Genomic DNA, 72,089 nt, shown 5'->3' with positions numbered 1-72,089 from the left:
CCCTTCGCACATATCATTATGGAGAATATTACTCTAATGAGTTTGCAATTTTTTGTAAAAGGAAAAACAATACCGTTCTCAACATCGTGAGGAGTATTTTGGCATTGAGCAACATCTTTAAAAGTTTTTGGCCTGAAGCAGTCAAGTGGAGTACTCACATTCTGAATAGAAGTCCAACATTAGCGGTTAAAAATAAGACACCGAAGGAAACGTGAAGTGGTAGGAGACCAGATGTTAGCCACTTTAAAATATTTCGGAGCATTGCATATGTTCACATTTCAGATTAGCAGAGGAGCAAGCTGAACAACAAAGGAGATAAGTGTATTTTTCTTAGTGTTAGTGATATTTCAAAGGCTTATAAATTTTGTAATCCTAACGCTAAGAATATGTCATAAGTCGAGAAGTTGTATTTAATGAAGAAATTTTTTGGAATTGTAATAAAGATGCATGTTAGCAAGGCCAACAACTTATTTTTCCAGATTTTGGTGATGAAAATGGAACAAAAAAACAACTAACAAACATTTCAAAAGATAAGCAAGGTGCAACCCAACAAATTCCAACAACTATAAAAGAGCTTAAACCACCACATAATAGAAGGAGGCCTGCATAGATGAGTAATTTTGAAATGGTAGGAATTACCCAATCCAATGATCCACTTGTTCACTCTGCCCCTTTTGTAGATTATGATTCAGTATCCTTTGAGGAAGCAACCAAAGAATCAAAATGGAGATAAGCAATGGATGATGAAATCGTAGCCGTAAAGAAAAATGATACTTGGGAATTAATAAACTTCCAACAAGGAAAAATACAATTGGTGTTAAGTGGGTATACAAGACAAAATTGAAAGATAATGGAGAGATTGATAAGCACAAGTCATGTTTAGTAGCAAAAGGCTATAAGCAAGAATTTGGTGTGGATTATAGGGAAGTTTTTGCTCCACTTGCTCGACATGATAGAATCGGACTTGTGATTGCTTTGTGGCACAAAACTCTTGGCCTACCTTTCAAATGGACGTGAAATAAGCTTTCTTGCATGGAGAATTTGCAGAACATGTATTCATTGATCAACCTCCTGGCTATATTAAGTTAAAGAAAGTCTTGTATAGACTAAAACAAGCTGAGCTTGATATAGTTGAATTGATGCTTATTTTTTGAAGGAAGGATTCAAAAAATGCCCATATGAACCTACATTTTTTGTCTAGATTGGTGATGAAGGGAGAATGTTAATTGTGTATCTATATATTGATGATTTAATCTTCACTAGAAATGATGGTGTTATGTTTGAGAATGTTAAGAAGCCTATGATGCTTGAATTTGATATGACAAGTCTTGGAAAATTGTACTATTTTTTGGGCATTGAAGTAAAACAATTAGCTGCAGGTATGAAGTTGGCTAAAGAATATGAAGGTAGAAGGTTGACAACATTGTTTACAAGCAAGTTGTGAGAAGTCTAGTGTACTTAACAATGACAAGGGTAGACATAATGAATGTTGTAAGTATTATTAGCATATACACGAAATGTTCAGAATAGATACATCTTCTTGCAGCAAAAGTAATCTTGAAAGAAATAATTGAATATGGCTTATTCTATCAAAAGGGTGAAAAGTCATATTTGTTTAGCTTCACATATAGTGATTATGCACGTGATCTTTACGATAGAAAAAGTGGACAAGATATGTATTCATGATGGGTTTTGCAACCATCTCATGGTGCTAAAGAAAGCAACCAATTGTCACTTTATTTAAGACTGAGTTAGTAACTGCAACAGTAGGGACATATCAAGCTTTTTGGTTGAGAAATATACTTGATAAGCATGGACCAACAATAATTTATTGTGACAATAGCTCAACTATAAAGTTGTCTAAGAATCTTGTTTTGCATAGAAGAAACAAATACATCGATGTCAAATATCATTTCCTTAGAAGTATAGTATAAAATGAAGTTATTAATCTTGTTTACTGTAGAAGTGAGAATCAAATTGCATATTTATTCACAAAAAATGTCAAGATAGATATATTTTAGAAATTGAGAAAGATGCTTCAAGTAGACATGATAAAAGATTTTTAGTTTAAACTAATGTTAAAAATATTAGTTTAAGAGAGGAATTGTTAGATACGTTTGTATTTTTTTCTTTCTAGTCAAAAGAAATGTTAGTCGATAGTGATTGTTAATGTACGCCTATTTAAAGGTCTTATTTCTTAATCAATAAACAAGTAAGATAGTTCGTTTTAATTATTCTTTATTTTTTATAAAGTCTATGTCACTTTTATAGTGATATTGTACTTTTATATGTATTTAACTTTGTAATTTCCATCAAATGTAAGATTTAGACTCATACTTGTATTAATTTCAACACGCTTATACATTAAAATTGAACAGAAAAATAACAAAGTGTTCGATACTCATTATAATTACTGCATATAAATGCCACAAATATAACTCTAATTTTAATAATAATTTTATAAATGTTCAAAATCTCGTATTAATTATATAAAACCAATTTTTTAGTATATAAGTAATTACATATCTTACCTGTTAAACTCATTTATTAATATTATATCAATTTTCATACCCAATTGACAAGAGCTTTGTATTGACTTTGCCATCTTGGATACTCTTTTGAACCATGAATATGATACATTAACACATGATTAGACATTTCATATACTCAGCATTAACGATGGAACTATTGGTAGTGCTATTTACGTTTGGATTAAGAGACAACAAGCATATGTTAATGTTATAGACATAAACTCATCCAAGCAATTTTTCTTGTTCCTTGGCCCAGAGGACCTACCAAAATATTTTCCAAGGCCCTACATGAAATTTTCTGACCCTGCATTGCATTCCATCTGAAATTGGAATCTTTTAATGAAATGAATTATCTGATCCAGTCATTGAAGTGGGACCCAAGACAGCACATATCCCAGAGAAGGGACAAGTTGTGGTGGTGCCTTGAAGTCCTTATATGGGGTAGCCGTCTTATGAAAATATACACAAAAACTGTCCTTAATCAAACAACAACCTGATGTGCTTCTTCAATTATAACATTACTCATAATGACATGTAGCCCACCAGGGTGGTCACTTCTTCTCTTGTTTTGTTTTTCTTTCTTCAGGAAATCAATTGGTTATCCACCAAACTAGTAGCAGGATGCAGGCAGCAACACCAAATAGACCCTACAATTAAAAATTAAAAAGTGGAAACAAAATGAACTTTTGTAATTGCTCTCTTCTTCCATCTCTCTTCCCAGTGGTGGATTAAGGGATTTTGGTGTAGTAATTGGAGCCATTATGGTTGTAAAAAGCATTTGCCAGACTTTATGTGCAGCAATTGGCTTTTATTTAGAAGATCATGACTGGATGATGAACAACTTCGGTTTTGGTGAAAGAAATCTTGGGAGTTTGGTTTCTCAAGTTGCAAGGAAAATAGTAGAAAATTGAAAGCCAGAAAACAAGGAAAAGAGTACCACACTTTCACTGCTGAGACCCAGCTAGCCACAGAAAAGATCTTCTTCACTCTTTTCTTTTCAGTTTTTTCTTTGTAAATTTAATTTTGGAGGAGTTTTTAGTGCTGTTTTTAGCTTGCAAATACGAAAAAGAATGATGCAAAAGCTCCATCTTCTTCCACATTAATGGTGGTGGGAACTGGGCTAGTCTACAAGTTTCAACTCATGCTGCACAAACTACTATGAGGTATAAACTTATGAAAATGTAGCACGCATTTGAATTAGACAAAGTAAAGAAAAGCAGTCAACAAGAGGTAAAGTTAATGGCCAATGTATAAAAAAAGGAAAAAGGAGAAGATGGGGTCTGCTGTCAGTAATCGGATATAAATTTCCTTTAGCATATATACACAGTTTTCTATGACTTTGATGATTGGGGTTCGATAAAATTTATTGGGATCATTTCACTAACAATAGTTGCGCATAAAAGGAAAATTACAACAATAGTAACTTTTAGGCCAAATACTGAATTTTTGTGGGATTGGGGATACTGATAAAGTGTCCCAACTAAACAGGGAAAGAAAGCATTAGAATACAGATTAAGGGCACATAAAACATATTAAACCCAATAATAGAAAAATAAGATGTGGCCACAATGTTTGTTTCTTCTTTTGAGTGTAAATTTAAAATTGGAAGAGTGCTACATCCACTTAAGTTGTGGCAGCACTTCAATTATAGGGAATTAATTGAATGGAGAAGCTATTAGGACAAAACGGCGGAGAGGGCAATTCACCATTTGGAATTGAACAAAATGGCATGATGAATTTAGCAAAAGCTATTCAACCAACTTAAAGTGTCAAGACAATGATGATTTGCATTAACCTCCGTCTCTCGTCATTAATTAAAGGATTGGAAAAGAAAAATTACACATATACACCTTTCATGACCAACCCACACCAATTTGCTGTAAAGTATTGGTTACCCATATTCCCCACCTTCCTGACTTACTTAGCCTACTCGCCTATTCTAAAAAAAGGGAGATAAAAAAAAGGTAAACCCACTTCTTATACCACAGGAAACAAAATGAAAAAAAAAAAAAACAGAAGAGAATTAGACCACCATTTTCATGATTGAAGAGCTAAGCAAGTAGTATACCAATAACCCAAAACAAAGAGGAAAACTAAGTATAATAAACAGATCTAGGAAGGTTACTAGACTCTAAGCAAGTAGACACTGAGCTCAGGAGCTCCATTGCTATCTGGATTCATCATGTAGAAGGCTTCAGAGTCTCTGGACCCAACAATTCTCTCAAACTTGGCCCTCATGTACATGATTTCATTCTCTGGCCCTGGTTCAGCTCCATTGTTATTATTTCCTGGCAGAACACCTGCACCCATTGAAATTGGTTCCACTGCTTTGAGGATATCCCAGTCCTTCGGCCCACACTCTCTTCTGGTTGCAAAACCACACTTCTTGCCGTTGCAGTAAGTCCTCCATACAGGCTCTTCCAGCAACCTTACAGACTTCTTCTCGGCTCTTTTCTCCTTATCACATTCCAGGGCAATTCTGACCAACCCAGATGCCATTTCACGAACTAAACCACTGATTGGTGTTGCGAGCTCGATCAGGAAGGCTGGCTGGGAAGTGGGGTCCTTCTGAAATGCAAAATGTACATGGCCACGTCTATAGCCAAAGAGTGTGCCTACAACGCGAGAACCAAGGCCAAAAGATGAGTTCAAACGGTTCTTGTTGAAAACAGTGAGAACAGAGCGAATCCTGGAGACTGCAACTGCCTGCAGCTTCTTCCTTGTTACATGTGCTGTGGCTGCTGTAGGTGGTTGAGTCTCAGGAGCAACAAAAACCTTGTCATCCTGTTTTTTCTCCTCCTGGATGAGGGTTGAGAATGATTCTGAAGTGGGAGCTTCACCATCTTCGGTCCCAACCTTGTTTGTCCAGTGAAAGTGCCTCTTGGAGGACATTTCTTGAGAGCTTCTGGCCATGACTGTATTCATCTGAGAAAGAAAAACCAAAAGTGTGGCTGCTGCTTAAAGAATAGATGGGAAAGACAGAGAGACAGAGAGAGAATCTAGCTGCTTCTTTTTTATTCCTGGCGATGGATATGTGAGGCCTTAAATTTAATTAATTGTTCTTTGTGATTCCAGGCCTCTCCTTTGGTATATAGTGGTGCAAGAGAATCCTGACAAAAGAAACATGGGCAGTCCCCACCAGTTGATGTAGTAAATCGAAAAGAGATGGGATAATGTGCATTACAAGTGGAAAAAGAAAGGAATCTAAGGAGACATAGTGTTCGTAATTTCACTTTCTTGTAGGGTAGGGAGAGGGGATTGTGCTTGACTAACTCTTTTGACTTGAGGACCCGAAACGGTAGAAAAGGATAAAAAATAAAGCCAAAACAAACAAACCCCAAAGCTATCACTGTTGAATCTCAACGTGCCACTCTCTTCTGCATCCATGTCTTCTAGTGCAACGGTTCACGGTGGTGGTGACATCATCACTCATCAGTTGAGAGTTACTGAATTCTCGTGCTTCATGTTGCCTCCAGACACTACATTACACCTACCTACGAACTGACACCTCCCCATTTGGCCCCACAAAAAGTCCTCCCTACTCCATCTTATTACTCCTAATTTTTTCAAAGACAACTTTCTAATTCTACCCAAAATCATCACCCCAGTTCCTTATTATAGAAAGAGGAATCATGAATTAAAAGGATATAAACCCTCAACTCACATTGTTGAATTCGAGTCGGCCTTTCAAATTGAAACAGGTATCAGTATACCATCTTCTGAGACTTTCTATATTCATGTCAGGGCTAGGCAAGGATATGCCTCCGATAATTATTTCAATATTCATCGTATTGGGAAGATTCTGTCTTCAATTCTCAATCCCACCATGTGTGAAAACTAATTTCACCAACTGATATCGCAATATTTTGGATTAGTTGACTGAATAAAACCAATCATAGAAGAAATATATTTCAAAACTTGTTTTAATGACTTCCCATACTAAAGTTGGTTTTGGCATTTAGGCATTTGTCAATACATGAGAATTAAAATGTTAATATCAAATATTCTCACTCATAAATTCGTTCAGTCATTTGTGATATAAACTCGTTTAAATGAATATAAGATTAGACTAGAGCTAAATGGGCATATGAATATTAAGTTGTCAGCGAACTTAATTTCTATGGAAACCTTCATGGCCTTTCACATATTAACTATAACAGATTATAATAGATTGTTACAATCTAATATAGCTACTATTGTCAAAATTAAGCCAAGCAAATGCTTCTAGTTTAGGAGATACAATAGGTAAATGAAATAATTTACATGTAATTCTAAATAAACGAAGGTTTAGACGAACTCCAATAATTACATCATTAACTTACAAATATGGATTACTAAAAAGAACACAAATGTCGAGCACATTCACGTAGACCATCAAACTAGTGAATGGGTATTTGTGCAAAATCGAGCTAATCAACGCATAGGACAGAGTCGGGAGATGCTTGCCTATGCTTTAAGAAAATAAAGGTCCTAAGTTAGCTCTCTAAACTTTGGTCAGCGTCAGGCTGCTTGGAAGTAATGGCTCCTCCATTCATTCTAGCACGTGCCTCTGCAAACATCCTTTGCTGCTCAGCCAATGCTTCTTCCTCTGTCATCTCAGCCCTGTTGCTCCACTTGGCACCTTTCAAAGAGTCTTGCTGGAATTTTAAAAAACCAATCAGAAAATATTTCTTTGCTCAAGCCAATCTATAAACAATAGTGTATTTGATGTTGGAAAATTCGCTTTTCTAATCATATTGATCAATAGTGACCACAATGAGCATTAATACAAAAAATTCAGAACCGATACTATGAAAACAAAAATGCCAGGCCATTCATCAACCAATAGCCAAGATGGATCAGTCGTGCATCATGAATCTCGATAACATAATACTTTCCCACAAGCATATAGAATGAACCATATACACAATTCGAGATTCATAAATCAATTTCACCAGCCAAAAAAATTTAGTGGGTTCCTCTACAAGTCGTACAAGAGCCTAGACTAGGGCAAAACCACACAACAGATCATGCTCCCGAACAACAGACTATAAACAGAATAGCGGAGAAGGGGAGTAAACCCTAGGTATCAGGACCATTATGATCTCCAACACTTGCATGGGTCATACTACCAGGCAATCAGTATGATAACAAGAGAACCATGGTCAACTTGGTCTTCTCCCCTATGACAGACGACATTAAGACAGGCTGGCAACTCCACTGTGGTACAAAGAGCACCAAATAAAAGCTAAGAAATGGTTTATAATATTGTTCACCGATAAACAATTGTGGAAAGATAGAAGACAAACAATTCTAATGTCAGATGGTAATATATCATGCCCATGAACCCATTAAACATTAAACAATCACCATTGTCTCCAGCTTGTGTTGTTCATATGCTGCATAAACTTCCTCGATGTAGTCACCAAATCCAAGAACCTGTCAAAAACATGTGGAAATCAATAACCAACCCAATCACTTAAAAGCGTACAAATTACTTGTATTGATAATAACATTTTCAAGAACATTTAATATAGTAACAACAGAGGAAATAATATAATACGTAGTATGTTTGGAACACTTGGTCATTGAAAAGAAATCATTCGAAACTAAAATTTTATGTAAAAGATTCTAAACAAAATCTTATACGACAAAGATAAAATACTAAATATATATTTATAACAAAGATGCATATTGCTCCAATCAATTATCAACAATGTTTGCATAAAAAGAAGGGAATGAACAATTTTTACTTCTAAAAATAAGAGTATACATGAGTTGACACATTTCAATGTCTGGAAAGCACGAAGCACATGACAACATTTAGGATGGACAGGAAAAATAATAAGCAAGAAAGGACAGGCTAAAGAGAAAGCACTTGGAGATATTCATTCCGTGATTTGGAAAGCAGTAGCCCAGTCTCACTGGGGATGTGAAAAGAGGTGAATTCCTAGGGGTTTCATTTTGACTATCAAATAAAAATACAAGAATAAAAAAAGACGGCATTGTTATTACTAACTTTTGCTTTTAGAACCATATTCCAAAATACGAAGAATCTTTATCCAATGCCATTACCAGCTAATAGTATCGCCATCCAAGAGAAAATTGTTTGTGCTACATTGCAAACTTATGTAGCAAATAAATAAAATTGTATAGTCATGTTCGGACATATCCAGAATTCCATATACAATGAAAATAAATTATATTGCCCATATTCTGATTACAGTCAGACAGAGTATAATCAAGGAATCAGCTCATCAGACTAATGTCACTTGCAACATTTGAGTATCAAGCTACAATACAACACAAAGTAAATTGAGAATCACACATACAAACGCACATGTTCAATTGTTCATGCAAAAAACAAATGTAAGATAATAAAATACAGAATACAGCACATCAAAGAAGATATCAAATAAATAACGAAATACAAATTGGAAAGCATCCGCATGAAAACTTTAGTAAAACAACAGATCAATCATTAGAAAAATACCCCTAAAGCCTTCAACACGTGCTCTGGTGCAATCGTCCTTCTTTCCTCTTTGTTACAGACTTCATTGGACTCAGATGAGACAAGGTTTATAAACTCTATAATGATACAGATCAACATACAAAATCACATTCAGTAAGGAGAAAAATTTGAACAAAAGATTAGAAACCCCAAACAGAATTAAATCCAACGCAACATGTATTGCTGCCCATACATACCATACACGAGCAAAAACCGCAATTAGCAAAAGTCTGGACATAAAAATAAAAATGCATTTACCCTCAAACATAAAATCCATCTTTCCATTTCACATCATTTACAGGTCAAACAACACGATCTAGTAAATTCTCCCCTCCCCTTTGTTACTTTCTACCCAAGACCAGTGTGTCACTAACAAATCGTACACACCCAAGGTGAAATTAAAAAAACGAACACCATTTAACCCTAATCTACCAAAAAAAACCACAGTTGACATAAAAACAACAGAACAGTGTGACAAACAGACACCATTCAGCACAGAAAATAAAACTACACAGGAGACCACTAAACCTAAAAAAAACGGAACACACAAAAAAAGTTCAAAAACAACACTGGAACTAACAAAATTTCACTCAACAATAAATTAAACAAAATTCGAAAAGCGTTTTCGTTTTTCAAGCCTCACCGACACAACATTCGATCAACAAATCCTGCGCATCTCTGGCAACACGCACGTCCGGGGGCAACATCTCCTTAATAATTTTCGTCATTGTTGCTGCGAGAAAGATGATCTTTCAAACACTATATAAAAATACTTCTCTGAATTTAGAAAAAAAAAATACATTCCTTTACAATTAAGCATCCAAAATAACAAATCTGAGAAAAAAAAAAGATCTAGCGAGATACCTTTAGGAAGCGAAGCGTCTTCCTTGGCCTTTCCAACTATGTCCATAGGCTCCATCCTGAGATCGAAAACGAGTGAACAAAAGGAGAGAAAGAAAAAGAGAAACAGAAAAAGCAGATCTGAGAAAAATAGAAGCGAAGAAAGAAGAACACACCTAATGAATAGAGGTGGAAGAGTCAACTGATAGAAGAAGGGAAGATGGTGGACATGGCTGAGGCTGAGGCTGAGAGTCCCATATTTATGAAAACAAGGTGTGGTGTGGTGTGGTGATGGTGCTGCTTTTCAATGCGATGGATAAGAACAAGAGAGAGAGAGAAACAGCAAGTTCTTCCGTCATGCCCTCCCTTGCGTTAGGGCAACCCAAAAGCACGTTGACGTCAACCTCCCCCACGCGCTCCCCCAGCGCGTTCCCCACTGCTTGCGGGACCCCACAACAAACTTTCTGTTGTCACGTAACCAATATCTTACTTCCTCCCCACGTCATTCTTTTGTTTCCATCTCCTCAATAATTCATTTTTCTCTCTTCCCTGATTATAAAATTCTAAAACTTTTTTTTCTTTCTCCCTGGTCCTTTAAAATTATTTTAGGATTAGGTCCTCATTTAATTTTTATTTTAAAAATATTTTTTTCTAAGTTTCTTATCAGTAATTCAAAAATATATCTCAAAATTTATTTCTGTGGGTTGATTAAAAAATAATATGTCATGCAAGCACCTACTAATTATTTATTGTCAGCTTTAAAATAATGTATCAATCACGTCCGTCAAACAAAATATACCTTTTATTCTTTATCCATTATATCATAACAACTAAAAAATACTATAACTAAATTAATAATATTAAAAAATATTATAATTTTGGTTTTTAAAGTGATTTCAATTTTCTGTTTTTTAATGACAGTATTGAAGATCGAACATAAAATTTATATTGTCAAAACTTTTCATTATATTCATTAGATAGTTATGAAATAAACTTCAAAGATTATAAATAAAATATTTTGAAATTAAATAAGTAAAATTACGATAATTTTTTGTTTTAAAATATTTAAACGGAATTTGAAGTTTTAATTTTAAGAGAACTATTTTTAAAAAAAATATATCATTTTCAGACACTCGTTTGATGGAGCTGAATTTCGTCGTCCGAGTTTGGTCCTGTTCATTATTACTAGGTTAGCTTTTCCTGGTTACTTTTTTTTTTTTAAATATGAAGCAGGGATATGTTTCTTTTGTACATAAATTATGTGTTTTTTTACAGTTATCCATATTTATTAAGTTTAAACCTTCCACATTTTCTAACTAACCTTTTATCTTTACTTTTAATTATATTATTTAATGTGAAAGATAAATATTGTTAATTACTTATTTAATATAATTATTATATATATATATATATATATGTAAGAACCTTGAAATTTGTGTTTTAAATGTTGATCACAAGTTTTAAATACGAGACATAGTTGTTTTAATATTAAAAACTTAAATTAAAGATTGAAGTTAGATAATAAATTTCATTATTTAAAATCATATAAGTTTTTTAAAGTTTGTTTATAAGAACTTTTTTTCTTTTTTTTTATAATATCTCTTTGAAGATTAAAGATTGTCGGAATAATTCTTAAGACGAAATCTTCAACTCTATCTGATCAGTTTCTATAAAAGAGTAAGTTGGTTTCTACTTTTTTTCTTTATTTGTGTTTTTTTCTTTTTCTGTGCATGAAAACGATTCTGGCTTGCATGTGAGGCATGAATTTTTTTATAAGACTCTCTTGATTTATGGTCATAACTGTGTATCTTAATTATGTTTCTATTGTTCGTAGGAGTGGATAGAGTTTCCTGTGTTTGTGGAACTTTTTTAGAACTTTTAGGGTCATTTGATCATCTTTCAAATAAGATAAACTAGTTACATTGATAAAAATTAACCTATTGAGTTGAGATTAGGGAGTTTGAATTATCTTTAATAATAAGGTGATTGGAATTTTGATGTGTTGAATTATTGATCTTGTAATTGAAGTAAATTAAGTTATTGAATTCTGCATAATATGATGGTTGATTGTTTTAGTATATGTGGTTAGTGTTAGACTGAATTAAAGAGGCTTGCGTGACATAAATCTACATAATTATATTCTGTATAATTAAGCAAACTCATTGTGAGAGCATATACTCGTTGGACGAGGTCAAAGTCAAAGATCTATTGACTTGGTGATCGTTGGGCGAGAATTTACTCACTAACGAAACCAAAGTTAAAGAACTCATTGACTTGATACTGGATGGGCAAGACAAGTCTCGCTGGACGACTTTCACGATACATTTAGTCTTAAGCGTGAAATATTAACCTCCTTAGTAAGAGGGTGATAGGCCATGTACTTATGACTTTGCAGAGTATAAATACTACTTCGAGTGTACACCTATAATGAATCCTTATGTCAAAGCATGTATCTAGATAATTGAGTTTAGAGTCAATTGTATGTATGTTTATATGAATTATATTACTTTATAAATGTTGAATTAATATAAGATATAGTTAAATTGTTGTATGAAGTTTAATTTTTAACACTAGCTTACCCTGCTTTCTTGTCTTTTCTATGTTGTTTTTCTTTTACAATGATCATATTATTTTGATAGAGTAGAATATAAGATAATGGTTGATACACCTTTCATGGTAAGCGAAGACTTACAAGCTTAAATATGTATATGAACTCTTTAATTTTAATAGTTTACGTATATATGTACTATGTTAATATAGTTATCAGACCGATTCTTCCTTTTCTTACACATTTCATATTTTTATTTTATGCTTAATTATATTTTCAAATTTATCAATTGATCTAACTGTGCGCACTTCAATTACAGTTACAATCCTTTTTATGCAAATTTATTTTCTTAAATTACTTTTATTCAACTTATAGATATTTATATGAAATATAAAAGTAACGAAGTATCACATATTAAAAAAAAAAAGAGATAATACAAACGTTTCTCCGAGTATTAATAAAGGGATAACAATTTATTATTTAATCAATGTTATTGTAAGTATGTTAATTACTGGAATATTTAAGGGATAACCATGTTTTCTCACTTAACTATTTGTAAGTATTGGAATATTTTTCGGTAATTTCTTTTATTTTTAAATATTTCATACTTTGTTAATATTACTTTTTTATGCCTAAAATTTTATTTATATTATTTTTAATTGTGTAATGTCAAAACTTAGAAAATAAGTTATAGATTTGATACCGTGGTTTAAATGATGAGACTATATTATTTTAATATTAAAAAGCTAAAAGTATAAATAGAATTTTGTTAATGAATTTCATTACTTAAAACACATACTAAATCTTTAAAACTCATTCTTTGAATATTAGGACGTGTCTAAGTGGTCATTATGATAAGATATTCATTTCCATTCGATCAGTTCTTTCAACAGAGTAAGTTAGTTTCTATTATTTTCTCTAGTTTCACATTTTTCCAATACATGCAATGTTGGCTTTGTCGCATGTGTCGTTTAAGTTTTCTTTTAGGTTCTCTATTGATAAGTGGTTTTAACCGCGTACCTTGATCATGATTCAATGTTTTGTAAGAACAAATAGAGTTTCTTAGGTTAAGGAAGCACTTTTAGATTTTTTAGAGCTATTTAAGCTTCTAACAGGTAAGGGAAGTTAAATATCTCATTTCTACTGTTTTAGTACTTTGATAATCCAAGTTAATGCGATCTAATTGGATTAAATTGACTCAGTTGTGGAGATTGAGTAAATAGGATTGTTGAAAAGCTCGATTGATTAAACTTGGTCTAAATATATGTTGTTTGGTATTGCAAGAGCCTTATTATGATTTCTTGTTGAATGTTATTTGATTTGGTTGTTTGAGCTAGTGGATTTTAATGTATGTATGCTTGGGATTTGTTTGATTTGTTTGTGTTCAATTATTTTATTCTTAACTAAAATGTATGTTTATTTCTTTGATAAAATTAACTTATCATTTGTTTTATTTATATGTTTGCTTGTGCTTTTCTTATGCAATGATCATTTGATTGGTGTAAGCAGAGAATGATATTTCAGTGGAGTAGGTGCTTGGTGACGAGGTAACTAATGTATAAATAGTAGGATGAGTTCTTATGTATATTTGAAGTTTTGAAAAACTATTTTAAAACATTTAGTTTATGTATAGGTACTCTTAATTTTAGAAACTCTCGTTGTATATAAAGTTTGATGTTATGGTTAAATTTAGATAATTCTAATACATTTTCTTTAAATTAACCATTCTTGTTTATTGACTATGTAATGCTTCCACAATAATGTTAAAACTATTAAAATGGAATGTAACATGTAAATATATATAAAAATATTAATGATCATTGATTATCTTATTGTAATTTTAATATATTATAATAGTAATAATAAGAATATAAATATTTATAGTTTTTATCTCCATAGATAAACTTTCATCATATATTAGAAAATATTTTAAAATCTTTCAAAATTAATATATAAAAAATAAAGTATAAGTGTCTACATAAATTATATTAATTTTAATAAAAAATCAATGAATGAAAGTAAATTATTGATTAAAAAAATAATAATACATAAAACTATTTTATTTATATTAAAAAAATATCACTTAATTAAGTTATGAAATATAAAAATAATCCATTGTTTAATTAAATTATTCTTTATTTATTTTTAATGTTAAATTAACTATAGGTAATTATAAAATTAGCAAAATTCTTAAAAAGGATGTAAAAATTTTAAAACTAAAAGTACTAAAAAAAACTAAAATCATATGGAATCATATCACATATAAATTTTCATTAAATTATTATTTGTAAAAACAAGAAATATTTTCACATAAAGTCATGTTATTATTATGAATTTTGATATATCTGGTACCTAGAAAATTTATTAAAAAATAAAAGAAAAGAATAAAAAGTATGAGAGTTATATTAAACTGAGGATAAAAATTATACTTCTTGAAATATAGATAATTATGAAAAAAATATAAATAAATATATTGATGTAAAACATTTATATGTAAAATATTAAATCATTTATATTATTCTTTACAAATCAAAACGAAATTAACTCATTTATCACAATAATTTCTTTCATTACAAACATAAACATAAGAAACTTTAAATTATATATCATTACAAAAATGTTCTACAACTTCAAGTAACCACTTATTAACAAAAGAAAAAAAATCATATTCCTTAAAGCTTATATTTCATGAAGGTACGTGTTTATGGTTTTGCATATAAGGGATGGAAACTGAAAGTTCAACTAAAATGGACAATATCGTTAGCTTCTTCATATACTTTAGTGAATTTATCCTGCACTTCATATTAAAAAATTTCATTTTTACTTTTTTCTTTTCTTAGTTGTGAAATTCAGAAACTATTATTTTCCTGGATTTTCTTTAACTTTTGAAAATCACTTTTAACTCTGAATTATACAACAAAAAAAAAACAAAAATAAAATCATTTTTATATAAGGTACAGGTAGATTTATGGAGGTGCAGAAGCTACAAGCTTAGAGATTGGAATAACGGCCCAAATGAAAATTGAGTCCAATAAAACATAAATGGGTTTTGAATTCAAAAATAATAGAAACAAAATTGTATAAGAAAAACCATTACCATAACCAATTTTGGGCTAACAAAATATGTTCAAAAATTAATAGGGGAAGTTGGTTTTTGAGTGAGAACAAATAAAACTGACAAAGAAAATCCGTCAACTGTAAGTTAGTTGGTTTAATTTATTGAATATATTATTAATATTCATAAACTAAATGTAAAATTCTTGAAATAAACAGCTTTTTTATAAATAAATGGGTTCTTGGAAATGAACTCACTTGTTTCTACCACTTTTTCTACCCTTGGCTACCTTCAAACTCACCATTCACAATAAAAGCTACTAATTAAGACAATTTCTTTCTTGGAATGACTATATAAAATTTTATTATTGTAGATAATATTAATTATTCCATTGTAAACAGAAAATAAGTTTAATAGCTAGAATTGTGATATTTGAATTTCTACACACAAAAAAAGATATACAAAAGAATGAATTATAATTTTTGGTTTATAAGCGTTTAACTCAATAATTAATATTAATGTTAAGGTCACAAGTTTCTTTTCCAGTAAAATAATTGTATAAAAAAATTATTACATATTATAATATTCAATCACTAAGTTAAAATTTGAAGTAATATATAAGTTCTTCGTATTTGTAAAATTAGCACTACATCATTTATTACAATAAATGATTGTAATTAATGCAATAAATTCTTATAAATGTTTTTTCATTGATGTAATAAAAACTCCAAAAAGAAAATTTTATAAATAAAACTCCATTTCACAAAAAACAAATAGACATTATTTCGCTATTGATATCTTTAAAATAATTCTTTGTTAGTGAGGTTGCTTTTTCTTTAAATGTGTGAGGTAGTTTACTGAAATAATTAAATGACAAGGATAATAAAGGTCAAAGATAGGAAGTGTCCTCTAAAACACACAAGTGACATCATACTTCACCCTTTGCATAGAGACAAAAAGCATCATTTTTAGTCCAAATCAGTTATTCAAAGGTTTAACATGTTTCACACATAAAAAAAAATAGAATGTTCATTCACCAAGAAAACATTGAAACAAGATTATTTTTCTTTTGGTACCTTTTTCTTCTATCTCTTTTCAATTTGGAGTTACCAATATGCTAATTTAAGTAACATATTGTTCACATATTTTCATAATATGTTTTTAAATTCATTTTCTCTACTTTTTCATCACATGGTATCATTTTCCCTTATCTTTAACTTCTTGGTCATTCAAACTTTGTAAAAGGCAATGAAGTGTCAATGTAATTGGCATGGCACCGAACTAAGTGGGGAAGGAAAGTAGGAGAGTCTTGCTTCAAGTGTTCCTTTTCAAAAGCTATATGCGTAACCAAATGTTTTGTTTTTTCACCACTCTTTTGTATTCTCTTGTTCATGTGGTGAAAGTGACAAAGGTGATGATGATTCTATTCATATATATTTATATCAATTAGATTGTATAATATTTTGAAGTACATTTATATGAATTAGATTGTATAATATTTTGAAGGTGAAGATTTACTTATGTTTTGAGTTTTTAAATTTGAACGTAAAATTAAATTTTTTTTTATCTTAAATTTTGATATACTTTATTTTTTAAACTTTAAAAATAAATAAATATAATTTTTTAATCTAGTAACATTATTTTTCTTTTTAATTTGTTAAAAGAAGTTTTAAATTGACATTTGAACATATAAACAATATAAACAACTCGTACATTAACCTGATTAACATATAAAAAAATTTAATACAATTTGATTAAAAATAATTATATTCATTCATTCATTTTCTTGAAGACTAAAAAGTATTAAAGTTTGTAACAGATAAATTCTAATATTACTTCCAAATTTATGGATTAAAAACATATTTCATCTTTCATTTTAATAATTCTATTTTAGCATATTTGATATTAAAATATTAATTCATTTCCATACTTTAATTATTTAGGAATCACGATTAAAGATAATTTAAATACATATTTTTTTTTCAATTTTTTGAAATATTTTTCAAAAACAAAAACGTGAGTAGAGTCTTGGACTCCAAAAGGAATAATACATAGGATACAATTGACTCTGAAAAACTATCTCAACAAAATTTAGATCTCCAGCAATACTATTTGTTGAAGACAAATAAATTCAAAACCTTAAACATCAAAAACTTTGTTGCAAGGGTTAAAAGTAGAAGCCAATACCTATTGATCCAAAAAGAGACATTTTAATGACAAAGTCATTAAACGGCAAAGTGGATAATCTTATACGTGATAATTGGCTTTAAAACTATAATCTTTTTTAATTCTGTTTTTCAAAACTTTATTAGGTTTAATTCTACCTTTAAAATGTTATGGGCACGTTATGTGTCATCCATTATTTTAACATTTTCTTATCATACAAGACATCAATGCAACGCCAAAGTGTAAAATAGTGACATTTTTTCTTTAGACGATGTAAAGTTTAATGCAAAGGCATCCCATTTTGCCACAACTATACGAATCATGCAAATGCACTTTAATACTTTTATCAATATTTTCTCACTACCAAACAAATAGCAACAATTGTTATTAAGCATCTTATTATTTTTTTAAGAAGTAAAGTGTTTTTTTTTAAGTTATGAACATACTATACTTTCTTTGTTACGCTATATTATTTTTTTCACTTTTTTAATAAATATTTTTAATACATTTAATAAGGAAATAGTACCACTATTGTTTTGTGACGTAATTTTTAAAGTAATTATCAAGGCAATCTATACAAATTGTACCACATGACTAACTGATCCCTTATCAGTCGAACGATCAACGTTCTCATATGAGTATTAGGTAAGTGAAGGTCAACATTCTCATATATGTACTTACTTTCTACAAACGAAACAATCGATCCAAAGAGTAAGTCACTTTGGTCAAACAACTATTAGGTGATCACATTACAAATTGAACACAAAAACACATTTATCAGTTTTTGGACCATGATTAGGTTAATCCTAATTAAAAACCTATTTCGAATCCTATAAATATAGAAGTAAAGTAAGAAGATAGGTGATTGTATTTATTATAAATTTAAGACTTTATTCCAATTAACATATAACCGACTTGAGTGTCAGAGTGTCTTTGACATGTACTTACAGTTTGAGGTTGAAATATTAAATATTAAAAAAAAACTTTGTAACAAACACCAAATGCAACTTTAGGAGACTTATAGAAAAAAAATTTTGACGGTAAATCTTCCACCCACCTTTGAAACAGAAATTAATATAAGTTAAGAACTTGTTACAAATTCCGGTGCTTTTTTTAAGGGCAGATTTGCAAATTCTCTCACGAGTTATAATTTCTAGACAAACCTATAACTTCTAGACGAGCCTGTGTCGACAATCCTAAGATATTATTGATGTTTGGTGGAATAATAAATAATCACACATTAATTTCATATGAGGGAATATATAAGAAAAATATATATTATTTTTTATCATCTATATTATCATTGGACTTTTTTCGTAGTAGTGTTATCTACTAAATAGAATAATTAGTCTAATGAACAAGTGAAAAAAAATAGTGCGAGTATCCGAGAAAAAGAAGAAGAGAAAAAAATACCTAAACATATAGTGAATCGACATATTTAATATAAATTGGTTAAATTAATAGAGTTATCAAAACGGGCCGGTTCGGTCCACTATGGATTGGTCACTTAGTGAACCAACCACAGGTTAGTTCAAATCGGTCCGACCTACCACGGGTTAGTGGATTAAACGGATTGGTTCACTGACTCACTTAATTATAAGTTTTTTTAAATAAAAAATTATATATATTTTTTAATTCAAATCTAAATAAATTTCACTCTAAAACGATGTTAAACTCCAAAGACCATTCAAAATAATAAAAAAAATTATATAATCCAAAAACAAGCACAAAAGGCGAACAAATAAGTTTTGAATATTGATAATTTTTTCTCTTGAAACATTTTTTTTATCTCCATCTACATTATAATAAAAAAGGCTAACAAAAAATTAATTTTTTTTCAAATCCAACCTGACTCAAATCCGTGGTGGACTGGATTGACTTGCGGGATACAACCCATTTTGACAGGACTAATTAATGGCATCTGAAAAGTATAAAAACATGAAGTAAAGAATCGAATTGATAACAAGAGTAAAATATTATTCTAAAAATTTGTTAATTTAGATAATTTTTTTGAAGAGTTTTGCTCAATCACATAAAATAATATTCAACTTAAATGGGATTATTGCCATAAAGATATATGTTAAACCATTCATCTATCCTTTATCACTAGGATTAAATTTAGTCTATTTCTTTATCTTTTCGTACATGGTCCAACTTCACAACCCTTTGCGGGTTGGTTAGAAGTCAGTCTTGTTTGGTAAGACTCTATTGAACAAAGCAAAGAAAAGAGAGTGCTCGACCGGAACAACGGCCAACAACAACCGTAATTACATAAATAACTGCTCCTCCCTTTCTCCAGCTTTAAGGCGAACCGTATCGCAACAGGAAAGAAAAGAAAGACGACCTCCTCACCTTCTCGTAGATGGTGTCAATGAGAGCAACAAGAGTCTCATGACTTGTATTCTTAAAACAAGTAAAAATATTTTTTAATTTCATTATAAATCTAAGACAAAAGCTACAGTATCACCATCATCTGTTTGACCCATTAAAGCAATATTTGATTTTTTTGGTAACAACACAAATTCTTATGTTAATTATTAGAATAAATTATTTTACCATTGTTTTTGTTTAAGAAACGACAAATAAGGATTAATGAGTTGAATTTCAACTGTTTGTCCAAATAAATTGAGTGAGTTGATTAAATTTCGCCATGTTTTTCTTGCAGGCAGTTGGTATTGTTCAATTTTTGCAATTATTTCATACATGTATGTATTAAGATATGATTGAAGTCTTTTCTCCTTTTGTAAGTCATGAGTTAAAAAAGGCCTTTTTATATTTTCTTTACACTTATCAATGTCCTTGAGTCAAACAATAAAATTGTTTTTTTATTCCTTTGGAACTAAAAATCATTAAAACTAATCGAGATACATTCCTGAATATTTAATGTAGAAATAGTAACCCTGATAAAAATTATAAGTTTGGTGTGAAGATGAGAACTCACAAGTATAAGGAAATTTTTTAAGTTTGGTGTGGTTAAATGAATATCACAATGTAGAAAGAGTCAAAAATATTGGTTGCTTGAAGGTTAAAGAAATTCCATTTGAGAAAAAAATAAGTTTTATATTTTAGATTCCAAGTTTATGAATAGGAATCTAATGACTTGAAAGAATAAAGGATTCATTGAGATTTCATGATTGATTGTTTTCTTATTTTAAGGTATCTTTATTAACATAGAAGTGTTGAGATGGTGTTGAATGGTCGTAACACTAACATGTCAAAATGATATATTTAATCATGTTTCTCATGAAGGTTTCAATGCATTCCTTATTTTGCATAATAAATAAACACTTTGAGTGATCAAGAGGACTTTTTAGAGATTGCTAAGGGTGTTGTGAAGTTCTCTCCCTCCTCCTTAAGTCTTCTCCTTTATCTATGGAGGTTTTTCCCCTTTTGGATTTGGAAAGGAAGATGGACTATGAATGAGATATGTGGATGTGAATACGAGGCGCAAATGGAGCGTGGAGCAACTACTTAGTACCTTGGAAAAAGGATTTTGTCGTCTCTTTGGTTCTAATTTCCTCTCTATCTCTTCTATCTATATAACCATAAGTTATCCATCATGGAGAGCTAACCCTATTTGTTGATATTAGATGTAATAAATTGATTTATTGTGTATTTGTAATGTTAATACTTATATTTTTCCATTTCAATGTTAGTATTTGATTTTCATGTTTAATGTTTGCTTTGGTTTTGCCACTCATGCATGATTTATGGTTTTTGAGGTGTTGAAAAATGTCTTTTGAACCTAAAACTAAAATTGAGTACCTAATGGAGCTTTTATCTAGGGATAGAACATGATTCATTAGTAATCTTAAGACTTTTGAATTTAATGCATGATTGCTTATTGATGATTCAAAGAATTAGAACTTGATGAATTACCACAAGCTCAAAGTCACTAGGAATATGGTTTCAGTATTTTTATGAAATGATTTTAACTTAAATATTGAATTGAGATGTTTGTGAATATATGTGAATGAAATATACTCTTGACAATTATATATACTTTATGTTAAATTTCTATTACACACCAACTGTTTGATATAAAATACAGAAATAATTTCTTTGTATTTTTGTGAGTTTTGTTGTCTATTTAAGTTGAAAATTGCAAGAATTTTCATACCACAAGCCCCTACGAAGATAATTATATTTATTACTCGCTACATAGAACTAGTACACTTGTGATTTTCTTCTAACACTTGCTTACTCACCCACCCTCCTGGTCACAACACCTTCATTCTAATTCTTAACCTCCATCATGTCATTACCCCTACCACTTAGCATAACCAAATTAGGTTTTCGAATTTCCCCAATTTAAAAACATATTTGTTGGTTTTGATCGTTTCTCTTTTTTAACTTTGGCTCCACAAAAAGTGATGTCAATGACTATGAACTTCGATCTTTCACAATAGAGAGATGCATCAATGACCCCATTAGGACTACTTGGCTTAAAGAAATGTTTCCACCTCTGAGCAAGATTGTGAATCCCTTTACGACAAACAAATATTGTAGCACTTATTCACTCCATAGTATCAATTTATGAATTTCTTTGCAGTGTTGTTTTTTAGTGAGATCACACACTTGGCTAAATGTGGCAACGTTGTTTGCTACGTCAAAAGAAATCCAACATCCTTATATTCATACATTTAGTAAATTTGGGAAACAAAAATGATCAAACTTTAAAATTAAAGTGAATTCAAAAACTCCGTTATATTTTATAGATAAAAAATATAGTTAACCTTTAAAAAATTAATTTAACTCAAAAAGAAATAAATTTTTTTATAATTATTTTAATATTTTTCCACAACATTTATTATCTCTTTTAACATTTTTTTTCTTTTCATACTTAATGGTAGATTTTTGTAACGATTATAAAATATATATTTTTTCATTTTTTTTCTTACCCTGGTAATTTTTTTAAAGAAAACAGTAACAATAACAAAATCTGACTAAATTAACTAAAAATGACAATAAAATAAACACAACGCGTTATGAATTTTGAAAATTTTTGGCATCTCTTTAAATTTCTTCCACTTGTTTAACTTTGGATTTCCTCCTAAAATAGATTGCTCGGAGGAGTTTGGAAACTTGCCAACGGAACGGCAAAGCAAAATATTACTTCTTGAAGTTGATTTCAAATTCAACTTAGTACTATTTTGGCATTCGTGTGATATTTTGTTACAATATAATAATTATTAAATATTTGATAAAAACAAAAATATTTGTTTAGTAAATGACTTTCGTTGTTAATTAATTTAAAATCATTTAATATATTTTTTAAAATGGTTATAATAAAAATTAATAAATTTGTATTGGTTCATAAAGTATTTTTTATAAAGTAATTTGCAGTTTTTATAAAGTATAAAGAGGAAGGAGATGGGCCTTTGACGATCCTCCACATAAAAGAACAACTAATCAGTTTAATAGGTTTTTTTCCTCTTTTTAATATCTTTTTATTATTTTTAATATTTTTATTTTAATTATTTAGTATACTATTTTCGAGTCAGTTTTATAATATGGTATTAAAATGTGAAATTATTTATTTATATTAGTTTTCTTCCGTTAATAAATTATGTCTAATTAATTATATATTATTATAATATAATTTACCTATAATTATTATAATATCATTATTATTGATTTCATGATTTCTTAAAATGAAATTAAATTGATAATATTCAGTAGTAAAATAAATTGAAAAACTTATTACAGAAATAACATAAAAAACTATTAAACCTAAATATATAATTTTAAAGGAACACACTGCGTATACGTTATCTATGTCATGAATAAATTATTATTTAATTCGTTGAACTAGTACGGTGAGCATAATTAGTCTCTAATTTAATGAACTTCGAAAATAAATGGGTGGAAATTTTGTAGGAAAAAGTCCTTTAGTTCAATAATAATAAAAATTTGAACTTAGTTTAAACTAATTTAAGAATAATATCAAATGTCAAATAGTTTAATTTAATATAGTATATGTTGTTTTGGATTAAATCGATATCTTATAGTATCTCTTTTTGTAAAAAAACATATACTAAATCATAAAATCAATACTTGAAATTTACAAATTTTACGTATTAAAATATACTGATACAAATAAAATATAAATTTTAAGGTATAAAATAAGACTTCTTTCAGTCACAAATATTTAAAAAATATATATATTTTCTCTCTTAAATTTATATATTCAGGTCAATAACTAAATGAGTGATTAATGAAAATGTTAATCTCATAAAACATAAAAATTTTATGTTGAAGTAAAAGTTACAAAATGTTATAATATAATAATTTTTTTTAAAATAGATTAAAACATTTTAAAATAACTCTTGCTAAGAAAATGTTTTTAAATGTCATTTTACTTTTTCTTTAATTTAAGAGTCCGCCTTGATTGAATAAAAAGGTAAATGATTAATAAATATATAACAAATTGTTAAAAGTATTGGATGCTATCATAAATTATTTATTTATATATTACAAGTCAAAATAACTTAGATATAAAAAAGTAGAAATGCATTTCATGTAACACCCTAGAAGGATAATTGTTGTATAAACATATCAGAAAATTTGTACAACTCATACATTTTTCAACACATTTAAATATATATATATATATATATATATATATATATATATATATATATATATATATATAAAAGAAATTTGAAAATAAAATTTTTATGGTTTTCTAAATGATTTTTTTCATCTATCTTTACATGTGTTTATGTAAAAAGTACATCCATATAGTAGGTTATTAAACAAACAACAAATATAAAACATATAAAAATAAGCTATTACAATTAAATTCCTAAGAAATTATATAAAATAAATAACTTTATTAACAATTTATAAATAATTCAAAATTTTAATTAAATACGAATATAGAAAAAAAATCATATAAACTACATATAACTATACATAAAAAATATATTCAATCTGTTAATTCATATTTTTTAAAAAATTTATATTAAGTAGGTATCATCGCCAGAAACTAAAAAATCTAAACTCAGTAATTAAATGTATAAACATATACAAAAATAATGAATTAAGTTATTACAATTCAAGTTTACACATATCACAGTAAATAATCTTTTTTCAACTTTTCATCACAAGATATCTTAAATCATCAACTAAGCAAGGTACGTGTGTTATAACATAGACGTCAATAATTATTACATAAATAAAATAATGGTTAACATATAATCTCATATGTGTAATCCTAGTTTCATACATATTCCATCAATGTCAACAAAAGTTATCATACAATATAACTCACTTAAACAAAGTTACAATTAAATCAAATATAAAAAAAATATTCGTTTTGTATTTATAAAAACATACATAGTTAATCAATTAAAGAGACTATAAGAGAAGATTTTTTAGCTTAAGCAAAAATGAGTTCGTTTGAGAAAAAATATGACAGATCAAGAAGTTGAGTTGTAGTGTTATTTTCACTTAAATGAAAATCCCTTTGTTTGGACGAAAATATGGTTGAGAGTAAAGTGAATTTCAACTTTATTTTTGCTTGAATGATAAATCTTTCGCCTGAACTAAAATCTTTCGTTTGAATGAAAATCTTTTACTTGAGCAAAACAATTTTGCTTAAGCAAAAATATCAAAAAACCAAACTCATATAATAGAACAAATCATTTTTCATATATCTTTTTTAAAAAATTATAATAATACAACTTATAAACAATTCAAAATGATCAATTTAAACCATGATGTGTTCAAACATCTACACTCATTTTTACTCAACTTGATCCTTCAAACTCAAAACATATAACTTATCTTCACATCAAACTTATACACTAACATAAGTAAAGTTATATATAGAACAATTAACTCTATAACTCAAACCATATTAAAAACTTAGTTTAAGAGAACTATATAACTTAATATGAATAATCTAGTCATTATATAAACTTCTCGAGAATAATATTCAATCTAGAATATTTTGAAACAATCATTCATTAAACAAAACACTCAAATGCAAACATTAAAATAATTCTTAATCAAAACACAATCTCTACATAGAAATCAAAGTCTAGTGATCAAGTCATCTATCTTACAATTCTATCAACATCATAAACAACTTGCAATGTCTATCTTCAAAGAAAATTTTCTAGATCCAAACATAAAAGCTATTTAAAGCCTAGAAACTTTGAGCAAAATATCTAAACATAACAAAATATAGAAACCAAAGTCATTTTCACATCCAAGTCATTTATCTTACACTTCCATCAAAATTAAAAATAATTTTTCTTACCTGCAATGCTTATCTTCAAAACAAATTTTCCAAATCCAAGTAGTAAAGTTTATTAAAGGGTTTAATGTTTCAATAGGTCCCCATTTTTGTCCCAAATTTGAAATAGGTCCCTGTTATATTTGAAGTCTTAATTAGATCCTTATTTTTGTTAATTTGATGCAAATAAATCCTTTCCCTCAATTTCAGAAAACGGCGTTAAGGAGTGCGTGACGTGACGTGTGTGAATTCAATTTTTTAAGGTTTAATGTCTCCAATAGGTCCTTATTTTCATCCCAAATTTGAAATAGGTTCCTATTTTCGTCCCAAATTTTTTAAGGTTTAATTTATAACAGGGACCTATTTCAAATTTGGGACGAAAACAGGGACTTATTGAGACATTAAACCTTTATTAAAGTCTACAAACCTAGAAAAAGATATCCAAACATAACAAAAGTTTAGTATATGATAAAATAATTTAAGATAATAACTTTTCTTACTTGATCTAAAATAATATTGATTACAAAATAATAAAGAAAATAAAAAGAAGAAAAAAAATGTATAAACTAAATACAAACTTATTTCATTTAAAAATCTTATTAAATAAAAATGTTTCATGTTCTCTTGACAAGTACGGAGGATATTTTAAAAAGAGAGATTAAAGAGGTGAAATTAAAGAAAAGAGAAAATAATAATTTTTTTCTTTATGGTAGAGAGAGATGGACGAAAAAATTTAAATTTATTCATGTTAATTTAATACACAAAATTAAAGAGAATTAATAGATTACTTTCAAATTGCTTTTAATACTCTATTAATTAGAAGTTAAAATGCATTCAAAACTATAAAAATTAAATAAAAAATTAAACTTATCTAAATATGTGTATTTTTAAAGTAGATGATTTTTTCATATCAAAAAATAAACTTTAATCCTAACCCAATTGACAAAATATAATTGATGTTAGATTTTTAACACACCTATCTTACAAACTAATATTTATGATATTATGCTAAGAAATAGTTTCTAAATTTAACTTACTTTTACAATACTAACATCAAAGATGAGGTTTGTAACCAAAAGAATATATTATTAACAATTTTAAGAGAAAATTAATATAAGTTTGAAATATTTGTACTTAATTAAATTTGGTTTGTCAAACTAAATTAAATGAAAATTGCATTTCTCAATATTTTAGTTAATGTTCATTTAAGTTTACATTTTTAATATCTCTTATTGGATAAGAAATGATCCTACTTCTGTGTACCACTTTCATGGATGTTTTTCCTTCTAGGCAAGGGAATTTCTAGAAGCCTTGTTACATTTCGAATCAAAGGAATGTTTGGTGTTCTAACAACTTTGTGGTTAGCATTTAATTTGGTTTAGAAACTTTTGATACGGCGTTCCAGTTGTTATCGGTTCTGTAATGAATGTCAGCAAATATATTTCATATTTTAGACCATTTTTTAAGGTTTTGACAAATAAAAAAATAATTAATTATCGTTCAACGTCAAATGACTAAAAATAAATAAATGCACATTTAAAAAATTGATTTTAAATTAATTTTTTTTAATTAAAGTTTAAATATTTTATAAATTGATTATTTTCATTTGAAATTTTATTAAAGAATTGTTCTATTCAATATTTATAATATTTTTTATTTTTATCTAAATATTTTCTCAATGAATTTTATCATAAGATGACGTAATATAGTAGTTGTTAGTAATATTCAAATTTATAGGATGTAAAAATTTAATTAAATTACTTTTTTTTAACTTAAAAATTTTGTTTGGATGAAAAAAATAGTCAAATAAATATTTAAAGTAAGTGTTACATATTTAAAGTTATCTAATAATTAATAAACATACATGTTATGGTTTGATGATATTTTATTCATAATATATTTTTATTTATTAAAAGAAAATAAATAATTTGTATGATAAACTTTGAGTATGATGATATTATGCAATTAGTTTATAAATATTAAAGAAAATAGAAATTGTGATTTATGTTTGGCATCAAATAACCTTCTCTCTAAATTAGTTAGAAAGTGAGGGAAAGGTTCTTGGTCATTTTATTGGTATTTTAAATAGAAATAAACTGGTTATTTATAATATTTAAAATAATGATTAAATATCTTATCAAAAAAGTAAAATAAATAGTTTAATTTTTTGAGTTGTATGGAATTTTAATGAATCTAAAAAATTCATATAGAATTATTTAATTTCCCCTCTGTTATCCATTTAGCAAACGAAGAGAAGTTTATTTAATTTCACTTTTCTTATTTTTATCATCAAATTAAACATATTTTTAGTTCTATTTTTTAATTTATTTATATTTCTTCTTCTTCTATTTCTTTCCTTCCTATTTTCAAACAAAAATACAAAAGAAAATTACTGGATAAAACAAAAAAAACCATAGGAAAAATACTAAGCAGTACATTTATTCTAAACTATAAAAAAAATTATCTCATTAAAATAGCTATAAATAGATTCACATTTACCTTTTTTGAATAATTTAGTGAAATAAATATAATTCTTTCTTTGTAGTTCGCAAGACTCTCTGTATATTTATTGAAGTTGTTGAGTGTTTGAACTCATTAGCAGGGAAGACCAATAGCAGCATGTGCACGTTTTAAGTTTTTTCTTCCTTCTTAGCTACAAGTCAAACTGGGGCTATCACTCTCCATTCAGCTACTAACCCAACAAACACAAACAGCATTTTCCATGCTGTTTCAGTTACAGTTTCAGAACAAAGTTCTTCTTTTCAATTTCTGAAACCGAACACAGACATGTTCTTTCTGGCCTCATCAAATCATTACACGGATTTGAACTTGTCCTTGTCTGCTCCAATCATTATTGGACAGGTGTATTTTTAGCTCAACATCTCAACATCTCAACATCTTAACATCTTATATCTCTCACCACTTCTTTGTAATAAAAAGCTCCCCTTTTTCCTTGGATTTTATTGATTCAATAATGCCATCTTTCTTCCTTTCTTTATTGGACTGTGTTTGGGTCCTGCCATTGGACAAGTGAATGAAACTAGTTGATCTTTGCAAATCTGGTCTTTTTTGGAGGATTCTCAAGGTTGTAATGTACTGTAATTTGTAGTACAAGTTGTAAGCTTTTGGAGAGGCAAAGTTGTTGCAATTATGAGTGGTAATGGAAGGAAGAGGCGCCATTTCAGCAGAATCCATGCATTCTCTTGTGGGAAGGCTTCATTCAAAGGGGAGCATTCACTTATAGGGGGTCCTGGATTCTCAAGGATAGTGTACTGCAACGAGGCAGAACGGGGTGAGGAGAGTTTTGTGAGTTATGGTGACAATTATGTGAGTACTACTAAGTATACAGTGGCTACTTTTCTACCCAAGTCCTTGTTTGAGCAATTCAGGAGGGTGGCCAATTTTTACTTTCTTGTCTGTGCAATTCTGTCTTTTTTCCCGGTTTCTCCTTACTCGGCTGTCAGCAATGTTATTCCTCTTGTTGTTGTGGTTGCTGCTACAATGGGGAAAGAGGCTGTTGAGGATTGGAGGAGGAAGAAGCAGGTAATGTTCTGATGACTGTGTCTGCTTTTGGTTCAGAATTGTGGTTAAGATGCTGTTCTGTAGTTGTTCTGTTCTCTGTGCAAATTGAACATGGTTGATTTTGCCGACAGATATTATTTATTATTTTAAGAACTGGTTTTGGGATCTGGTGAGGTTTACTGTAGTGAGGGAATTGTGAGGGGCAAAGTGCCTTAATTGCTGAGTACATGCCCATTCCGATGAGAATTATTTTAGGAATATCTACATGTGAGTGGATAAATGCAAAATTTTGGTACTTTTGATACTCTTGTCTGTTCAAACGGGTACATATTCGCGACTCAGATACTGAAGTTCTGGTATAAATGCCTCCGAGGAGCTTCTTATTTACTTAAGTCCTAGTATATTTAGGTCAATATGTGAATTACTATAATTTGAAAGATTATTTCTCATTTTGTGAAAGAGAGAAGATAATGGTAATATTGTGTTGGTTTTTGTGAACTTTTACTTTCTGGACAATTCTTTTGATTGCTCTCTTTTCACGCTCCTATTAATAACTGTTAGGCCTGTAATGTAGTCTTGTGATTTCATCAGGATATAGATATGAATAATAGAAAGGTTAAAATGCACCATGGAGATGGTGTTTTTGACTATTCTAAATGGAAGGATTTGAAAGTTGGAGACATAGTAAAGGTTGAAAAGGATGAATTTTTCCCTGCTGATTTAATCTTACTTTCATCAAGCTATGATGATGCAATTTGCTATGTTGAGACCATGAATCTTGATGGAGAAACAAATCTAAAAGTTAAACAAGCACTTGAAGAAACATCAAAGCTGCAAGAAGACTCAAGCTATCAAAATTTCAAGGCTATCATCAAATGCGAAGATCCAAATGCAAATTTGTACTCATTTGTAGGCAATTTGGAGCTTGAAGATCAATTGTATCCTCTAGCACCTCAGCAGCTGCTGCTTAGGGACTCAAAGCTAAGGAACACTGAATTTATCTATGGTGCGGTAATTTTCACAGGCCATGACACAAAGGTTATGCAGAATTCAACAGAACCTCCTTCCAAGAGAAGCACAGTTGAGAAACGGATGGATAAAATCATTTACTTTCTCTTCTTTGTCTTATTTTTAATATCTTTCGTTGGTTCAATTTTCTTCGGGATTGCAACTAGGGAAGACCTTGAAAATGGAGTTATGATGCGATGGTACCTCAGACCAGATAATACCACAATTTACTTTGATCCAAAGAAAGCACCAGTTGCAGCAATGCTGCATTTCTTGACTGCACTCATGTTGTATAGTTACTTGATTCCAATTTCTCTGTACGTTTCCATTGAAATTGTGAAAGTTCTTCAAAGCATTTTCATCAACCAGGATTTGCATATGTATTATGAGGAAACTGACAGGCCAGCTCATGCTCGTACCTCAAATTTGAATGAAGAACTTGGCCAAGTTGACACTATACTTTCAGATAAAACAGGAACTTTGACTTGCAACTCTATGGAATTCGTCAAGTGTTCTATTGCTGGGATTGCCTATGGCCAAGGAGTTACAGAAGTTGAGAGAGCTCTAGCCAAGCAAAAAGGATTACCTATAGGTGAAGAGTTGGCAGAAGATGGCTATGTTCCAAAGACTTCTGAAGTAAAGTCTTCCGTTAAAGGTTGTAACTTCATGGATGAGAGGATCACAAATGGAAATTGGATCAGTGAACCTCATGCCGATGTAATCCACAGGTTCCTGCAGTTGTTGGCTGTATGCCATACTGCAATACCTGAAATTGATGAAGAAAATGGAAGAGTTTCATATGAAGCTGAGTCACCTGATGAGGCAGCTTTTGTGGTTGCAGCCAGAGAACTTGGGTTTGAGTTTTATGAAAGGACACAGACAACTATCTCACTGCGTGAGTTCAATCCCAAATCAGGCAAAACAACTGAAAGGTGAGGTTTTTGTCCTTCTGTGTGTGTGCTTGTTCTCCTATATCTAACCTTTACCTTCAACATTAATCTTGGAGATTAGGTTGTGCATAAAGGAATACAACTTCACTTTTGCAGGTCCTACAAACTTTTGAATATACTAGAGTTTAGTAGCACAAGAAAGCGGATGTCTGTAATTGTAAGAGATGATGAGGGGAAATTGCTACTATTTAGCAAAGGAGCAGACAGGTTTGTGATTTTGTTCATTATTTTTAATTCCTAGTTAGGAGTTCAACCTTGAGTTGGATAAGCTATTTGATGTGGTATTTAAGCCTTGAAGCTTTCCCACCTAATGGACTAGTCATTTTAGGTTAACCACTTTTTCAAACAAAGCATAACCTACTTTTGTTTTGAAGTATGAATACAGATAGGACATGGTTATCTTAAACCAGGTGAGTGACATTTGCATTATGTTTCAGGTGTTCAAAATCTTAAATTTCTTTTTGATTGTGGCTTTTACTGTCAGTGTCATGTTTGAACGTCTTGGAAGGAATGGAAGGGAGTTTGAAGAGAAGACTAAGCAGCACATTGATGAATATGCTGATGCTGGTCTGAGGACCTTGATACTTGCATATCGGGAACTTGGTGAAGAAGAGTACAATACATTCAATAAAGAATTTATGGAGGCCAACAACTTAGTAAGTGCTGATAGAGAGCAAATTGTGGAGGAAGTATCAGAAATGATTGAGAAGGAGTTAATTCTTCTTGGTGCTACTGCGGTCGAAGACAAGCTTCAAAATGGGGTATGTTAAGCAATGGCCAAATTTCTTTTCTTTTAATGCGACACTGAAACTGCTTGAGTATTCAGCAGAGCTAGTGGCTTTCAATTTTTCTACTTAATATGTGTGCTTTAAAACTTGTATGCTGTCATTAAAGCTTGTAATTACTCGTTATGCTATGTTCTTATGAATCCGTTTGTGTAATATATAGGTTCCTGAATGCATCGACAAGCTAGCTCAGGCAGGAATTAAGCTATGGGTTCTGACTGGTGATAAAATGGAGACAGCAATCAATGTTGGGTAAGTTCAAAGTATATCAATAGATTGTTACTTCTCCTTTGTGATACTCACTGATTGAATAACTTTGTGTGACTGCAGGTATGCATGTAGTTTGCTCAGACAAGGAATGAAGCAAATTATAATCAGTTCAGACACTCCAGAAATCAAATCATTGGAGAAAGTGGAGGACAAGTCTGCTGCAGCAGCGGTAAACCCCAACTCTAATTTCTTCATGTTATATGATTGAAAGAAAGCAGAACGTATAACAGTTTTATCCCCTGCACAAGACATTTAATTCAAGGCACATGCATTAGAAAGTCCTTTATGATTAGATGCATGATTTTGATGGAAGATTTATGATTCTTTAGGCAATCAAGGAAAGTGTTATTCTTCAACTAAAGAAAGGAAAGGAATTACTTTCTGAATATGATGAAAACTCTGAGGCATTAGCTCTTATCATTGATGGGAAGTCTCTTACTTATGCACTAGAAGATGATGTGAAGGACCTTTTTCTTGCACTTGCTGTTGGCTGTGCATCTGTCATATGCTGTCGTTCATCTCCCAAGCAGAAAGCACTCGTAAGGGTCAATGCTTGTCTCTTCCTAAGGTGATATGAACTTGTTCAACCTGTTAAGGTCTTACTATTATGATACTACAGGTTACTAGACTGGTGAAGGTTAAAACTTGTAGCACAACTCTAGCAATTGGTGATGGAGCAAATGATGTTGGAATGCTTCAAGAAGCTGACATTGGGATTGGCATAAACGGTGTCGAAGGAATGCAGGTAAATCTGAAATGTCCTACTTACAACAACAACAAAAATTCTTTCGATTTACCTTCCTAAGAACACGACCCTTAATTTTTTTTTCTTCTCCTTCGTTTCTGTAAAATTTGCAGGCAGTTATGTCAAGCGATATTTCCATTGCCCAATTTCGGTTTCTAGAGCGTTTACTACTTGTGCATGGACATTGGTGTTACAGAAGAATCTCATCAATGGTAACAAACTTGTCTTTGACAAAGTATATACGTTAAAGCATAGGCTACTCCATTTAATATATTCACAAAGACTCTGCTCTAATTCCAACAGTTACAAGAAATCTAGTGTTCATATCAGTGCTTCAAGCATATATTCCTTAATTGGAACGAATATTTTGTGAAGCATGTGTTGCATGGTAACATAAGTTCATAAACAGCCCTGTCTGTTGTGTCTTCTAGTCAAATGTTTTGCCATTTTTATTCTGTTACTCTCACCACACATTCCTTCAATTAGTAAAACTGTCTTAACCAACCCTTTTTTTCATTTGGCAGATCTGCTACTTCTTTTACAAGAACATTGCCTTTGGCTTTACCCTCTTCTTCTATGAGATCTACGCCTCGTTCTCAGGGCAAGCTGCATACAATGATTGGTACCTCTCACTATATAACGTATTCTTCACTTCCCTTCCGGTAATTGCCTTAGGAGTATTTGACCAGGATGTTTCTGCTAGATTATGTCTCAAGGTACCAATTTAAATTCGATTGCTGCTCTTTGTGCCATTCTGTTTGATGAAATTTGTTTCCTTTGATGCATACATTCACCCCATAACATCTTTCCTAATGAATTGTACTTTCAGTTCCCATTATTATATCAAGAAGGTGTGCAAAATGTGCTGTTCAGCTGGAAACGGATTCTCGGTTGGGCATTTAATGGAGTATTGAGTGCTACCATAATATTCTTCTTCTGCATCAACGCAATGGAGAATCAAGCATTCCGCAAAGCAGGGGAAGTTGCTGATCTGGAAGTTCTTGGTGCAACCATGTACACTTGTGTGGTGTGGGTGGTGAATTCCCAAATGGCACTATCCATCAGTTACTTCACTTACATTCAGCATTTGTTCATATGGGGTGGCATTATTTTCTGGTACATATTCCTGATAGTGTATGGAACAATGGACCCCACTCTATCAACCACTGCCTATAAGGTGTTGATTGAAGCTTGTGCACCAGCACCATCATACTGGCTCCTCACTTTGCTTGTGCTTGTTGCTTCACTCCTTCCATACTTCGCCTATGCTGCAATCCAAATGAGGTTCTTCCCCATGTTCCATCAGATGATACTGTGGATTCGAAATGATGGGCAAACGACTGACCCAGAATACGTTCATGTTGTCAGACAGAGATCAATAAAACACACAACAGTTGGCTTCACGGCACGTTTTGAAGCATCGCAGAGTTCGGGAGCATCAAAGAGTATTCAAGTTTGAACACAGTTAGCAAGCAAACCAGTGTTCTGTTTCTTTGTTGCATGAAAATGTTCCTGAACATAGATAGGCCTAGTATAGGTAATCAACCAATTACATACTCGGATTGTATATATTTAAGGTAGAGTTAATAAGAAATGTCAAATGATGGTCCTTAATAAGGGAAACCTTTAAAGGTAATAAATATTGTGGCTGAAAAAAAAATGCTCCAATAAAAGATACATAAGATAAAAATAACTTTTAAATAATATATTCTCTCACTATATAATCAAATTATGAGTGTGTAAATCAATCATAGTCGTTTGTGAAGTTTAATATGTTTAAATTTCACTACCTAATGCAATAGAAGATTATTATATAAATGTTGTAAGGATGTCTGATATGTTGTTTTAAGCAAGGAAATATATATTAAATTTGGATGAGCAATGATTGTATTCATCATTTAGTTTGTCTGAAACTTGTATTTTTTAAAGTGCTTTTGAATAAAATATTTGAAATAAATTTGGTTCTATAGTATATAGTGATTTCTTGATATTTTTGCTTAAACGATGAATCTCAATCCTTGTTTTTGACTAGATTTTTTTCAAGTTATTATTTTTTTCCCTTTTCTCTTTTTTGCCTCTTTAATGATTAAATGTGAATATTTAATATAAGTGTAAATATAATATTAATTTGTATATTTAATTTATTTATGATTTTGGTTAAATGAATTATATAATATGAAAATGTTTATGAAAAATGATTAAAATTATATAAATTTAAGATCATAAATTTAGGATGACTATTTCTACAGTTAACAATTCATTTAAAAGGTAATTTAAATTAACATTTTAGATTTCACATTATAAAATACAATTTTAATATTTTAAATTTTTTATTAAAGTTATTTTACTCACAATTATATTTTAAATATTTTTAAATTAATACTTATTATTATTACTCATAATTATATTTTATATAATTTTTAATAGCATTCATATAAGAAGATTACATATTAATAATGATTAATCATAACCACTTAATTCTTATCACAAATACTATTTAATAATTATGAACTTTCAACATGATTTTCTAAATTATATTAAATATAAAAATTATTAATCAAATTTATCTAATATGTAAGGAAATAAAAATAATAAATTGGAATTAGAGTTCAACCTGCCAAATTGGAGAACCGTGACGAGAAATTGGATCCTGGGCAATCTAAACCGGTACAATAAAGAAGTCTAATTGATGAATGTTTCATCCTATACTTCCAAAATCTCATCCTACATTTTCAAAAATTCCACTTTTAACCTTCTGACATCTCATCATTATCCTACACCTATAACTTTATAGAAAATTTTATTTTTAATTTTAATAAATATATTTTTATTTTCTTCTTTTTCTTGTTAAAAAAGACTCTGCACCACCTTAATAATAACTAAATTTAAAATTCAAATATTATTTAATATAATTTTATATTTTAATAATTATTAAAATATGATTTATGTTATAATAATAATTATATTAAAAATATAAAAATAAAATAATTAAAATAAAAATAATAAAAAAAAGTAAAATTATATTAAATAAAATATTTAATATATTCAAATATAATAAATTATATTAAAATATTAAATTAAATTAAATAATTATTAAAATTTAAATAATAAACAAAATTTTAAAACAATTATTTATCAAATAACAAATAAAATTATATTAAATAAAATATTTAAATATACTAAATTATATTAAAATATTAAATTAAATTAAATAATTATTAAAATTTATATATAAATTAAAAACCATTCTTTAATAGATATGGATATCCGATTCATAACTTATCGGATATCTGTATCCGATTAACAAATTTTTCAAAATTTTGTTTTTTTTTAAATTTTAATAATTATTCAATTTAATTTAATATTTTAATATAATTTAATATATTTAAATATATTAAATATAATTTTGAGTATTATTTTTATTTTTATTTTAGTTATTATTTTTCAATTTTCTTAATAAAACTATTTTAAAAATATAAATTATATTTTATTAATTATTAAAATATAAAAATATAATAAGTAATATTATAATTTTTATTTAAGTTTAATATTTATTAAATTTTAAATAAAAAGTAAAAGTATTAACATATTTTATAGATTTTAATATATAAATAAGTTTTTTTAAATTTTCATTTTTATTTAAAATTTAATAATTGTTTGATTTATTTTAATATTTTATTATAATTTAATATATTTGAATATATTAAATCAAATTTATTATTATTTATTATTATTTTATTTTTATGTTTTTAATATAACTATTATTATAATATAAATTATATTTTAATAATTATTAAAATACAAAATTATTTTAAATAATATTTAAATTTTAAATTAAATTAAATTATTATTAAGGTAGTGAAGATTGTTTTTAATAAAAAAAAATGGAAAAATATTTATTAAAGTTAAAAATAAAATTTTGAAAAAATTAGATATGTAGATGCTAAAAGTGGAATTTTTGAAGATGAAGGATGAAATCTTGGAGGTGTAGGATGAAACACTCCTAATTGATATGTATTTTGCTAATGTTTCATCGAGGGATTTCTTTTCTATTTAGGTTTATCGGAGTAAAATAAAAAATTGATGGTTGAAGGGAGATCCGAAGATGAATTCAAAACCACGAAATTAGGAACAAGCCACCAAAAGCGCCTTCGCCACCGCCATTTGTGCTCAACCATCTGACCGGTGCTTTCTTAAATAAAAATAAAATAATATTTAACTATAAAATAAGTTGGATATATTATTTATGTGTACATATATTCAAATTTAATTTTGTAAAATGAAATCATGATACATAAATATGTTAAAATAATAGAGGAGATAAAAGTCTAGTTTGTAAAATCAATGCATGGTATTTAACCAATATGATTAGTTTTTAAGCATTGTGCATATTAGGACATGTCTCCTTTCAAAGCATGTGTTTCTTTATGTACTCCTTCAAAACGAAAAAACGAGAAAAATAAGTTACATTTAAAAACAAGTTTTGTTTACATTTGGTATTAAAAAAAATTACTTTAACAAAATTATGATTAGTTTTAAAATATGAGAAAAACAATGATAAAAATAACATCGATGCCAATAAATGGTGTTAATTAATAATTTTACTAGACGTGCATATGAATGATGACATAGAAATGAAACTTCTTAAGTAATACAATATACAATAGTTTTGTTATAACTAAAACCAACTACGTGTTTTTTATTCCTAGATTGTCTCCATAAGAAATTAAAATGAAATGAACGTTATCACTTAACGGATCAAAACCATTGACACTTCATCGCATCATACTAAAATAAGAACCTTCATCTTTTCTTCCTTATTAACCTCTCCCAATGTTGTGAGGGTGGAACTCATGTGTTTAGTGCATGATTCCCCATCTTGATATTGAATTCATGTCTTTTTATCACCGTCCAAAAGTATTGGATTGCTAACGTCAATCCAAACATTTTGTTTGGTTTTGTTAGCACTTTTGTTTGAAGGACACATTTTACCCATGTATTGCACATCCCTCTTACAATGTTGTTTTGTTGATTATATTGAGAACATGTCAAAACTTAAGGTTAATCAACTTCGCCAATTAAGAGACATTTTTGAAAAATTTGACACAGATTCTGATGGTAGCCTAACCAATTTGGAGCTAGCCGCGCTACTTCGATCATTAGGGCTAAAGCCTTCAAGTGACCAAATCCATGTGTTATTAATGAACTTGGATTCAAATGGAAATGGATTTGTGGAGTTTGATGAGTTGGTGGATGCAATATTACGTAACATAAGTGCAAAGATATTATTGAACCAAGAAATGTTGCTTGGGGTATTCAAATATTTTGATCGTGACGGAAATGGTTTTATAACAGCCGCAGAACTAGCAGGGGCAATGGCCAAAATGGGTCAACCCCTTACCTATAGAGAGCTTAGAGAGATGATCACAGAAGCTGACACAGATGGGGATGGTGTCATTAGCTTCAATGAGTTTGTCACCGTGATGGGTAGATCAGCCTCTGGCTTCTTAGACTTTGCACTGTTGTAACCAAAGGTTCTTCATTGTAAACACGATTTTGCGAATTGGAACATGTTTCTTATCCTTGATGTTGTGCTAAAATGAGGCTTCATACAAAAAGGAAAGGAAAAACTTCCTCATGTAAATGTTTTTCTTCAATTTTTCGTATTTTGAGATTATGTAGCATTTTTTAGTAACTTTCGAAACATGTCATATAATTCACAATTTGAGGAGAGTAATGTTGTGTTTAGTAAGGAATGATCCATTGTAATCAAATATTTATATTTGGCTTTTTTTTCCTTACGATCTGACCATAAGTTATGTTGGAAGAAATTTTATTATTTTAACTAATTTTGAAAAGAATGAAAGCAATATATTGACATATCAAAATTCGGTATTCCTAGATGAAAAGTATACACATGTAGACTTTTTGAAATAATGATTTAAGATTTGTTATAATATTAACATTTTAACAAAACTTTTCTCTCACCCTCCACTTATCTCCTCTCTTTGTCTTCTCCTTTATTATAGCACCTCTTTGTCATCCATTAATAACATCTTTTTTTTTTCTTGCAGTGATTTTGGTTGTCTATTGTTGATGACATATCTTGTCTCAATCTTTTGTCTCCTCTCTATGAACTTTTCTTGGATGTTCATGACTTCTCCAATGTTATTTTTAATGGTTCTAGTTATCTTTATTAATGTAGCAAATATTGGGTTTTGGTGATTTGACATTGTCTTTAGTCACAACATTTCTTGTTTTCTATATATGAAAGAAGCATTTGACATAAATCATAGTTCATCATTATTAAAGTTTGCATGTTGGTTGAGATATTTTATTGGTCAACAACGTTTGTTGTATACCGTTAGTGAATATGTGTTGGTTAGGAGTTTTTGTAGGGAATGGTAAAGTTAGATAAAAAGAAGTGAATGAGATTGAGACACTTGAGATAATGGCTGACATTGCTAAGCAATGTACTCACATGTGATAAAAATGCTAGAAATAAATGGCATAGTTGGAAAGTTGGAGAAGGCATGAGGTTTTATTGAAGGCAACCATACTAGGATTTTATAATATTCATTGTCTACCCTTCTTTAACTAAATGTATTCCTTTATGTCATTTATGAAATTATTTTATTTGTATATTTTATTGAAATTTTGTAAAATTATTCTTTTGAATATGACATGTGAAATTGAGTTGAAAACATAAGAACAATTTCTCATATGAGATATGGAGAAGACAAAAGAAAAATTTAAGGATTAATGATCAATTTTGATCCTTAACAACTTTTGTTCACCCTTTAATTGGGTTTTTAGTTTCCATAAATTCAATAACATAATAATACCATATTGTAATCAAATAAGCATTACAATTGCAATGATAAATTAAAACTTTGGATGTACATATTTGTTAAGACTTGCAAAGTGAATAGTTAGAAATTGATTCATGATTTTGATATAATGTATCATCATGTGCAATAAATAATTATGTTTTTCTTAATGTAGAGCCATAAGACTTATTGTGTGAGGTCAGCTTATGACTTTCTTCTTAAAATGCTCAAATGAGTAGTGAAAAATTTTAATCAATGATTTTTTTTGAATGATTTTGTTGTTATGTTTTGCTTAATTTAAATTCTTGTCATTAAGCCATGATATATGCCAAAATCAGTGTTAAGATAAGTTATATGTTGTCAAATTTGATATGAAAAGGATATTCAACATTTGTAGTTGTTCGTAACAAATAATGACTTAATCTATGTTAAGGAATTGTAAATAAATTTGTTTGTTAACATTGTTGGTTGATATTGAATAGTGATAATTTATTGGTCTTGTTAAAGGTAAGCAATAACATTGAACTATTATTTAGGGCTATCCAAATAACTTTGTTGTATGTGTTTATAGATAAAAATAATTTCTGTGGATAATTTATTTTTGCATAAATAAGTGATAGTTAGAGGAATTAAAATAATTTTAATTTGTAATACTTTTTAGTTTTTATTTTTTAGTTATCAATAAATATTCATAAAATAGTGTTCTAAAAAAAGTTTAATACTCCTTCAAATAGAAAATTATCAAATTATAGCATAAATTTGTCATAATTTCAAGCTTTATCATTGAAAATATTTCGCGTATCAATAAGAAATAATCTTAATGTAAACAAAATAAAAGAATGAACATATTCATACTTTATTCAAGAGTTTGTTACATGATTAAAAATTAAAAAATAAAAGCAAAAATTACTTTTTATTTGTCTTTGCCTTCATCTTCAAGACTTTGCTCCTCCTTAACTTATGTTCCGTGTTTTTCTTTCTAAAATTTAAACATCATTTTTCCTAAGATAAGCTTGATCTAACTCTTCATCATCTAAAAAAGAAATATAGAAGTGTTCGGTCAAGATGGCAAGAAAGGCTTACCCAAATGACATACTCATAATGATCTACTTCTTAGCTTCCCATAAAGCTTAATTGTGCTTGAGAATAAAAGAGTGAAGAAGGGAACTGGAGGCATCAACAATTGTCTTAAGATGTAATAATTCTTTGCCTACAAAAATACATGTGGGCAACCTTCTTGATAGAACATCCTTGTCATCATTTGTAGCTCGAAGACATCTTCGTAATCCTTCCAGTCTTCAAATTGATCACTTGTTGAAAGGTTTAGTGGATTAATCTCATAAAAAGCATGGAGCAAAAAAAGATTTTATTTTTCTTATCCATGGAACAATAAGGTTTAGTGAGTGGTTCAATGTTACAATCTCATTAAGGTTGAGGGGTGTAGTAAAGGATAAGAATAGTCTTTTGAAACTGCCATATTTTAACCCTTTCTAGAATATAAAGGCAAAGGTAGCATAATGAGATTTGAATCTGGTGCAAATGCAACTTTTCTTGGTAGATAAACACTAGAAAATTTGGATTTCTATCACTAGTACTAAAACAGCGTATAACGTCACGCGTTTAACGTTCAACCACTGAATATCCAACGTTAAAAATGATCGGTGACATTTTTGTAAATAAATACAATTATTAAACGTCGTTTAGAATTGTAATTCGACATAAAAGGACATAAAACATCGAATGCCCCAGCGTTAGACGTCAAAAGGTTAGTGAATTCAATAAAAATTTGAGAGGGAGATTGAAAATTCATTCACTTTATCTTAGCGCGCGACACCCTCTTTTCTTCTCAAACTTTTCTCGAACGAAGTTTGACGACCATCACATGCAATCTTTCTTTCATTTGATACAAATGCATTTTATGTATGATTTTCGTTTGTTTTGACCGATTATTTTTGTGCTTTTGTTCTTCATAGGCGCATTCTGCTTTCTTTGTCATCAATGACGACACTTTATTCCGACGAACCCACCTTTTGAAGGTTAGTTTTCGTTTTCGTTTTGAAGAACTTATTTGTTGAACTTGTTTGTTGTTGTTTGGTTGAACTTGTTTGTTGTTGTTGTTTGATTGAATTTGTTTGTTGTTGGTTATTGTTGTTTGTTGTTGATACTACGTTCATAGTTCTTGCTTTATAAAATACTAAAAACTGAAATTTGTTGTTTTTTTGCTTTTCAGGTTTCGTAGAGCTGTAAAAAAAGATCACAATTAATTAAAAAAAAACAAAAAAATTGATTAACATTATATATTAACAAAATTCGACGTTAATTTAATGTCGAATTTTTTAAATTCGACGTCAATTTAACGTCTCCTGATATGACGTCATTCACGAATTCGCCATTAGAAGCCCAAAATATTCGACGTTGTACGCGATTTTTGTACAAGTGTATCAACATTAATATCAAAGGTGTGTATCAAAGAATAAGGTTCATCTTCATAGGGAATAATGATCACTTTTAAATCCTTAGTGAGCTAGGTATACAAGAGAGCCAGAGGTGTTAAAGAAAAAAAAAATCTAACAACCTATATTTTGATGAAGTGTTATTAAAAAACAAACTATAACATGAATATACTTTGTCGTAAGATGAAATGTTTTTATTCACAATAAATCATGTAAGACACAAGTGATTTGTCTAATACACGATACACACATTACAGTCTCTTTTAAGTTTGATAAGCATTGTTGTGCTCATATAAGGTACACACAATTTTAAGCTAACATTGCATTTCATGAAAATATCTTTATGTTTATTTTATGTTGTAGAGAATGTTTATTTACTTTGTTTGCCAAAATGGTTTGTGAAAACTTATGTCATAATAATTATCTCTTGGTAAATGAGTTAAAGTTGTTGGGCTTCAAACAACTCCTTAACACACACCTTGTTAATTTTGGAAAAGATTATCTACCTTGTACGATTTAGCACTTTACACAATTTCAAGTAAAGACACTCTGACTAAGGTATGATAAGTTCTATTGACAATCGAGATGCTGCTTCAAGAGAAAAATAACATTTAGTGCATGCATGAAGCACATTATATTGCATCATTTACATTTAAGATGCTCAAACTCGCAAGGAAGAATGCCTTATGAGTTAAAGTTGTTCAATGACCAGAAAAAGATTTGTAACATATCTTTTTTTCAACACTTATATCAAGTCATCCTTTAAGAAGAAGAGTAATAGGTTCGATTTACAAAAAGTGGTTAAATAATGCTAAAATATTTATGTTCTAAAACAATACTTAGTGAATTACCCAAGAGTATCTATGTTCCAAAACAATACTTAGATTTATAACAAAAAGTGATTAAATGTTTAAAAAATACTTGACATGTTGGTTGGAGTGACTGTGTTCTGAAACAATACTCAGACATATGAGCCAAGAGCAACTACAAAATGAAAAAAAATAATACTTGTATTGTAACTTGCAATATTAATCTACATAGTAAATCTTAATTCGTTTGATTGAGATTTAATAATATAGCATGTGCTATTAGATGAACCAGTGAAAAATCAAAATAATTTCTACCTTTCTTATGAGTGAGAGATACCTAACCCAAAAAAAAAAAAAATCAAGAATCAAACTATGAACTCCAATAAAGAAAGCTTACCTTCTCTTGAATTTGTATTTATAATTTATTTTATACAATCATTGTTAATTTTTTTGTAAATTTTGTAAGTGCCAGTCATTTTTGTAAAATAACAAAAATTAAGGTTAAAGAATTAAATGTTCTTATTCCTAATGATAGGTTGTATAGAAATTAACCAAAATCCTAATTTATGAAAACAAATTCATAATTATAATTAAAGTTATAAAATAATAATTTTAATAATACTAAAAAAACTAAAACAATAAATACATAAACATAACAACTAGGTCTATCTCTAAAGACTGCTTAACCACTCCGATTTTACACTGACATAAAAACTAAAATAATTTAATACTAAAGATTATATTTATGATAGCTAATAAATTAAAAGGAAACTTTACTCTATAAAAGAGGAGAACAAATATTAGTAAAAGTACAATCTTGAATTTTTCTTATTTTTTAAAGCTTTTTCTTTTGGTATTTACAAAATAAATATCACTATAAAAAAAAAGTTTTCCAAAACATAAACGTTTTGAAATAAAATAGTAAATTAGTTCTTTTTTTAAGCTTAAAAGAAGTCGAAGTGCAAAATATTTAATATTACAAAGGCGTTAAAATGTAAAACCATAATTCCTGTTCCCTACTAAACAAAAAAAAATGCACCTTTTGCCAAGAGTGTCTTCTAAAAAAACGTGCCTCTGCAGTCCACCATAGACAGAGAGATATAAACGACATCCACTACATTGAAACGACGACTTTTCGTATTCCGAGTTCATTCTCATCACATTATATTACAATATATATATATATATATATATATATATATATAGATGGATCAGAGAGGAAACGGAAGAGGCAAAGGGTAGATCATGATGAAGAAGAAAACATGGTTGTAATATGAAAGAGGGAGCTTGAGAGAAAGTGAAGGGGATTGGTAAAATATATATATATATATATATATATATATATATATATATATATATATATATATATATATATATATATATATATATATATATATATATATATATATAGACGTTTTCATGTTACACTGGAGGCAGCGGTTCATCGATCTCTTCCTGAACTTTGTTGTTTAACGTCACAATCATGAATCGATCGATAAACCTCTGCATCCAGTGTTCTCTGTCACATTTTCTTTATCTTCTGTCTACTGTTCTTAAAAGGAACAAATCATTGGTTATTTTCTGTGTCATAGAAACTATTTTTTTTAAACTTTTATTTTTTCAGTTTCAATCTCTGCTGGTGTTGTGTATTTATGCATGTAGCAGGTGTTGTGGAGCTGATAGATATTCCAATTCTGTGGGACTATTGTGCAGAAGTGGATATCCATTGCTGCAATCTTGTGAAGTTTGTTTCTGATATATTTCTGTGCCTTTCTTTCCTTTGTCTATTGATTAATATTTCTTAGGTTTTATGAAAAACTGTTTGAAGAATGAGATCCAATTTATTACTTTTCGTTTCAATTCATTTGTGCATTGTTGTTTGGGGTAACTAATTTCAGAACTGTCAGCTGATATGAATTATTGTATATATTTATTATAGTAATTGTAGTATAGTAATATAAATTCCCAGCATATTTTTACCGATTTGTCGTTACAGTGATTTCCTCTCTGTTATACAAACCTGTGTACTTAATGTTGCCTCGTTTTACTGTGATGTGTATTATTTACATCAGTTATGCTTTAAGGTGTTGATATTTGACAGATCGCTGTGAGGTAAAATTGAGAAATTTATGTTTATGGCAATAATGTGGTATGATGGGATTGAAATGATGACATGAAACAGTTTACTCTTACGGTTTAATCTTGAGTGAATTTCTGTATGTGGATCATATACTTGACTTAGTTGAAGGCTTCATGCAGTCTTCTTTCTATCCTTGAAAAGATGCCTGGTTGACATGTTATGTGGAAAAGCATCTGAAATTATTTCATTCATATTACATATTAAATTAGAGTGAAGCTTCTTAAAGAAGCTCAAGCCTCAAGCAATGAAAATTGCCTTAAATGTGTTATTTATTTTCTCTGTGCAGGTACTATGCACTGTTTTTATGTTCTAGCTGCTTAATGTTGTGGAAAAAAGTATACCCAATTGAAAGTAACTTCCCAAAAGGATTTTAGAGTTAGATTAAGAAAACAGTGATTCAAATCCAATTCTTTCAATTTTCTCTCACTATCAAAGCTTTTTGACACTTTCCCTCTCTCTGTAAAAGTCACTTATTTAAAGGTTTTAATATATTAAGGAAAAATTCATTTTAATAGACTTTTAACTTGATTTCAATTTCTTTTTGTTCATGTATAATAATTACATATATGAATGCAATCTCTATAAAAATATTATCATCTTCTAAACAAGCGGGCATGTATTAAGAACAGACTAAGATAATTAATTAAAATACGATGGATGTGACACAATCGAAATTAAATTAAATTTCATTGATGCAACTTTTACTACCATCTTAAATTTTAAGAATATCAATCTCATAAATATTTCATAACAACAATATAAAATAGCTTTTGAGTATAATATTATTATTAGGTATTTAATCCAGAAAGTAATTTAATCTATGATAAAAAAAAATGAAACAGTTTTGTAGAGATATTTCACGTTTAAAATTGTGATCATAATTTAAGAATTTTATCATTTGGTGAAATTGTTTTTTCTTGTTAATCATTTCTCCAAAAAAAATTATAAATATTAATATTACAATATTCTGTAATAAGTTGTGTCTCTAAAATCCTATTTATTCCCCTTACTTTGTTTAGAGGAACACTCATATACCACATATTTGTTGAGAAAATTAGGATTCTGTTAGCGAAACCTCAAAAGTGATTTTTTTTTTCTGCATTGAAAGAAAATTCGAAGTTTAAAATTAAAAGGACATTAAAGAGAAGAAGTTTTCCTATTGGTTGAAAATAGGAGTTACACTTTCCATGTTTGTTCATGCTTTTCAGACATACTTGGTCAAACTTAAATCCCTGACACAAATTAGTTAAAAATTCCTCCATGTCATGCTGCCTTCAATTTTGGGTTGTTTTCTTCTGACCTCTTTGGGTGCTTTTTCCTGCATTTCTTCTTGAACCTTGTATATTTAAAAAAAAAAAAAATCAACTTTCAAAATTTCAGAATGCACAATTTAAAAACGTTATGAATTATTCAATTCAATTTAGAATGCAAAATAAAAAAAATTATTCTAAATTATATAGGAATATATGTATAATAAAAAAAGCTTCTATTTCTTTTTAACTTAATAACTCTTTGATAATATTAGAAGATGACTTTAAACCTAACTCAATTCTACAAAATCAGCTTGTAGAGTAAGGTTTGCACCCACTTATAAATTATAAATTGACTTTATCTCTAGTCGATGTGAAACTTCCAACATATATAAGCTCACCTATTTTTTACTATACCATATTAATTTTATTATTATTTACATTACACAAAAATAAAATTGAGATCCACAAAGCTTTTAAGTTGAAAGAATTGAAATAAAACGGTATACAAAATGGGTCAATAAACAAGTAAATAGGCACTTTAAAACATTGTCTTCCAACAAGAAACAATACACTTTCAAAAATAACTAAAAATAACTACTCTTACATGGTTGTCTGAGACTCATTCACTTGTTTAATTCTTTTGCTAATCATAATGAAGATGATGCAAATGTTGCCAAGAAAAAAAAACAATATAACGCGTTCTAATCTTTTTTACTAGTGAGAGCATTTATATTGAAATTATTTGATGCATTTTATGGGTTAGTCTTTGATCCTAGAGAAAAATCTTAAAGCAAATTAATAATAAAATATTTGTTTTTCACAATATTCAAATATCAGATTAGATAAATTTTTATTTTTGGATTATTTTAACGGAGACTTTCGGTACTTATACTTGTATATTTGTTTAATAAGGAGGTTGAATTTTCTTCCTGGAATGTATGATGACATCAAGGATAGAAATTTTGTATCTGTTTTTGTTATTTTATTATTAGACATTGTCTTTTCTTGTATGTTTTGTAGTTTTTGTATTGCGTCTTACAAATGTTTTCTATAATTCTTTGTAAGTAAGACTTTGATTTTTTAGACATTGGTTTTTTTTTAATAGGGCTATTGGATGTGCCACATTAGTGATTGGACTCAGATTCTTAATGTAAAAGATATTTTGTAAACCCTTACTCATATTTTTTGAAATTTAAATAAATTTTTTAGTGAGAATTTTCTCTCAATTCTTCATGGGAACTTTCCATTATTATGATTGAATTTCCAATTCCAAGCTACTATTTTTTTTAATTAAATTATACTTCCTTTATTAAAAAAAAGGTGTAAAAGAAAATTATACTCCTCTTCAAAGTAGTAGAGTCTTCTTTCAAAGGCTTTTTTTCACTAGATAAAGTATCATTTATACTTAGAATAAATGTCATCTCATTTAAGGTTCAATCTTAAGTTATGTTATTTAATATTATTATTCATAATATTGTATGTTATTTCAGTATTTATGATGAAAAAGTTTGTTTATAAAAGTAAAAATAAGATATTGGACCAAGTATAATAAAAATGTACATTTAGAGCAAGCTAGGAGAAATTTTTTTCTCTACAATAAAGATAATCAATTTTCTCTAAACAATCCGTGAATTTAGTATGTAAAGTGAAAGATAATATATTAACTTCAACAAGATAAGAATATTTCATTATTTTATTAAGAAAATCAATTGATGAAATGTCTTTTATGTTCTCATTGATACTAAAAGATATCCCTTAAGTAAATATCCAACTTCTTTCAATGAATTCTCTCCTAAGAAAAATTAAAAATGCAACTCAACCTCTCATTTATATTTTTTTTCTTTAATAAATTTCATTATAATTGATAAATACTTAAATTTCTAAATATTGATAAAAATATAAGTTTTTTCTTATTGTTTATAGAATATTGTTGTTAAGATAACCTATTTTGCTATCTTTATATATATAATCTCGAGATATTAATTTATAGTAGTTCCACTATAAAAATATGTTGCTTTCAGAAAACGAATTTGCTACAAAAGTTTAGTATGTAAAAACATAATTTTTTTTATATCATTACTTTTACAATATTTATTTAAAAATTATATTTACAAAATTTAAATAAAAAAATTACGCTTATGATACATGCAATACTTTATTTTGCAACTTTCACATGTTATTTTATTTCAATGCTTGATGACTGGTATAAATAAATAGCATATATGAATAAAATAATACTTCCAAAAAGGTGTAATTTCAAGTGCATACACTAAGGTTCTAAAATACATTGTAGATTTGCATTTTATTTTTAAATTTTTATTTTTAACTAGCGTATAAATTAATTTTAAGTTATAGAAAATTTCATTTTCTTATTTCTTTTGTAAAAGTTTTTAGGGAAAAAAATATTTGAACATTTTATTAATTTTATATATTAAAACAATATTTTAATTAATGGAAAGCAATAAGTGATTTTTATTATTTCAATATTAATTTATATAAATCTCAAAACTTCACACTTTTAATATGTACGAAAAAATTAAATGAAAAATATTTAATTAAAAATATTCAAATTTATGATAAATTTAAAATTCAATTAAGCTCTTGTATTTTTTTCTTTATTATATTTTTTTTCTTCTAAACATTTTTTATTTTATAGAGTCTGAAACTAAGGAAAAACAAAAAAGAAAAAGAAAAGTATAATTGTAACGAATGAAAACTAAAATGCTAAAATTTTCAGATTATAAAATTAAATCATATCTATAGGTACATAAAATATATTGATGTTAACTGTAAAAAATAGGTGAATAGATATTGTGGAGACGAGTTTTGTACAAAACTAAAAGCAAAAAGCTTTTATATTTTCAAAATTCAATTTGTTAATGAAGCATTTATTGAAAGTAACATTAATTGAGACTTTTTGTTTTTAAAAGTAGGTAGGTTAGTCATGTAAAGAGCTTGAATAAAGATGCTCTAAAAGTGTATACTAGAAGAGATTAGGAATGTGATTAAGAAATAATTTGGCTTGGTAAAACTAATTAAGGACAAAGTATTTTCTTTTGACTAGAATAGAATATTTATGAGTTTGACCTTAACTTTAATGCGACCGACCAAGAGAGAGACACGTTATTATAGAAACAACCAAAATAAATTTCTGTCTTCAACTATCTGGTTGGTGAGGTGAAAACAGAGAGAGGTGAGATTTTTTTTTTATTTGATAAACAATTATATTCTTAAAGAATTGTTAAATATAAACATATAATAACATTAATTCTATTCTTGCATTACATTTAATTCTTTACAGCATATATAAGAATAAATAAATAATATTATTTTTCTGTTTCTTTTCATTTATTTTTGGTATATTTATCAAATAACATATACACCCATTATTTAAAAACTATTAAAACATAATGAAACTACTTTCCGTAAGAAAATGGAAATATCGGTATATAAATATGAAATTGGAAAATTTGTAAACAAACACTGGTAGACTTGTTAGTCCTTTTTCTTTTGTAGCAAGTCAGAAAACACTTGTTTTTTACTTGTTTCTCTTCCTTCCTTTTTCTACTTTTCATTATCATGAAGAAAATGTCTCCGTTTTTATCCGAATGACCAACAACAGGTAAGAAATTAATTTATTTGATATCAACGAAGAACAAGCACAATGGCCTTACTTAGCTAAACTACGACCATGATGTCATTTTTTTTTTCATATGACAAGTAAAATATACAATGGTCTATGAAAAATGAAACTCAAAACAAGAAAGAAAGACCCTTCAATTTCTTTGATGAGTGTAGTGCAAAGATTTTGACGACCCTTGAAAAAGGTCCAAAATATAACTTTGTAGATCCTCAACAGTGTACTTGATATACTTATCTGCAATGTTTGATGAGTTTCTTCCAGTGTATGATCCGTATGCAAGAACCACTTTCAGAGAAACAGAAATTTGTAGATCCTCACGAAGTTGAGAGTCTTGGATACACCACCCCGACTGGGTCCTGTACACTTCACGAAAGGCATTGCAAAACTTTTTGCAGCTTTTCTCCAAAGTTCTGTGTGAAACACAATTTGGCAAATTATCATCCTTAAGCATAGAAAGTATTGGACCCCAAGTGACCCTCTCATAACACCTTGCATCGCGCTGATACTCAGCAGTGTGCTGCCGAAGCCAGCAGTCTCCAAAATAGTGGCTTAGATCAGAGCACTTCACCTTTTGCACCATGTAACGAATGTTGTTCATCATGAAAATATGTTGCAAAGCCACATCTTTGTATAGTTTGGACTTGTTGCTCAAGTTGGATTCTAGAGCTGTGGTGATTGACCGAAAGTAGAAGGCCACTGGACACAGTGAGAGAGCTGATGTTTCTTGTTTATAGACTGCAGGATCATTTGAATATTCTTCAACAAGAAGGAGATTAAGGGTATCACCATATTCACCTAGTGTCATGATGTAATTCATCACATACTTGGTAACATGGTGAACACCCCCTTGAGGAAAAGGAGTCTTTGAATGGTTAGTTGCAATAGCATTTCTGAATGCCAGAAATGTAGACTTAATAGTGTCACCAATGCTCGTTAGAAGCTTGTGAAACTCTCCTCTGACAAAAGCACCAACTTCTTCAAAGAACAATTTATCTACATCCACTGAAAGATGCTCCAAAACCTCATGCATATCAAGCAAACGAAATATTCTTTCTGGGCTGTGTGTTCCCATTGCCACGGCCTCTCCAAAATTCAAAAGGAGAAGCATAAAACTCTGAGAAATTTCAGAAAAGCAACACTGATAAAAGGATCCAAAGTCCCCAAGGATGTGTTTGCACAATCTTTTCTCACTGACAAGATACACCTGAACAATGATCTTCATGGCTCGTATCCATTTCTTCATCTCATGGTTCAAGTACTGCCACTCCAGTTTCAGCACATCCTCAATGCTTAATTTTTCCATCTTAAGAATAACAAAATACTCAGCCAAGGCATCCCTTCTGGATGAAATGAAGACCTGACAGAACTCCTGATGGTATTTTGAGTCAAACATGACATTTGCAATACTCTTGAGATACTCAAGTACTGCTGGATTCATCAGATCAACAATGTTGGCCTCGGATTGGCTAGAACCGGTACTCCTGCTGACCTCGTTAACTTGTTCATCCTCCACTGCACGAAATGATTCATCATATGCCATATCCATTTTAGAATCGAAAGACATGTATTCAGGCTCAAAGTACTGCTTATGTTCAACAAGAATGTGGTCTAATTCTCTCTCAAGCCTTGACATAGCATCCTGCAAAACTGCATATGCTCTCTCAAGAAGTTCCTTCTGCCTCCCATTATCATTCACCACAGAAAAGCTTTCCAAACTCTGAATCAGTGTTTGGATTTCACCAACAACTCTCAAATAGTTTGAAGACTGATTGGGACTAGAGTCCCATGTCATGGAAGGGTTTGCTACCCACCTCGTTACCTTGTCTTCAACACACTTGAGCCGGTTCTCTAATGGCTTGATACCCCTTCCTTTCCTCTCATTGACTATGGAAATTGCGGACAATTGGGACTCAACATCCAAGAGGGTTTTTCTCAAGTCACTGGACACATTCTTACTGGCTGCTAGTGCCTTTAAAATGTGTTGAGCAGCAGCAACCACGTGTTGATCTTGTTCACAAGTGGAGATAACAGGTTTATGTTCCTCCATAACAGAAAAACATGCAAGAGCACAGAGAAATCCAAACAAGAATGCAGTGGTTTTAATTTGTCACTGCGATGTGGACAAATGCAGCCGCAATTGCAATCACAACGCAGTCACAAACTCTAAAAACCTTGACCTTGAGGCCTAAATTGCGATTGCAGAGTTTAAAACCTTATTGCACTCTCTACAACTGAACATGACTACTTCATCTCCAAACTAAAATCATTGTGCAGTTTACACAAAAAGGTATGGGTTAAACAAAGAACTAATGGTTAGTGGTTGCAAAAGCTCAACTTATAGACAATAAAAAGTAAAAGCAAGCTTTATAGTCCTCAAAGGAACAAGAATTGAAAGACAAGTAGTTTAAACCTTAATATCTTGGAACCCTGCATCTGGAAATTACGAAGAAGGCGTGAATGGATAATTTGAAACTTCACTTTCCAGTCTTCTCCTCTTAACTTCTCATTCCCCTCTCCATTATTAAGAAAGGCACCGCAACCACAATAAGCCCCAACAATTGGAAGTAAGAGAGCTGATAATCATATATAACCCACCAAAACAAAGCACAACCTCCAAACTCAAACTTGTATAAATAGAATGGCACAGGAAATGGTGAACTCAACCAATTGACCCTCACTCAAACACTAACCCTCCCAATTAATCACTGATTACTGAACCCCCAAAAGAATTTCTCTTTTTTTTTTTTCTTTGGAAAAGAGAAAGACAATGAAAATCACATACAGTTCCTTGATTTCAAATCATGATTCAGATAAAAGCAACTATAAACCAGAACAAAGGATAAACTTGGGACAAAGATACAACAAAGCAGAAAGCTTAGAAATTGAGGAAGTGGGGACAAATTTTGTGTAGCAAAGAGAAATTGGATGTTAATTAATTGATATTTGTGAAGAGAAATTGTTTCTTTGTGTGAAGAAAAAGAAAATTGTGGAGGAGCTTAGCTTTGCAAGAGAGTTTTTCTAACTACACAATTTCCTCAATCTATGGCTTTTGACTTTTGACGGGATTTAACGAAATTAGAAATTGAAGAAATTCACCAGAAAGCGTGTTGAGTCACTGTGATCTTGTTAACAAGAGGTAAGTACACACTCCATTAGTTCCTTTTCTTGTTTTTTTTTTATACACTTCCTTTATTACTTACTAGCTTCTTACTAGGGTTTAATTTGTAACACATTTAATTACAGAATCACATATATTTTTATTTTATATAAATTTTTTACAAAGTTAAATGAAAAGTTTGTGTTTAATTTTTTAATAGAATTCACTTATGTCATTTTTTTTAAATTGAGACGTGATAAATTGATTCAACTATTCATACTTAATAATTAATAAAAAATATTTTTCAAATCATTTTATAAGATCAAAATTTTAAAAAGTTTGGGGTACCTATCAAGTAATTTGTGGAGAAACACCTATTGCAATCAGTGTTCAAAGATCTTGTTACTTATTTCAAAGATCTTGTTATTTATTGCAAGACTTAGTTGTTTCCTCAGTTAGCAAGCTTAAGCGTCAACCTATGTGTGTTGACAGAGGTGGAAGTGACCAAAGGGATTAGGGGTTTCAAATGATTGTATTTCCAATTATTTTTCTGATGAATACTGAGTGGTTCGGTTCCATGTTTGAATGATGCATAATTTTCAGAAGTTTTGGATCTTAGAATTTGATTAGTGAAATTAAACATGTGTTTGGATGAGTTTTGATAGCATGGTTATTTATTTCAAAATTTTCGAATGTTATATCATTTAAAACGAGAAACTAAAAACAAATTAAAATTTTAGAAATTTTTTACATTAATATGATAATTTCAAAAGGTTTAAATTTTATAAAAGAAATAAAGAATGTGAAAGTTTTATATTATTTTTATTTTTTTAAATTTATATATGTTTATCTTTATATTTCTTTTTGTCTAGTATTGAGTTGTGTTATTATTTATCCAACTTCCACAGAAAATTTGTCAATTTGAATGGGTTAATAGTAAATTGAGACACTTACACTTATTTAACTTGTTTTTTTAATGAAAAAATAAAAAATAATGTGTCAAAAGTAATTTTTTCCATTTGATTGAGGTTAAATTGTCATCGGTTTGTCATCGTTTTTTTTTTCATAATTTTTTTTATAGTTTTTTTTTTAATTTCCTTCCTTTATTTCAAATTCTTTTTATCGGGTGTTGCTCCCTCTATCATCCCAAGTGTTTTTGCACCTCTCCACTATTTTCTTTTATTTCAAAAATACTCTACATCTCCATACTATTTTTTTTATTCCAAAAATACCATACATCTCTCTACTTAACAATCTTTCTCTTTCTCTCTCTGCATTAATGAAACATTCATATCACTTAGATTTAAACTTGTGATATATTGCAAAATATAAAATTCAGAGGAAACTTCAATATTAGTGTTTCTACCACTTTCATTTTATAAACTTAAAAGTTAGATGCAAATACAAAATAATAAACATAATAATACTAATAGTAAATAATATATTATTATTATTATTATTATATACTAACTTTATAATGACGAAAGAACTAAATAAATTCTAAATCTTTAATAAATAACTTTTCTTTTATATTTTAAATATTTAATTATATTTTTATATTATTTATCTAATAAATTAAATACTTTATTCAAGTTATTTGAGTCAAACATGTCGGTAATGTTAAAAATTATAAATATTAAATGTAAAAAAAAAACACACATATATATAAATATTTTTCTAGAAATTTAGAACAAAATTTTACCATTTATTAAGTAATTTGAAGAAAAAAAATATATTGAACAATGAAAATAAGATTGAATCAAACTTATTTAAGGGAAAATGTAAATAAAATTTTGTAATATATCACAAGTTTAAATCTGAACATGTGAATGCTTCATATTAATGTTGAGAGAGAAAGAGAAAGATTGTTGAATATAATGGGGAGATGTAGGGTATTTTTGGAATAAAAAATAATAATAAGGAGGTATAAAGTATTTTTGAAATAAAAAAAAAATAATGAGAAGATGCATCTTGGTTGGTGGAAGGAGGAACACCCCCTTTTATCTCGCTGTCTTTTCTACAAGTTTTTTTATTTTTGATTTTTAAGTATTTTTTCTCATACAAGCTTTCGAGACAAGCCATCTCAATATTATTGATTTTCTATCAATTTTAACATCATGTTATATTTGTTTCCACCGACTTTTAACACATCCGCAAACCTAGAATAATACGATTTATTAATATGAAAATCGATATAGTTAACTATGAATATATAATGCTTTTTAATTTTTCTTTTCCACATAAATAGGATTTAGGATCAATCTCCAAAAGTAGGAATTTGATTTTTTGATCTACACATGTTATGCATTGTGTAAAACGTTGCAAAAATATCTACACAAATGAAAAATTAACATAATTAAGAAAAATAAAATATATAAACCTTAGTGTAAGTATATACACTCCATTCACTTATCATTCTTGAGAGGCTATACACTCTCACTTGGATTGAACTTTATTTTTTAAGAACTTACAATTAATTTATTAAGAATTTTTACATTTAAAATGAAAGATATGACAAATTTAAGCTCAACTCAACGAAATCAAGAAAATAAAAATTTTAAAGACAAACTAAAAACTTACAAAATAAAAAAAATAAACTAAAGCAAATGAAATAAAAATATGATAAAACTGATAATCTGACCAAAAAAACACTTTAGAAAAAAAGATTAATCTAAATAATGTATTTAGATTTACCATTAAAAGTTATGAAATAAAATAAACAAGCTAAATAATTGAAAAAATAAACTTATAAGAAATAAATCAGAACTACTCAATGGAGTGACATTAATTTGAATATATATTAAAATATCAACTTAAAAATAAATCTTAGTCTCAAAGAAATATACATTAAGCACAATATATATATATATATATATATATATATATATATATATATATATATATATATATTTTGTAAAATATGTATTTTAATTTTTCAATCCTTAAACTCAAATTTAAGAGAATTCTTAAAATATAGATGGTAACAGTTAACTCCCAATTTTGTAATCTCAAAAATTAAAACATTCAAGATCACAGTTAATAATTAATATCGCCTATGTATCATAATTAAGAATAAAAATATTCAAAATTCAAAAAGAACTAGTAAACATGAGTCAAAATCAAGTAAAAGAAATGACTTAAGATAATAAGGGTAGAAAAACCTGACAAATTTTCAACTAGACAAATTGATGAACCGAAGGCCACCAGCAATTCCATCCAATTAGCGCAAGCTCCTGCTTCAAATATTGGCGCACATCACCAATTCCATCCCAACTTTTCAGTGAATATCACAGCTACTTCCCTGAATTATCACTGCTGAATTGAACCAAACACTAAATACCACACTTAAATCCCAATTAACGTGATGCACTAATGCAATCACTTAATTCTACAGAATTAAAAATCCCCAGCTATTTCAATCAATTTCATTGTTTAAAACATTAGCACGGATCAATTGCTAGCTTATTGTGCTTCTTCACGCCTCTCGTGCTTGCAAAACCCAGCATATGAAATTGCACTGACTTACACCGTGAGTAGGTACATCGTTGAACTGAAAAAGTGGAGCAATAATTTGAATTAACAAAGCATTTGAAGCATGCAATCCTGAATTCAATTAGACCAAAATTTGAACATTAAAGCGCCAAACTGCCGGATAATGAATGAAGGCAATGTTTAAAATCAATAAACATAGAGAAAAATTGCTTGCGAACCATTTGGCAGATGTATTTGTAATTCGCGATTCAAGCGACGACAAGCAGAATTCAATTTCCAATCACTGCCAGTGTACCGAAACTGTACCGAAGCTGCTAGAGATTTCTCTACTGCACCGCTTACACTCTGTTTTGAATGAGTGGATCAAAGTTGCTTGAATGAATTTCCGATCCGTGCTACTGTAGCTGTAAAATTCACTTATTGTTCAATTTTGACAGTGCACCGAATTCACCGCTTGCACATTCGATACAACATCAATTTCACCCTCCACTAAGAGCACCGGTTGATTGCACCGTTTTCATTGTAGAAGGCGCCGTATCGGAATGGAGATTACGCAGTATTTGATTCTGGCTTCCAGAAATGCCAAACCGAATAGCAGCACCTTCTTGTTTTGGATTGAATAATAGTATGGAGTGAACCAGCTGCCACAACAGGCACGTGAATTGAACCTCGCATCTACCACTGAAATCCGATTCAGTTCTTCACCTCGAAGCTGTGCAATTGCAAAAATTGAAAGCGCTGACACAATTCAAAAACCCGTTGTGTTGCTTCCGTTGATTCTGCGCTGAACGGTAATGTTCATTGAAGTCGAATCTTTCTTCCTCACACGAATTGAAACGGACCATAAAGCTACACGAAATAACCAAATGTGTCCAACGCGCTTCATGTGAATGAGCTAATTGAATAAAACCCGAATTCTATAATTCCACTTAATTTATATAAAAAAAAATTAATACCTATCTTGGTCCATGTCATTTTTGTTTAAAGTGTCATAATTTTTTCAGCATTTAAGTGTTTTTTTAAAAAATGTGTTTAATTTGGTCATTTTCACTTACAACTAAATGATTAACGATATAAAGTTAACGTCAACTATAAATGAATGACATGGTTTGTTTTATCTGACTGCACATCTCATCATTTTCATCTTGGTCACTTCATCATCTTCTATCTCCAACCTGAGGAATCCTATCTGTCATAGCATTGCGCTACCACTGCAATACACATAAGTTCACCACGTGATCTCAAATTCACATCACCGTGAAAACCAATCCATTGTTAGACCATCTTTGTCGTGCCAACCTCCATCACCATAGCCCCATCATGAAACCCTCACGCCTTCGTCAACCATGTTCATAATGACACTTGCAAACAGAAGCAACACATCCCAAGAACAAAACTCAGTTTTCTTCACAGACCATCGCAAGACCAAAGCAACAACCGCAACGCTCATATCCAGCAAGCATATCTCACGCCTTCATCTTCCTCGAAATCCCAAATTACATCCACCATGAATGCAAAACCATGAAATCTTTCAAATCGCGAAAAAAACTAAATTGAACAAATTTAAAAAAAAAAATGGATCATTTAGAATGCTGAAAAAAAACTCGAGGACCACTTTAAATAAAAATGAAAAATATAGAACCAAAATAGATATTTAGCCATTATATAAATGAAAATTTTGTAATAAATTTTACTTTTCAATATTTTACAAGAATTTAATATTATTTTTATGAAATTTTGGAGATTTGGACAAAGATATGACATAAAAACCAATTTTAGTGATAATTCAATCTTTGTAATACGCATTATTCTAAATTAATTCAATTATAACAGTCACAATTAATGGATCACAGAGAAAATAATTGTTCTACCCGAGAAGGTGAAATCAAAGTGAAAAGATGGCTCTAATAGGCATGGAAGCAAAAATCATATATCTTGCTTACTATCTTGATATTTAGAATATTGTGTCAAAAGCATTTTACGTTGCAAGCGATGAGATATATGAATTTATTCTTAATCAAACTACGTAACAAAATAATAAAACTTTAACTAAATATGATGGAAAGTTGGTTGGAGTTTTAGGAAATTGGATTACTATGACATCGTAGTCATGAATGATCCTAATTATATGAAGTCATATCATAAATCAATTGAAATACTATGTTTATGGTTAGATTAGATAATGATTTTGAACAAATTTGTCGAAAAAATTGAGAAAGAAATAATACTTCAAGAATATTATGTTTTGATTTGAAGAGATACACCTCGACGAGCAACTAAAAAATATGATTTTTAATTTCATAACTATTATGACAAGAAAGCAAAAAAATCAATTAATAAATACAAGTGTACCCAGTGTAATAAGGTTGGACAATGATGTAATGAAATCATAGATACCTTAAGCGGTGAGATCAGAGTCGTCGCATATCAAGGAAGACATTTACTTCCTACAACTATAGGTGATGTTGATTCCAACATTAAGTTCTTGAGCACATTTAATATTTTGAACAATACATGGATAATTGACTTGGTGTGTTTCGATAATGGTGACTTTTGATACTAGATAAATTAAAAATCTTAAACCTTCCTCATAAAAAAGTATTTTTCATTTTCTCTATTTCAAAAATTTTGAATATTGATATTATCCTTGTTGTTTCTTCTCTAAAATATAATACATTGTTAATCTCTCTTAAATAACCAAAGTTATCCTATGGATTGTAATGTTCGAGTTATATTCTTATGTTTTTAAAGACATTCAAACGAGAAGATGATTGGTTGTGATATTAGACAACAAAAATTCTATTTATTAGATTTGACCGAAAAATATGTAAAGAAACTTGATTAAGTGTTAGCAACAGAAGGGTCTTATAAAGTAAGAAAAGGTGAGGATATTTGGCTATAACACAAGAGTATAGGACATGCCTCTTTTGGTTACATAAAAATGTTATTTCCAAATTTCTATTGTGATGTTTTGAGTTTGTAAAGAGTCGCATATCTCATCTTACTTTAATTTCCAATAATTATTTTCTTTTATGATCATTCACTCTTATGTATGGGTCCATCTAAGGTTAAAACATTTAAAACATTGGATGATTCAATGTAGTTTATAACGCTTATTTATGATTGCACTAAGATGACTTGGTTATGTTTCATGAAGTCTAAAAGCCAAATTGAAGACTTTTTTCAGAAATTCTACAAAATGATTTAGTCTCAACACAAAATACAAGTTCATGTATTGCACACTGACAATGGAGGAGAATATATGAAATCATAACATTAACAATTTTTAGTGTCTAAATGAATATTTAATCACAAATCTAGTCTAAATATTCCACAATAGAATGGGGAATTAGAAAGATTTGCCATCTATTGGAGGTAGACCGAGTTGCACTTATTGAAGCTCACATGCTAGTAATATATTGGATACAACTTTCACATACCATCAATTGAATACCGTTTAGGTCTCTTGAGTAGAAAACACCTTTTCAACCCTTTAAAATGTAGTAGTAAATATTAATATTAGCGCACTAAGTTTTTGATTGATTGACTTATGTTCTCTTACACAAACATCAAAAAAAGTAAATTGTCTCTTAGAGTTTAAAGGTGTGTGTTCATTCGCTATATAAATCACTAAAAAGGTATATTAGTGCTTCAAACCACAAACCAATCAAATGTTTTTACTATATATGTAGTTTTTCATGAGATCTTGATATATGTTCCCATGAGTCTGAAATTTAGCAAGATAATTATGATAAAATTCAAACTATTATTCCACAAGAAATTGGTAATAAGTTTATATTAGATAAGTAACAAATTTATATAAGGAGATAATAAGAGTGTGCAACAATATGATGATCAACAACTACATAATGAGAAAGAATTTGAGCATTTTAAGATTGAAAGATTGCTTGTTGATTCTAACCATAAACCACACTAGTCAGATCATGTTACTAGAGGTATCCTTAAGCTTAGTTATGATCCTAACCTCACTAGTAAAACCAAATACCTTATGAGTAATTACATTTGTAACCAATGTCTAACTCAAATGTCACATTTATAAGTTAATTATCCCAAAAATATGAAACTTAATCCAATTTCATCCAAATTAGAAATAAACTTGATGTAAGTAGTGATTTGAAGGTGTTTGTACTTGCTAATAATACTTTTGGCATAAAAAAGTACTTACCATCAAAGATGATGCAAAAGACCTGACACAACATAAAAAAATGGTAAAAAATGTGACAAACTTCTTTTACATCTAGTTAATTCTCCACAGTGAAAGATAATTGATTAAACATTTTCAGAATTTGGTACGAAGTCAAAAAGCTTGAGACTTAGAATGAGTATATGGTGATAGAGGACTATTGAAATTCAAAGAACATGAAAATCATAGCTTGGAATACTATTATAGAATAGTTTTATACAATTAAGAGTATTAGTAATTTTATTTTAATTTTAACAGTTTGTAACTGTCGTTGGACGAGCTCTACCCGCAAGACAAACCTCTAACCCTTTTGATAAAATTAGATTGGCCACTTCCAGGATCAAAATCCCATTTTAGCCACAATTTCTAATTTGGAATAATTTAGATTTTTGTTTTTTGGCTTATGTTTGTGTTTGTTTGTAGGCTATTATAGAATTCATAGGAGAATTCTCTCCAAGAAAGGAAGGATGATGAGTACTGATCAATTCCAAAGGAACAAGAACTCAAGAGCAGAAGCTCCCATTAGAAATCATTCACCTCATGGAAGGATAAGTAGAATGAGGGAGCTACTTATACATTTTAAGTACAAATTTGAGGGTTAATTCTCTTAAAAAAGGAAGATATGATAGAGGAATATCCCTTTATCCAATACAAAGGAGAAGAAGTATTCAAGTGGTATGAATTTGAGGATAACTTATCTTCAATGAGGTATGATAGATGACTATCTTCAGATCCAATACACGAATAACTTGAGGAAGAACTATTGCAATTCAAAGGACATAAAGAAAATATATTGGAATACAATAATAAAATAGTTGTATGCACTTAAAATAATTTGTATTTTTTTAAATATAGTTAGTAATTGTCGTTGGGCGAGCTCAACAAATTGGGTAACGAGTTCGAGTCTGTTTTTGAATTTTCAAGTTTTTATTGTGGGTTGATATCTTTGGGTTTTCTTTTAGAGTTTCTTATGTTGTTTAATATTTGTTCCTATAAAAAGAGACACCAAAGACAAATGTAGTTACCTAGGATATGAAAATTAGGTTTTCATTGAAGGATGATTCTCTTAGTTTTTGGATTAAAACTCTGATTCTTATAAAAAATGAAATTCTTTGTGGCAAATCTTTCTTGACTTATCAATTTGTTAGATTGTGGCGTCTCCAACTCTAGTTCTTATCAATATGATAAATTGTCATCTTCATCTCTAATTAACTATCATCTGAAAAATATATCTTCTTGTAGTCCTCTTGTAAAATTCAAACTTTTTTTTGCTACGAAATAATTAATTTTGTCACTAACTCATAGTTAACAAATAAAACTTATGTTTAACGAGGAAATAATATCCAAGCTATCCTTTCTCTAATTTATTTCTCACAATTTTATAATAAAAAATTCAAAAAATTATACAAGTTTATAACTTTTTATTTGTTATATATTTTCATTAGCTAATTTTGTAAAATTATAAATGATATTTAAATAAAATGATATTATTTTATTTTTTATTTGAATTCTATCAAAAATACTAAAAGTATTTTCATTAATTTTATATTAAAAATTAAATTAACATATTTATAGTTTCAATTATTTATTATTTTGACGTTGTAATTTTTTTTATATGTTAACTTATTTGAAATAAATTAACGAATAATTAATTTTTTGATATGTTAATTTATTAAATGTATTTTATAAGGTACAAATAAGAGTAACATTTTGATAAATTTAGCTAATGCAGTTAGCTACAATTTTGCTAGGTATTAACTAGAGCTCAGTTGATACAATTTGTTAAGAATCAATTAGGGGATAAATTATGATAATTTTAGTTAGGAAGTAGCTAAAGATAAATTCTTATAATTTACTATGAGTTAAATAAGAATTAGCTAGACAATATTTTGCTACATATTTGGTAGGATTGAGAAATTTTGCTACAAAATTTTCTAAGAAATGAAAAATGGACATTAAATGTACATAATAAAAGTTTCTTAGCTTGTTTTTGTTTCTAAAATAAACGCATATGCTGAGGTTAATGCTTCTGGGACTAACTCATTAGTTTAATAAAGATGTAATTGCATTTGGTGGGTATGACATGACAAGTTTTGGAAAGATAAAATAGCACAAAAATAGAGTACAAGATAATGAGAGTACAATTGAAGCTAAAATTATGCACTTTACTTATTCTGAAAACAAAAATCTATGTTATCTACAACTGTTATCTGATGCTTACCATAGGAAAATTAATTAAAACTGTTAATTTAGAAAAAACTAAAATATATTGAATACATAATTTTTTTAAAAATAATTACATCATCCTAATTTTCTATTATAAATTAAAATATGTAAGATCAAAGTTAATTCAACATAAATAAATATTTTATTCTAATAAATAATTAATTATAAATATTTTATATAACTTTGTTTATTTAAGGAGAAAATAAATAGTATAAAAAAATAATTTTAGTACAATTTTTGGACATTAATTAAATGTAATCATTTTACAATTAACACCTAAGATTAGGATGGTAATAAAGACCAAGTATGACTGACAAAGCTGGTAAAACAGGTAAATCAAGACAACATTTTTAATTAGGAAACTTAAACTAATTTGGTCGCTATTATGGTGGGCCCGTGGATCAATTGGGCCAGCCCAACTTCCTTAAAAAGAATTGAATGCACACGACCACATTTCATATTAATACAATTTGACAGTTCAATCAAGGTCTAATATTACTCGACCATAATCTGATACAACTCGACAAAGATTTGAAATAGTTTCAACGAAGCCTTTTTCATCCTAAAATTAGTCGGACAACCCAACATCAACCCGTTATCATATAAAAGATAAAATATTTCAATCAATTTTTGTATAATATTAAACTTTCGTTGATAAAAAAAAAATCAACCCACTAACCCGACAATGAGAAAATATATTATAAAATTTAATTCATTTTCAATTGGTAAGTTAATCCAATCCCGTTCATTTTTAACATACCAATATCATATCAAACTTAAACTATCATACCTGTTTTATCACCTTATGTTAATATCTTTTATCATGTTATATAACTCTCTTAATCAAATTAACACCTTTTATATAAAAGTAACATATTTTGAAAAAAATATTATCAAAACTTATTTTTATTCATATATATATATATATAGTGATTATTTAATTATAAGAATTACTATATGGTTCTAATGGTAGTTTAATGAAAAAAATTATACATACAGAGTCAGAACGATGGCGACGCTAAAGGTTTATGCTTGCACATCAAGTCAGGCTTTAAATTTGACTTCAAAAATGTTGAAATTTAGACCATCAAAATGCTTACTTTGAATAATGACTATGATTTAATATTTCTTGCATGTGGAGAAATGTGCATGACGCATATTATGGTCTAAATATTAATTATACTCTTCATTTAGTATATTTATCAGAAAATAGAAAACATTAACTATTATTCTTTATACTGCTTTAAGATGCTAAATAATTTACCTTTTTAAATATTTTCTTGTTCTCAAAAATATGTTCTAAAGACACTTAATAGTAAAAGGGTCAGGGTTGTATTTTGATATATTATTAGTAGGCCATAAGATTTTTACAATAATTTAAAATACTTTTTTATTTTTATAGTAATTTATAACTATTATTAAAAATACTTTTTATAACAAATTATAATCGTTAATTTAATTTACATAATTTATTTATCAATTTTATCTTCTATTAATATAATGTCTCATTTTATTATTTTATCTTCTTAAATTTTGTAAATATATTTTTAAACTCAATCAATTACTTTCAATAAAAAAAATTATAAATTTCATTATTTTATTTTTGTAAGTTTTATAAATACTTGTTTAAATTCAATTAACTATTTTTAATATAAAAAACATATGAAAACCTAGAAAATGGTTTGTCATTTTAATAATAAAAGGTTTAAGTTATATAAATATTTCTAATAGTAAATTGGTTGTTATCAATCTTTTGAACTTGTAATTATTATTTGATTTATCTTGTGCTAAGTATGATTAACATCTTTTATCATTGAGTGTTAAATTGGTGAATTTGATTAGATAATTTGAGGGTAATATGTTGATATGTTTTGTATGTTATTTTGGAAATTCAACGTCCAATATAGCACGACTTTGACACAAACTGATGTTCCATTTTTCTTTTTTTTTTAAAAATAAAATTATTTTTACAATAAAATCATACTGAAATATAGAAAATGTTCCCAGCACATCACAAAATGATATATACTATGTGTTTCAAGTCATTATAATACTAAACAATCTAAAAAGCAATCCAAAATACTAACAAAAATATTAGCCTTCTTGAAGGGTTGAAAATGGAAATCACCAAAAGAGAATGGGCATAAGCAATGCAGAATGGGCATAAGTAATGAAGAAGGAAAGCGTCGCCGTAGAGGTCCGAGAACTTGCGCATAAGAACTGCACCAAAAGTCAATGAAAACGAATTTTAATCGGGGCAAATGAAAGATAATGGTTCTAAACGTAATATAATCGGTGCAAAATGATTTTAAACGGTGTAAAGTGAAAGAAAACGTACCTGAACGTTAATGGTGAACGAGATAAAGCAGAGGAAGAAGATGAACACAGTGAGAGAGAGAACGTGTAACTGGTGCTCGCGTTCTGGAGTGGGTGAAAATGTAGGGTATTTGACGTCGGCTCCCCTCCCAGCCGATGTCAAAGGGCTCTAAGACTTCGGCCCCCTTCCCAGTCGACATCTAAGTGGTAAAAAAAATTAATATTGACACCTAAAATGAGGTAATTTTGCACCTTTTTAACGTTTGTAGGGAGGGGGCTGACGTTTGTGTGAAATTGTATAAAGTATGTGTTAAAAAGTTAATTTTAAACCTAATTCAACTCTACAAAATTGACTTGTCAGGTGATATTTGCATCTTTATATACTATAAACTCGTCTTATTTTAGTAAATGTGGGACTTTTAAGGTATATACATCTTGTGTGTGGGATCACCCATTAATGTCTACTCCTACTTAGGAGAACTATATACCTTAGCGTGAGGAGACTATTGAAAGTTTCACATCAACTAGAGATAAGGCAATTTCACAGTATATGAATGGATGCAAATTTGACCTTATAAGCAGATTTTGTGGGGTTGAGTTAGGCTTAAAGTACATTCCTTAACATAGTATCATAATCATGCGTTAAAGCCTATCTTAACAAGATTTGTTGTTTCTTGGACATATGGACATATTGTCCCACCGACTACTATCAGACCATTTATTAATATATAGTCTTACACATGAGAAGTATATACCTTAACGTAATGGGTGTTGGAAGTCTCATATCAACTAGAGATAATGTAATTTTATAATATATAAGTGAGTGTAAATCTTACTTTACAATTTAGATTTATATGGTTGAATTAAACTTAAAGTTTATTTTCTAGTTTTTTTAATATTATTATGAAATATATTACTGTGATAGTATTATGATTTTAAAATGGAATGTTATAAAAATAATATGTAATAAAATTATAAAAGTTATATATTTTATAACTATATATATATATCATAATATTTTTTTATTAATTATAACTAAACATATAAAATTAAGATTTCATTTCATTAAAGATAATGAGCTTAAAAATAATGGAATCCATATACACACAAACTACCTGACATTTCTTTTCATTTTAAGAATAAAAGGCAATGTTATATTTTTTTAAGATAAAATAATTCAACAAATGATTTTTTTTTATTCTTTTTTCTTTTTCATCAAACAACCTCTAATTATGTTTATTATTGGTTTTATTTTAAAATTATGAAATAATAAAAAGACTGTACAGTATCAAGAAAGATTGAATAAGTTCAAAGCTCTTTTAATAAAAGTAATTATTTTTTAACAAATACTTTTTAAATTACATAACAATAAATTTTAGAAACAATATTGACAGTTAAGCGAAAAGAAAACAATAAAAAAAAGAGATAAACATAGAACACACTATATTGTCCTCTAAGTTAAGTAAACAATAATATATTTAATCTGCTTATTTGAGATAATCCTACTCAAATTTGGTTAAATTGGACAATAACTTCTTTCTCTTTAGATATTTATCACAAATTTTAAGTCAATATCCCAATCCATTTAATTTTACATGAAGTGGTTCTTTTTATTTATATAAAGATATATAAAAAATTAAAAAGTACTCTTAATTATATATGGACGTATAACAAATTTGTTTATTTTGAAATGTGAAAATCCTTGTGTACTTAATTTAATAAAATTAAAAAAAGCAATATAATAAAAGTTTGTATCAGGAAAATGATTAAATATTTGTATTATAAGTTGGATTTTTTAGTTTAAATCACCATTGCAGCAGAAGTTTGTGAGTTGAGGAAAATACCAGAGATTGAAACGGCTAAACTTGTGCAACGCCTTCTCCTTTATTTAACCCATTCTTGTTGCATCTTCTCTCTCTTCCTCCCTATACTCACTTTCTTCTAACTTTTGCACCTTCTTTCTGGATTTCCTGCACATTATGTTTCAGATAATGAGACTGCTTATTACCATGCCATCTACGGCCTAGTAATAAACAGCAGGATCAGGCACCTTCATCATTTCACCATACTGTAAATGTCCCGTTTCTGGGTACCTTTTCTATTCAATCTTTTCAATACCATTTTCTCTTTCAAAATCCTTTCTTTTAATTCCTATTACAACCTATCTTCAATTGGGTTATCTGTTTGCCATTATTTTCATCCTTTAGTACATTTTGCATTTCTGTATAAACATCCATGATACGTAATAAGTTGGTTTTCATAGTCCCTTTAAATATTTGGTATGTTATATGTGCTTGAAGAATCATCTTCAATAAAACAAATCCTTGTAACAATTAAAAAAAAAAGTGAAGATTTTCGATTCTGTGCATGCAAGTCATCTATCACCTTTGCTATCTTACATATTGTGGGGTGCTAGCGACATTCAATTTAGCCAAATTGCTTGTGTGAATCTGCTCCTTCAACATTCAAGGATAAGACTACTAATGTGTGCTTTGTAGTTGAGTTGAAACAAAACCTTGTATTTGAGATTCTGGTTTTACAGAACATACAGACTCTGAAAGACTTCGATATTTTTGGCTGATGGAATCTGTAAGTAACCGTGAATGTAGTGCTGATAAGAGAACTGGTTCTTCTACAAATTCAGGTGCAGGAAAACAATTTAACAAAGAAAAGAAACAAGTATCATCTACTTCACCCTTTTTATCAGAGTTGTTATCACAAGATCATTTTGTCTTTATGCCAAATGCAACAACCACTGCGACGAGCCGCGTAATCGACTAGCTGCAACATCTCCTAAAGTTGACCAAACATACTTTCAGTCTGAATTGCACAACACACAGTCAATGGCAGAAAGGGGAAATAGAAGTCCAATTAACACCCACTTGGAGCCTAACCCTTTTGGTGAAGCTCATCCTTATCCAATGTCAAATAACACATCCTCCTCCTCTTCATCATCACAAAACCCCTTCTTATTCGTGAGTGATGCCACCAAAACTAACAATGTTGGTGCATATGCAAATCAAACGGAACATGATCATCTACATTCATTTTCTGCCATGAATCAAGAAAGAGGTGGCATGACTAACAATAGTGTTAATGGACTTCCGGGTGGTCTAATAGACTCCCATTTATCAATGTCACCGCATACCAATGAATCATCACCAGGGAATCCCTTCCATGTGCCAACAAGTTCAACCGTCGGTAGTGAAAGTCATCATACACTTCCTTCACCGGAGCGAGGTCATTGGAGCATGCCTAGTAGCGAAGCAAGGACACAGCCTTTTAACACACATGGTGAAACACTTGATCCCTTTCCAGGCCAACTATCAGACCCCTTCTTCTCATTAGAATCAGCAAAAAACCAACAACGAGCTGATGCTACTACCACCCCAATGAGTGAACAGCATGACCCATTTTCAGTTACAAATGAAAGACAATCCCATTCTGCAAACTATGCCACGAAATCACCTCAAAAAAAGGGAAAGGATGTTAAGTTCGCTACCGAAACATGTGATGATGATATCCCAATCAGTTCTTTTCCCAACCATGGACAACAACCTAGTGATGGTTTGCCTGCCTTCAGTAATGGCTCAGAAAAACAAAATCCTCCGATACAGGTAATGGAGCGTCCAGAGAATCCTTCATCTTCTTCTGATTATAGCTTTCCATCTCATGTGTTTGATAGACACAAATCAAACACCCAATGGAGCACTGCCTCTAATGAATCATTGTTCAGCATTCAAATGGGAAACACGAGTTTCTCAAGTGATTTGGGTTGGATTACTAAATCTGGCGAAATGGATAGACTCAGTGACATGAACACATCTGGTTCACCATTTCATGGAAACCAGCCCCCACTCCCACCTCAACTCCAATCCCCAGCAACAAAATTCACTGATATCAGCCATAGCACTGCCAAACAACATGAAGGTTCAAAAGTGACTGAAGAAAAAGCTGCCGAGACAATGAGAGAGGTTATAATGGAAAGCAGCATAAAAATGAGTAGCCTAAGTGACGCGGATTTGACATATCCTGGACGGGCATCATATTCTGATATGCGTTGTAGTTCTGGCACTCATTGTCGTCATTCAGATGGCAGCACCATATCCTTTGCGTTCAATGTGTAAGCTCTCGCCACTTCTTCTTTTGTACGCAAATATCCATGCTTATTTCACTAACTTGCTGTCTGGTGCGTTTTATGGGATCCAAATCACGATGGTACCATGAAAATCTGGAAGCAAATCTCTGCTGCTTTGCTTTCAACCTGATTGGATTGATTTCAGCAATCTCGAGGCCAAACCAAAAATGCCATACCCATATGATATACTAATAGCATGGTTGGTTTGACTTCTCATTGCTCCCCCAAATCAATTCAGATTTATACTTTGGAAGCCGAGTAATACAGAAATTCTTCCAGCCTTTCATGATGTGACCGTGTTTTTCATTCACTGACAATCCAGTAGTGGTGTATTTGGACAGTGATTCTTTTATATTTTTGTTTGTATTGTGAATAATTTTGATTTGGAAAGTGTAAAATTTAGTCTTTGAACTCATACTATAAGAACACATAATATAGGGAACATGAAAATGCATCAACAATGAATTCAGAAATAAATCTAATTATCACTGGACGAAATTACTCTGATGATTATGACGCTTCTTGATGGTGGCTGATTCTTAACTTGATGCTACGCTTTTAAAGAAAAAAATACTGAACTTTTTGTTTGTGATGTGAAGATTTACTGATGGAGAAAAAGCTCTTTCAGCAAAGCATGAAGAGGAGAAGAAAAAGCAGCAGACACAGCCAGCGCAGCAGAGCACCGAAGCAACATCAGATGCAGTTCAGGCACCCAAGCAAGCCCCAAATGCTCCTCAGAACAAATCGTGGCTATCTTGCTTCCCATGCTGTTAATTAGAACGCGTTAGGTCCCCATCTGATCATAGTGTCTCTTAGCTTCTGCCAAAATTACTTTGTTGTCTCTTGTCACCTTTACAGTTTAGTATCACTCACATGCACTACAGGGTAGCTCTAACTGGCTAGTTCTTATTCAACTTTTTCCATTGCTAAACATGTACCTCAAGTTCGGAGACCAGTCACAAAATTTCTGGTTAACAATGTACCATAATAGGTTAGTTTGATAGCACTTTTGGTAGATAAATGAATCATCGGGAAAAGTCAAGGGGCCCGAGATTCCTCAGCAAATTCTTTTGTGATGGCACACTAAAACACATGCTCGCAAGTTTGAAAGGTCAAGCAAAGTTTTTGTGGCATGTTAACATTAACATCGGTTTGGTTATGCTAATATTCCATTGTCATTTGTCACTTTTAAGGATGTTGTCAAATATCTAAAAGTCTCTCTTAGCGGTAATTGAAAAGGAAGACCAATTTGTAAGTGTTAATGCAATATAAGTTTTGAGGAAATGAATTGAGCTATAGCTATCTGGATTGTTTTGATTATTTATGGCTTTGTTTGATGCTTGGGGACTAAAAACATAGAAATGAGTTTTGTATGAAAATTTCATTTTTGACAAGATTTGCTTTGGAAGACTTAGTTGACATTCTTCAGGTCCTAGTATGTTAGAAGTTTCAGAGTTTAGATGGATTAATCACCATCACCCGGCTTCAAAATCCAAGTTCTGTATTTTTCCATCTATATGCAGGCACTGTTAGAATTGGTAAAAAAGATTTTATCCAATAATAAAAATCAATGAAAGAGAGAAGATTAAGGAAATCAATAAATTAAATAGAAAATAAATTAATATATAATTGAAATAAATAGATAACAAAAGGAGTAGAAAAACTAATTGAAAAGAAATGCAACGTAGAGAAGAAATAAAGAAAGATAGAGAAAATTGATATTGTAATTTTTTTTTTATCAAATATAATTTAAAGAGTTCTATTTTAAGTGTTATCATTTCGTATTTATTTTTTTTTATAAATTTGATTAAGAGAAATTCTTCTAAATATTCTAACAAATTGTATCATAGTCGGTTCTTATTATTATAATCAATCATCCAAAGGGAGCCTGATTTAAATGGAAGAAATGATTACAGATGAAGGAAAGATAAAAATTGAGAAGTTTGATGACACGAGCTTTGACTTTTGGAATATGCAGATCGAAGATTATTTGTATCAGGAAAAAACTATATCAACCTCTCGAAACATAAACTAGAAAACATGAAGGATGAAGATTGGGCTCTTCTTGATCAACTAGCTCTTAGAGTTATTCAATTGACGTTATCCTCCAATATTGCATTTAATATTGCAAAAGAAAAGACCACGTTGGGTCTTATGAAAACTTTTTCAAGTATGTATGAAAAGTTGTCAATCTCAATCGTCAATCGCAATGGTAGCACAACATCTTAGTAAACTCAATATATTCACAACCTAATTGAGTTTAGTTGGAACAAATTTGATGACGAAGTACGAGCCTTGATACTTTTGTCTTCTCTACTGCACTAGTACAAAAA

The 72,089-nt window shown here is 29.3% G+C and overlaps 5 protein-coding genes across 6 annotated transcripts; 2 read left to right on the top strand and 3 right to left on the bottom strand.

Moving 5' to 3' along the window:
• Nucleotides 1-4,321: 4,321 nt before the first annotated feature.
• LOC108331667 (protein MIZU-KUSSEI 1) lies at nt 4,322-6,559 on the bottom strand. 2 transcript variants are annotated; one of them, XM_052876356.1, is made up of 2 exons: nt 6,196-6,559; nt 4,322-5,456 (listed from the first exon to the last, which is right to left on the bottom strand). In XM_052876356.1, exons 1-2 carry the CDS (start codon nt 6,316-6,318, stop codon nt 4,656-4,658), a joined length of 924 nt encoding a protein of 307 aa, XP_052732316.1. In that variant the 5' UTR covers nt 6,319-6,559; the 3' UTR covers nt 4,322-4,655. The 2 variants fall into 2 exon arrangements, with proteins under 2 accessions (XP_052732316.1, XP_052732317.1); XM_052876357.1 differs by having other exon boundaries at nt 4,322-5,641; nt 6,196-6,330.
• Nucleotides 6,560-6,702: 143 nt separating this feature from the next.
• LOC108331668 (protein Dr1 homolog) lies at nt 6,703-10,215 on the bottom strand. Its single transcript, XM_017566520.2, has 6 exons — nt 10,038-10,215; nt 9,886-9,941; nt 9,665-9,754; nt 9,004-9,098; nt 7,881-7,949; nt 6,703-7,168 (listed from the first exon to the last, which is right to left on the bottom strand). Exons 2-6 carry the CDS (start codon nt 9,938-9,940, stop codon nt 7,007-7,009), a joined length of 471 nt encoding a protein of 156 aa, XP_017422009.1. The 5' UTR covers nt 9,941; nt 10,038-10,215; the 3' UTR covers nt 6,703-7,006.
• Nucleotides 10,216-28,489: 18,274 nt separating this feature from the next.
• Nucleotides 28,490-34,981, top strand: LOC108332022 (putative phospholipid-transporting ATPase 9). The gene is made up of 11 exons (XM_017567107.2): nt 28,490-29,418; nt 29,989-31,337; nt 31,452-31,562; nt 31,840-32,116; nt 32,304-32,392; nt 32,471-32,579; nt 32,740-32,949; nt 33,030-33,155; nt 33,269-33,367; nt 33,680-33,871; nt 33,985-34,981. Exons 1-11 carry the CDS (start codon nt 29,026-29,028, stop codon nt 34,612-34,614), a joined length of 3,585 nt encoding a protein of 1,194 aa, XP_017422596.1. The 5' UTR covers nt 28,490-29,025; the 3' UTR covers nt 34,615-34,981.
• Nucleotides 34,982-38,200: 3,219 nt separating this feature from the next.
• Nucleotides 38,201-38,742, top strand: LOC108330179 (probable calcium-binding protein CML15). The gene has a single exon (XM_017564685.2). The coding sequence runs from the start codon at nt 38,201-38,203 to the stop codon at nt 38,681-38,683; it is 483 nt and encodes a 160-aa protein (XP_017420174.2). The 3' UTR covers nt 38,684-38,742.
• An 11,507-nt stretch (nt 38,743-50,249) lies between these two features.
• Nucleotides 50,250-53,399, bottom strand: LOC108329916 (exocyst complex component EXO70E2). The gene is made up of 2 exons (XM_017564299.2): nt 52,694-53,399; nt 50,250-52,540 (listed from the first exon to the last, which is right to left on the bottom strand). Exon 2 carries the CDS (start codon nt 52,328-52,330, stop codon nt 50,417-50,419), a length of 1,914 nt encoding a protein of 637 aa, XP_017419788.1. The 5' UTR covers nt 52,331-52,540; nt 52,694-53,399; the 3' UTR covers nt 50,250-50,416.
• Between the last annotated feature and the right edge of the window lie 18,690 nt (nt 53,400-72,089).

Source organism: Vigna angularis, chromosome 4 (genome assembly GCF_016808095.1).
Source record: "Vigna angularis cultivar LongXiaoDou No.4 chromosome 4, ASM1680809v1, whole genome shotgun sequence".
NCBI lineage: Eukaryota > Viridiplantae > Streptophyta > Magnoliopsida > Fabales > Fabaceae > Vigna > Vigna angularis.
Note: the sequence above shows the minus strand (reverse complement) of the source record. Positions and strands in the feature narration are given on the sequence as shown.

Excerpts from the sequence above, each read along its gene's own strand:
- LOC108331667 (XM_052876356.1), bottom strand. The coding sequence starts at position 6,318 with ATGAATATTGAAATAATTATCGGAGGCATATCCTTGCCTAGCCCTGAC. Across the intron at positions 5,457-6,195 it reads GCCGACTCGAATTCAACAAT|ATGAATACAGTCATGGCCAG; the intron begins GTGAGTTGAGGG and ends TTTCTTTCTCAG.
- LOC108332022 (XM_017567107.2), top strand. The coding sequence starts at position 29,026 with ATGAGTGGTAATGGAAGGAAGAGGCGCCATTTCAGCAGAATCCATGCA. Across the intron at positions 32,580-32,739 it reads ACAAGTCTGCTGCAGCAGCG|GCAATCAAGGAAAGTGTTAT; the intron begins GTAAACCCCAAC and ends ATGATTCTTTAG. Across the intron at positions 33,872-33,984 it reads CTGCTAGATTATGTCTCAAG|TTCCCATTATTATATCAAGA; the intron begins GTACCAATTTAA and ends TTGTACTTTCAG.
- LOC108331668 (XM_017566520.2), bottom strand. The coding sequence starts at position 9,940 with ATGGAGCCTATGGACATAGTTGGAAAGGCCAAGGAAGACGCTTCGCTT. Across the intron at positions 9,099-9,664 it reads GTTGATCGAATGTTGTGTCG|AGTTTATAAACCTTGTCTCA; the intron begins GTGAGGCTTGAA and ends GTATCATTATAG. Across the intron at positions 7,950-9,003 it reads ACGTGTTGAAGGCTTTAGGG|GTTCTTGGATTTGGTGACTA; the intron begins GTATTTTTCTAA and ends TGTTTTTGACAG.
- LOC108329916 (XM_017564299.2), bottom strand. The coding sequence starts at position 52,330 with ATGGAGGAACATAAACCTGTTATCTCCACTTGTGAACAAGATCAACAC.
- LOC108330179 (XM_017564685.2), top strand. The coding sequence starts at position 38,201 with ATGTCAAAACTTAAGGTTAATCAACTTCGCCAATTAAGAGACATTTTT.